This window comes from Arachis hypogaea, chromosome 16 (assembly GCF_003086295.3).
Source record: "Arachis hypogaea cultivar Tifrunner chromosome 16, arahy.Tifrunner.gnm2.J5K5, whole genome shotgun sequence".
NCBI classification, from domain to species: domain Eukaryota; kingdom Viridiplantae; phylum Streptophyta; class Magnoliopsida; order Fabales; family Fabaceae; genus Arachis; species Arachis hypogaea.
Window position 1 is genome coordinate 128,591,365 of NC_092051.1, and position 72,089 is coordinate 128,663,453.

The 72,089-nt window shown below is 32.8% G+C and overlaps 1 protein-coding gene across 1 annotated transcript; it reads left to right on the plus strand.

Moving 5' to 3' along the window:
* The first annotated feature begins 19,227 nt into the window (after positions 1 to 19,227).
* Positions 19,228 to 19,974, plus strand: LOC140180230 (uncharacterized). Its single transcript, XM_072220678.1, has one exon. The coding sequence runs from the start codon at positions 19,228 to 19,230 to the stop codon at positions 19,972 to 19,974; it is 747 nt and encodes a 248-aa protein (XP_072076779.1).
* The last annotated feature ends 52,115 nt before the right edge of the window (positions 19,975 to 72,089 follow it).

Below are 72,089 nucleotides of genomic sequence, written 5' to 3' on the forward strand. Positions count from 1 at the left end.
GTCGTGTAACAACTGATGGTTGAAAGCCTCAGTCCAAAGGAATTTAGACATGGCTTTATAGCTAGCCAGGCTTCACATGCTTCATGAAACACTAGAATTCATTCTTTAAAAATTTTGAATAAAATTTTTTTTGAAAACATTTTTATTTTTTTCGAAAACAGATGAGAAAGTTTTAAAAATATTTTTGAAAAATTTTTTTGAAAATAAAATAAAAAGAAAATTACCTAATCTGAGCAACAAGATGAACCGTCAGTTGTCCAAACTCAAACAATCCCCGGCAACGGCGCCAAAAACTTGGTGTTGTTGCCGGGATTGGGATCTCAGACGATTCTTGGCACCAAACAGGAATAATTAAGTCCCCGGCAACGGCGCCAAAAACTTGGTGCACGAAATTGTGATGTCCAGGCTCAAACTATTCCTGGCACGTGAGCAACTTGGTACGCGTAATCGTGATTACACATTCATAATTTGTCACAACTTCGATACAACTGACCAGCAAGTGCACTGGGTCGTCCAAGTAATACCTTACGTGAGTAAGGGTCGAATCCCACAGAGATTGTTGGTATGAAGCAAGCTATGGTCACCTTGTAAATCTCAGTCAGGCAGATATAAAGTGATAATGGTGTTTTCGAATATTATATAATAAAATAGGGATAGAGATACTTATGTAAATCATTGGTAGGAATTTCAGATAAGCGAATGGAGATGCTTTTCGTTCCTCTGAACCTCTGCTTTCCTGCTATCTTCATCCAATCAGTCTCATTCCTTTCCATGGCTGGCTTTATGTGATACATCACCACTGTCAATGGCTACTTTCGGTCATCTCACAGGAAAATGATCCAATGCCCTGTCACGGCACGGCTAATCGTCTGGAGGCATCACCCTTGTCAATGGCTTCATCTTATCCTCTCAGTGAATAATATGCTCACGCACCCTGTCACGGCACGGCTATTCATCTGTCGGTTCTCGATCATGCCGAAATAGGATTTACTATCCTTTTGCGTCTGTCACTAACGCCCTGCAATCGCGAGTTCGGAGCTCGTCACAGTCATTCAATCATTGAATCCTACTTGGAATACCACAGACAAGGTTTAGACCTTCCGGATTCTCTTGAATGCCGCCATCATTCTAGCTTACGCCACGAAGATTCTGGTTAAGAGATCTAAGAGATATTCATTCTAGCTTATTTCATGTAGAACGGAAGTGTTTGTCAGGCACGCGTTCATAAGGGAGAAGGATGATGAGCGTCACACATAATCATCACCTTCATCACATTCTTGGGTGCGAATGGATATCTTAGAAGAGAAATAAGAAGAATTGAATAGAAAACAGTAGTACTTTGCATTAATCTTTGAGGAACAGCAGAGCTCCACACCTTAATCTATGGAGTGTAGAAACTCTACCGTTAAAAATACATAAGTGAAGGTCCAGGCATGGCCGAGATGGCCAGCCCCCAAAACGTGATCACAGGATCAAAATACAATCCAGGATGCCTAATACAATAGTAAAAGGTCCTATTTATAATAAACTAGCTACTAGGGTTTACATGAGTAAGTAATTGATGCATAAATCCACTTCCGGGGCCCACTTGGTGTGTGCTTGGGCTGGGCTTTGATTGTTACACGTGTAGAGGTCCTCCTTGGAGTTGAACGCCAGCTTTTGTGCCAGTTTGGGCGTTCAACTCTGGTTTTGGCTCCTTTTCTGGCGCTGGACGCCAGATTTGGGTAGAAGGCTGGCGTTGAGCGCCAGTTTACGTCATCTATTCTTGGCCAAAGTATAGACTATTATATATTTATGGAAAGCCCTGGATGTCTACTTTCCAACGCAATTGGAAGCGCGCCATTTCAAGTTCTGTAGCTCCAGAAAATCCACTTTGAGTGCAGGGAGGTCAGAATCCAACAGCATCAGCAGTCCTTTTTCAACCTCTGAATCTGATTTTTGCTCAAGTCCCTCAATTTCAGCCAGAAAATACCTGAAATCATAGAAAAACACACAAACTCATAGTAAAGTCCAGAAATGTGAATTTAACATAAAAACTAATGAAAACATCCCTAAAAGTAACTAGATCCTACTAAAAACATACTAAAAACAATGCCAAAAAGCGTATAAATTATCCGCTCATCAATATGTCACATATCTGAATTAGTTCATGTAATTAGCAGTTTAGGAGGAATTTGTTTTCAAGCAATAGTTCAAGCGAGATAACTCTCTTGAGAATCACAAGAACTCATATAGAATAAGGGTCATACTCCTGTTTCACCCAAATTCATAAGATTAAGAACGAAAATAATCCTTAGAATTGAATCAAAACATTAATTAAAATAGAGGAATAATAATAATCTCAATTCATAGAAATAAACAGAGTTCCTAACCTTAAAGAAGAGGTTTAGTTGCTCATGACTTACAGAAAAACTAGGGTTCTAAAAACAAACGTGTCGAAGGAAGAAGATTTCAATCACAAGTGATCTTTTCCTTTTTATACTAACCTAATTTGAAACGGAAATAAAATAAAATAATAAATTCTAAGACTAAAAGATATTGTTTGTAAATAAAAATTACAAAAAAAAAAATAAAACTAATAAATGCTAAATCCACTTGAGAAGTCAAAGAGGGAGTGAGTTCGGTCTGCTGATGGCATTTAACGCCCATTAGCGTTAAATGCCCCAAAGGGAGTTAACTTGTCTTGGCCTTTATCCCTTGCTAGCGCTAAACGCCATTTGAGCGTTTAGCGCCTAGGGAGGGTGCTGCCAGCTTTCTCCTATTTAGCTCCAAACTCCGCCAAATTCTTCCGAATTTCACCTGAAATCATAAAAATACTAAAACAACTCAAAGTAGTGTCCAAAGAGAATTTTTACACTAAAATCAAATAAAACTAAATAAATTCTAACTAAAAATAACGGAAAAATGTTAAGAAAAAAGGTACAAGATATTCACGTATCAGCATGTAGGATGGTTGATGTATCTGGAATTGCAATAGAAAAGTGTTTTACCCAAAACATTTAACATTTGTATTATAGCTTCCCAACTTCCTAACTTGAATTCATTTACCAAAGTTTGTTGCCATTTAACTGAATTTTGTGAAAATCATGGGGGTGATGATGATAAAGACTAGAACAATGGTCAAGAAAAGAAAACACTACTCCATATCTAGGACGAAAAATAAAGGGTATTTGTCACTCCAAACTTCTTATTGTTCTTTTTCTTATTTCATATGCTTCTTTCAATTTTAATCACTAGTAGCTTAATCTCCTTCTAACTTGTTTAATTTTATATATTGTTAATCTTTTATGTGCTAATGGTGCTATAAATGTGAGATCATGAGCAATATTATGTATATCTATCTATAAGTATGTTAAGGGTTTGAAATATTTATTGACTTTGATGATGATACTTATTATAACCACATATAGCCAGTAACTTGAGAATTATATGATGATAATCTTAGTTGTTAAATTTTGGATTATCATAATAATAAATAGGGATGATGATTACCATATCTAGGACTCAAGGATGATGATTTTGGATGATCATATATATTTTTCTATCATTGTTTAATTTGTTCATTTTATTTTATTGGTTGATATATTAATTTGTAGTCTAAGTTGTTGGATCTTGAGGCGATACTGGCGGAGACCTTCAAGTATACCCATACTTTGAAGGCAAACAAGAATAAATTTGCTGACAAGCGATCTGCAGTCCATTATGTAAATTTACATTAATCCTATTATCCTAATCACAACTAATGTGTGTGACGCAGGAGGAGTACACACAGAAGTTGGAGGCCGCGACCAGCAATCTCAGCCGCCTAGTGGGGACAACAAAGCCGGATCCGAGAACTTAGTGGTAGATCCTGATAGGGTTTGGGGCGAGACCGCCTCTGAACCCACAAGAATTGCCGCTTTGGGTTGGGATCGTTCTTCGCCAATGGCTTCTGCTCCTCCGAATTGGTGGGTTCCTCTGTCTTTGCCTCTGTCACCAGCCTTGCTGATCCCTAGGAAGTTGTCAACTTGAGGGGAGGAGGTGCAGAAGCTAACACATGAGCTTCACCAGTAAGAGGAGCAATCTGAGCAGAGGTATCGAGACCTTCTTGCACGCGTTATCGTCAGCTTGGACCTGACGGAAAAGCTAGATCTGTTCGATCAATTGCGACAGCAGATGGAGAAGTATAACCAGCAGATACTCGCTAGAGGCAGCGGCACTGCTGGTTCCAGCGGCAACGCTGTTGGTGGGCACTGACGGCAGCACCTACTCCGCCGTCTCAGCAGGGGGACCATGACGCCAACAACGAAGATTACCGAAATCTATAGGGGTTAGGGTTTTATGCATTTTTGTTTGTCTACATCATTGTATTCTACATCTGTGATATTTTATTGTATTCAGATCATTTATTTTTTAATAAAATAATTTGTTGATTTATGCTAAATTTAAATTTTTTCCAACAATTTTGTTAACAAGAGTCTACTAATTGTGGTTTAACTGTTTTAAAAAAATAAAAAAATATTACCGTCAATCCGATAGTAACCTGGCGCCTAAACACGTGAAATGGCGGCATAGTTGCCGTCGGATAACCATCAACACAATCTTGCCAAATCCATTGAAAAAAGCGACGAAAAATCCATCGATAATTAGCGTCAGACGAAAAAATCTTCCAGTAAACATCTTTCGGCGACATTTATACCGTCAACTCAAGTACAAAGGTAAATCCGACGGTAACTTTTTTACCGGCCGATTTATTTGATGAATCCAACGGTACTCAATGCATTTCTTGTAGTGTCAACTCTTATAGATATTCATAGTTGAGAAGGTTCTCTCAATTAATACAGTTGTTATGGAAAAAGCTAAGGCTAACTTCAAAAGAAGATAAGTAGTAATCTTTCGAGTTAATTTCTAAGAAAGAACACCAATGTCAATTAAATTAAGAATTGATCATTCTAATAGTCATCTCATATGAAATTATTAAATTAACTATTAAGTACCAAAAATTAAGAAAAAAGTTATTATGAGATCAAATTTAATAATTTAATAGGGACAAATTATTATTATTATTATTATTATTATTATTATTATTATTATTATTATTATTATTATTATTATTATTATTTAAAAATTTTTAAATTATAGTGGGGCGCTTCCCCATAACAAAGAACATAGATCCATCCCTCTATATACAAGTGACGAACGAATCAAAAATAGTTATGTTTGGTTTTGAGAACATGATAAGACATGATATTAAGAACAAAATATAAAAAATAGAGTCACAAAAGTTAATGTTTTTATATTTTATTTAATGATAAACCGAATATAAAATAGAACAAATAATAAAAATTTAATTTATTTTTATTTTTTTATTTACATAAAATAAAAAAATATATAGTTATATAAAAATTTGAGAGTAATAATAAAAAAGGGTAAAATAAGTTATGTCTCCTTCTTGAGTTTCCTATATCTTTTTTATTAAAAAAATATAAAATATATTAATTTAATGTCTTATAACACAATATCTCTATTTATATTTTATTATTGTTTATGAAGTATAAATTTACTGATTTACCCATTCTCTCTACCTCTAACAAGGTAGAGAAGCTATGGTACTCTCATCAAAGTTAAAAATTACAACTTCAAATATAGAGGAACCACCCTTGTTCCTTATTTCTCTACTCTCTCGGAACCGAAAACACCAATCTTGAAACCATCGTTCTCCATTCAATCCAATCCTCTCAGTGACATTCCATCGAACACCTTGTCCCAACCTCACCCCTTCTCTTCTTTCTTCTACCTTCACCGTCCTCTACCACATTTTTCGTCCACCATCTCCTCACCCTCCTCTTTTGTTAGCATTCTCTCTCTACCAACAAGCTCCCTTTTCTACCATAGTAGATTTTTTTTTTCAAAATCAACATAAATTCAAAAATAGCTTGATCAAAATAAAAAAATTGCTATAACATAATCAGTTAATTACAAGCAAAATACATAATCAAAATTTTTTTAGGAAAATCAAATTTCTTTAACATAATCAATGAACAAAAACAGAACCAGTTCAAAAGCAGAAATAAAAACAGAATGAAATAGAAACAGAATAAAGCAAAAGTAAAATAAAACAAAAGAAGAATATAACAGAAGTAAAACGAAGCAAAAGTAGAATGAAACAGTAGCAAAAGCAAAATGAAGTAGAACGGAGGCCAAATCCGAGACCGAATATGAGATGGCGAGCAACGGACACCAACAACATACAGGAAAGGAGCAGCTCGTCGGCAACCTCCTCCAACGACGATGGCAACAGCGGTGTCACCCTGCACGACCTCCCTCTTCCGCGGCCTCCACGCCTCTCTTTCTCCCCGCAATGTGATCTCCCTTTCGTTGTCTCTTTCTCGTTTTGTCTTTCTCTCTCTTCCATCGATCTAGGTCTCCTTCTCTTTTTGTGGCCGTGGTGGTGACGGAGATCAGTCGGTGACTGTGGCAGTGGCGTACTATTCCTCTTTTCTTACTTCTCTCTTCCACCGACATCACCTTATCTTCCTCCTCTTTCTTTTTCCTCTCTTCTTCTTTCTCTTATCTTCCCTTCTCTTTGAGTGTGCGTGTGAGAGAATATTGAGAATTTTTTGTAATTTAAGAAATAAGGAATATTGTCGTTTAGGTTTTCTTATTTTATGTGTAGTATATTCATTTTGTTTAACAAAATATTCCATTAATACTAATGTTTTTGTTACATACAGTAGAAACTTAATTGCAAAATTTAATATTCTATGGAGACTCAATTGAAAAGAAAAAAAGTATATGGATCTAATTAAAAATTTAGTAAGACTATAGAAACTAGTCGAGTAATTAAACTTTTTAAAAATAAATTTTGAAATTTTTAAAATAATTTTGGATGTTTGTTATTATTTAGTTTTAGATATTTTTTTAAGATTTTAGGTTTTTTTTCATTAGGTGATATTTAAATTGATATTTTCTTCAAAAAAATTTAAAAATATTCTGAATATCTCATTTTTTGCTAAATTTTGGGTATTTCATTTGTTACGTTTCGGATTTTTTTATTAGTACTTTTTAAAATAATTTTAAAATTTTCAAAATAAATTTTTAAATGATTTTTGGAATTTTTAAAAAAAAATTGAAATGATTTGACAATAATTTTGAATGTTTGTTATTATTTGATATTAGGTTTTTGTTTTTTAGATTTTGAATTTTTTTTAGGGTTTAAATATTTCTCGATCATGATAATTTAAATTGATATTCTTTTTAAAAATAAATTAAAAAAAATACTAGTTGTTGTGAAATAAAAGATATATATAATAGAGATGTACAAATAGAAGACTCTAGTATTAAAATAATTAGCCCAATAATAATTTATATATATATAATAATATTATATGTTGTAATGTGTATATATATACAAAGATAGAAAGAAGTATTAAAAATAAAGAGAGAGAGAATCGCATCTGTTTATTGTTGCAATTTCAATATAATAAAGATGGTTAATATTGCTATTAATATTATATGTAAAGAGTAATAGAAAATAGAATTTAAAATACTTATAAAATAAAATAGGAGAAAGAATTGTAGTAGAAATATAAGGAGAATAGTATTTGATTGTAGCATAAAGAGGGAATAGATTTCTTGCTTCTGTGTAAGAAAGAAAAGAGAGAGTATTTTTATTTCTTGTTGTGTGTTATACGTAAAGGCTATGATGCCTTACTTATAGTAGTACAAAATCAACCTTCATTAAAGGTTGGTCTTCAAATTTCTTCCTTGAAAATAAATCTTTGCATGGGAAAGATTATTAACCGCCCAATTGATAAATGGGCATTCATTTCATGTTTATCCCAACACTCCCCCTTGAATGCCCATTAAGGATTATGCCTCGTTAAAACCTTACTAAAGAAAACCCAATGGGAAAAAACCTTAGTGAAGGAAAAAGAGTACAATATCCTTTAGTGATGGGGACTGCCTCATTAAAAACCTTGTCAAGAAAAACCCAATGGGAAAAAACCTGACCAAGGGAAAAAGAGTACAGTCTCCCCCTCTTGCCGACATCATTTAATGTCTCGAAATCGGCGCATTCCAATCTCATGTACCAATCTTTCAAAGGAGGATTTCGGGAGTGACTTTGTGAATAAATCTGCCAGATTGTCACTTGAACGGATCTGTTGGACATCAATTGTCCCTTGATTTTGAAGGTCATGAGTGAAGAAGAATTTGGGAGAAATATGCTTTGTTCTATCACCTTTGATGTATCCACCCTTAAGTTGAGCAATGCATGCTGTATTATCTTCAAACAGGACAGTTGGAGCTATCTTATGATCAATCAGTCCACATGATGACATAATATATTGAATCAAACTCCTCAGCCAAAAACACTCGCGACTAGCTTCATGAATCGCCAGTATTTCAGCATGATTAGAGGAGGTTGCTGCAATCGTTTGTTTCGTGGACCTCCATGAGATAGCTGTACCACCATATGTGAACAGGTATCCTGTTTGAGACCTCCCTTTATGTGGATCAGACAGGTATCCGGCATCTGCATAGCCAACTAGTTGTGACTTGGATCCATAGGGATAAAATAATCCCATATCAACCGTCCCATGAAGATATCGAAAAATTTGCTTGATTCCACTCCAATGTCTTCTGGTTGGAGAGGAACTATACCTTGCTAGTAAATTCACCGCGAATGATATATCGGGTCGCGTATTATTAGCAAGATACATTAGTGCTCCAATGGCACTAAGATATGGTACTTCAGGACCAAGGATATCTTCATTTTCTTCTTTAGGACGGAATTGATCCTTTTTCACATCTAAAGATCTTACAATCATTGGGGTACTTAATGGATGTGACTTATCCATATAAAATCTTTTCAAGATCTTTTCTGTGTATGTTGTTTGATGAATAAAGATCCCACTTTTTATATGCTCGATCTGCAGGCCGAGACAAAATTTAGTTCTTCCAAGATCTTTCATCTCAAACTCTTCTTTTAGAATTTTTATAATTGTTGGAATCTCTTCAGGAGTCCCAATGATATTTAAATCATCAACGTACACAGCAATTATAATGAATCCGGATGCAGATTTCTTTATGAAAACACACGGGCAGATATCATCATTCTTGAATCCGTTTTTGGCCAGATACTCAGTAAGACGATTATACCACATTCGTCCAGATTGCTTTAGACCATATAAAGATCTTTGCAATTTGACTGAGTATAACCCTTGCGAATATTCATTGGATGGTTTAGATATCTTTAGTCCTTCAGGGACTTTCATATAGATATCACGATCTAATGAGCCGTATAAATAGGCTGTTACCACATCCATTAAATGCATATGCAGTTTATGATATGCAGATAAACTGACCAAATAACGCAATGTTATCGCATCCACTACAGGGGAATACGTTTCTTCATAATCTATACCGGGCCTTTGTGAAAAACCTTGTGCCACAAGTCGGGCTTTATAGCGCACAACTTCATTTTTCTCATTTCGTTTTCTCACAAATACCCACTTATATCCAACAGGTTTTACATCTTCAGGTGTACGGACTACAGGTCCAAAGACTTCACGTTTTGCAAGTGAGTCTAATTCAGCCTTCATGGCTGCTTCCCATTTTGGCCAATCATTTCTTTGTCGACATTCTTCAACTGATCTTGGCTCAAGATCCTTACTTTCATGCATGATATCTAATGCCACATTATATGCAAATATTTCATTGACAATTGTCTTATTTCGGTCCCATTTCTCTCCTGTAAAGACATAATTTATCGAGATCTCGTCATTTTCACAATTTTCAGGTACCTGAACGTCTTCTGGCGTTATATCAGAATTTTGGACAACTGCAGGTGTCTCTACTATGTCTTTTTCAACAGGAATAATATTTACCTCTTTTCTCTTTCGAGGTTTTTTGTCTTTGGAACCGACAGGCCTGCCACGCTTCTGGCGTGTATTTGCTTCAGTGGCAGTTTGTCCAACTGGGACATCAATTCGAATTGGGGCATTTTCCGCCCTGCCACGCTTCTGGCGTGAATTTGCTTCAGTGGCTACTTGTCCTACTGGGACATCAATTCGAATTGGGGCATTTTCCGCTGGTATATACGACTTGGTTATCCTCTTTGTATCGGAAAATGCATCAGGCAATTCATTTGCTATTCTTTGCAAATGTATAATCTTTTGAACTTCCAGTTCACATTGCCCTGATCGAGGATCTAAATGCATCAATGATGATGCATTCCAATTAAGTTCCTTTTCAGGAAGCTTATTCTCTCCCCCTAATGTTGGAAATTTTGATTCATCAAAATGACAATCCGCAAACCGGGCTTTAAACACATCACCAGTTTGTATCTCAAGATACCTCACTATAGAGGGAGAATCATATCCAACATATATCCCCAATTTTCTTTGAGGTCCCATTTTGGTGCGATTAGGTGGTGCAATGGGAACATATATCGCACACCCAAATATTCTTAAATGGGAAACATTTGGCTGCTGGCCAAAAGCTAATTGTATAGGAGAGAATTGATGATAACTCGTTGGCCTCAAACGAATAAGTGCTGCGGCATGTAAAATAGCATGCCCCCAAACCGAGGTTGGGAGATTTATTCTCATAAGCAAGGGTCTAGCAATTAATTGGAGGCGCTTAATAAGTGATTCTGCTAACCCATTTTGTGTGTGAACATAAGCTACTGGATGTTCAACACTTATTCCATTAGCCATACAATAAGCATCAAAAGCTTGGGAAGTAAATTCACCAGCATTATCAAGACGAATTGCTTTAATTGGATTTTCTGGAAATTGTGCTTTTAATCGAATAATTTGAGCCAGTAATCTCGCAAACGCCAGGTTGCGAGAAGATAATAAGCACACATGTGACCATCTCGAAGATGCGTCTATCAGGACCATAAAATATCTAAAGGATCCACATGGTGGATGAATAGGTCCACATATATCACCTTGAATCCTTTCTAGGAATTCAGGGGACTCAAATCCAATCTTTACTGGTGATGGCCTTAAAATTAATTTCCCTTGAGAACATGCAGCACAACAAAATTCACTAGATTTAAGAATCTTCTGGTTCTTTAGTGAATGTCCATGAGAGTTTTCAATAATTCTTCTCATCATGGTTGTTCCCGGATGACCCAATCGGTCGTGCCAAGTTATGAACTCATTTGAGTTAGTAAACTTCTGGTTTACAGTGGCATGTGATTCAATTGCACTAATCTTGGTATAATACAACCCAGATGAAAGTGAGGGTAATTTTTCTAATATAACTTTCTTATTTGAATCATGAGTTGTTATACATAAATACTCATGATTTCCCTCATTCATCGTCTCAACATGATATCCATTTCGGCGAATATCTTTGAAACTCAACAAGTTTCTCAGAGACTTGGTAGATAATAGTGCATTATTTATTATAAATTTTGTTCCTCCAGGAAACAAAATTATAGCTCTTCCGGAGCCTTCTATCACATTGCCTGAGCCAATAATAGTGTTAACATATTCCTCTTTTGGCACAAGATGGGTAAAATATATATCACTTTTGAGAATAGTGTGTGAACTTGCACTATCCGCAAGGCATACATCTTCATTACATATCCTTGCCATTCTTCAAAAACAAATAATAATTAAATGAGTAGTATGCACAGTTAAATTGAATACTTGATCAGAATTATTTTTCTAAGAAACACTGTACATAAAATAATGTCATATACTGAAATTTTATTTTAAAATTTGACACAATTAATAATTTCAAAATTCATAAATATTAATATTTCATTATTTATGTACATCACATTTGAAACTTAGATACATAGAAAATAAAACTTAACAATAAGTTCTTTACATTATTTATATACTTCACAATCCCATAGATTAAACTATTCCATCATTGATCAAATGACCAATATTTCCTTCAGGATCCTCAAAGAAATCAGATACATCATAATGAGTGGTGGAGTTCTCAGCATCATTTGAAACAAAATTTGTTTCCTTTCCTTTGTCGTTCTTTTTCAAAGATGCCTGGTAAAGATCGACTAGGTGCCTTGGGGTACGACAGGTACGAGACCAATGGCCCTTTCCACCACAGCGGAAACACTTCTCCTCGGTTGATTTATTCTGCCCGATATTCTTTTCTTTGTCCCACTTCTGGTGAGATCCTCTCTTTTGAACATAATTCTTTTTCCTTCCATAATTTTTCTTGTTATTAAAAGCTTGCCATTTACCTCTTCTGGGGTAATGATTTGCCGCATTTACTTCAGGAAATGGGGCGGCGCCAGCTGGGCGCGCTTCATGATTTTTCAATAACAACTCATTGTTGCGTTCAGCAACAAGAAGGCAAGAAATTAACTCAGAATATTTCTTAAACCCTTTCTCTCGATACTGCTGCTGCAGGAGCACATTCGAGGCATGGAAGGTTGAGAAAGTTTTCTCCAACATATCATGATCAGTTATTTTTTCCCCACACAATTTCATTCGTGAGGTGATTCGAAACATTGCAGAATTATATTCATTTATAGATTTAAAATCTTGTAAACGCAAATGCGTCCATTCATATCGGGCCTGAGGAAGTATCACCGTTTTCTGATGATTATACCTTTCTTCAAGGTCTTTCCAAAGATCTGCAGGATCTTTTAATGTAAGATACTCATTTTTCAATCCTTCGTCAAGATGACGACGGAGAAAAATCATGGCTTTAGCTTTATCCTTCTGGGATGCATTATTTTCAGCCTTAATGGTATCTCCAAGATCCATTGAATCAAGATGGATTTCAGCATCTAGTATCCATGATAAATAATTGTTTCCAGATATATCAAGAGCATTGAATTCAAGATGAGAGAGCTTCGACATAATGAAAATTTGTTACCTGAGTCTTCCTCAAAATTTGATCAGAGTCTCGTGCTGATAACGTGTTGTGAAATAAAAGATATATATAATAGAGATGTACAAATAGAAGACTCTAGTATTAAAATAATTAGCCCAATAATAATTTATATATATATAATAATATTATATGTTGTAATGTGTATATATATACAAAGATAGAAAGAAGTATTAAAAATAAAGAGAGAGAGAATCGCATCTGTTTATTGTTGCAATTTCAATATAATAAAGATGGTTAATATTGCTATTAATATTATATGTAAAGAGTAATAGAAAATAGAATTTAAAATACTTATAAAATAAAATAGGAGAAAGAATTGTAGTAGAAATATAAGGAGAATAGTATTTGATTGTAGCATAAAGAGGGAATAGATTTCTTGCTTCTGTGTAAGAAAGAAAAGAGAGAGTATTTTTATTTCTTGTTGTGTGTTATACGTAAAGGCTATGATGTCTTACTTATAGTAGTACAAAATCAACCTTCATTAAAGGTTGGTCTTCAAATTTCTTCCTTGAAAATAAATCTTTGCATGGGAAAGATTATTAACCGCCCAATTGATAAATGGGCATTCATTTCATGTTTATCCCAACACTAGTTAACTATTATTAGTTGCATTTCTTATAGGTTACTTAGCGAAATTATTTTTTAATCAGCCTCTTTCCGTTAATAGGTGTCATTCTCTTGGTTGTTGATCAACTTTTAGCTAGCCATCACCTACGAGGCTATGATCAGCATTAACTTAGCCACTGTAAACGTGGCCTATATAATATTCACATATATGTCTAAAACGAGCACAACAATTATGTGTTTATATTGAATACGTTATATTTATATAAATCATTAAATTTGATTAAATAAAAATTAAAGACTAATATAAAAAAAATATTGATGGGCTCTAATAAATACAAAATATTTTAGTATATAAATAAATACTTTAAATAGTAATACTTTAATACACAATATTTTAAAGGGTAACATAATTTTTTATTCTTAAATAATTAAATATAAAATATATAAATACAAAAATATGAATATTTTTTATTTAATAAAATTAATTATTATGTAAAAAAAATTTATGATATTAAAAAATTATATTAAAATAAAATTTTAAACTGTAACATAAAAATATAAAATAATTAAAATTTTATTTTATATTACTTGACAAATAATTAGATTATTATATTCAAAATTTATTATCTAACTAATTTTATTAAAGATATTATTATATAATATAATTTTTCATCAAAATATTTTAAAAATATAATTTATTTAAAATATTATATATAATACATGAAAATATTAATCTTTTTATTTTTTTCATTTTTTTTAAAAACATAATAAATAATATAATTCTAAAAATATGCCTATCAAATTACGTATTTACTTATATTAGTAAGACCTAAACTAATCAAGCTTACGTAATTAAAAATATAAAATATATAAATACAAAAAAAATAAAAGTATTTTAAAAATATTATGACATTTACACTAAATATAAGTAAATATAAAACATATAAATATGCACATATTATTTATATGTTTTATATTTTTAATTACGTAAGCTTGATTAATTTAGGTCTTACTAATATAAATAAATATATAATGTGATAGCCATGCATTTAAAATTATATTATTTTTATTCTGTTTTTCTAAAAAAATTGAAAAAAATAAAAAAGTTAATATTTTCATGTATTATATATAATATTTTAAATAAATTATATTTTTAAAATATTTTGATGAAAAATTATTTATTTTTTTCATTGATATTTTATTTTGTTGTGCTTCCCAAGTTTTAATGTAGTTTTTAATATTTCTTGAAAATAGATTTTTGATCAAATTCAATTAGGAATAATAACTACTTTGTTTTCATTTGTAAAACAAATATAACCACTTATTATACTAATGTTATTTTGTAGTTTTTCTTCTAATTGAAAGAATACATTTTCTTTACAAAAGAGCTTTACACCGGAGATATTAAAAATATTAAAAATAATACTAAAACGAGAAATAAAAATGTATTTATATTTGTAACAACTAAATGTCCAAAAATTAAAAGAGTATAATATATATATCACACAACTAATTTGTTGATTTAAATATAGTTTAAAGTAAATACAAATATATTAAAAAAGATTACTTTTCATGCACATATTATTTATATATTTTATATTTTTAATTATATAAACTTGATTAGTTTAGATCTTACTAATATAAGTAAATATATAATGTGATAGGCATGTATTTAGAATTATATTATTTTTATTCCGTTTTTCTAAAAAAAATTAAAAAAATGAAAAAAAGTTAATATTTTCATGTATTATATATAATATTTTAAATAAATTATATTTTTAAAATATTTTGATAAAAAATTATTTTATATAATAATATTTTTAACAAAATTAATTAATTAATAAATTTTTGAATATAATAATCGAATTATTTGTCAAGTAATATAAAATAAAATTTTAATTATTTTATATTTTTATGTTACAGTTTAAAATTTTATTTTAATATAATTTTTTAATATTACAAAAATTTATTGTATAATAACTAATCTTATTGAATAAAAAATACTCATATTTTTGTATCAGAAATGTTTGGTAACCAAAGAAAATTAGCCAAAAACAGCCATAATTTGCCTTATTTAGCATTTATTAATTGTTGCGACAATTAATGAATGCTAAATAAGGCAAGTTCTGGCTATATTATTTGTCTCCCTAGCATTACCTTTTTTTGTATTTATATATTTTATATTTAAGGGTAAAGTACTAAATTGGTCCCCTAGGTTTGGGCGTAATTCTGTTTTGGTCCTTAAGGTTTAAAGTGTTCTATTTGAATCCAAAAAAGTTTCATTTAGCATCAATTTAGTCCCACAGTGAGGTCAAAATTAAATAATTAACAAAATGTCCTACATAACAACAGTATAAGAACAAAATCGATAATCTGGAGAACAAGTACAAGCTCCAGAGGCATAAAATCAACCATTGATACATCAATACATTTATTTATTATTTTTTTATAATATAAATAAAATATTTTCTATAAACCTAAAGAAAATGATAAATAAATGTATTGATGCATCAATGGTTGATTTTGTGCCTCTGGAGCTTGTATTTGTTCTCCAGATTATCGATTTTGTTCTTGAACTGTTGTTATGTAGGACATTTTGTTAATTATTTAATTTTGACCTCACTGTGGGACTAAATTGATATTAAATGAAACTTTTTTGGATTCAAATAGAACATTTTAAACCTTAAGGACCAAAACAGAATTACGCCCAAACCTAGGGGACCAATTTAATGCTTTACCCTATATTTAATTATTTAAGAATAAAAGATTCTGTCGCCATTTAAAGTATTGCGTATTAAAATATTGTCATTTAAAGCATTTATTTATAAACTAGGATATTCTGTATTCATTAAAGTCCATCAATGCTCTTCTTTTATATTAGCCTTTGATTTTTATCTAATTAAATTTAATGGTCTATATAAATGTGGCGGATCCAATAAATACATAAGTATTGTGCTCGTTTTAGAAATACAAATAATAAAAACATTTATGGTCGAAACTATATAAACCCAACAAAATTAACATAAATCTTCATTTGAATTATTTATTTCCCCCGATTCACGTATCGGATTCTTTTTATCGAATTAAACTCAGTCGTCTATTTCAATTGTAAAGCAATAATTGAGAGGGAAAGGCAATAAGGAATAGCTAGGTTTAATGGTTTATTTATGGATAAACAACTTCCCCATCTGAAAGAAAACAACACGTTAATCGAATGAATGCTCTTGAACAAAAAGATGAAGGATAATGTAATCAATTTGCCAAGGCGATGAATCATGAGTGTAACACAAAATATTATCAAGAATATATGTTATTGCTTGAACCAAAATAATGTTGTCAGAATCTAATACCTCAATAATTGAGGGTTCCAATTCCAGGTTTATTCATTATGCACGGTGTCTGTTTAAGTATTGATGGTATGTCGCAAGAGTCAAGACCATGGATTTTATGACCAAACGAAAATTAATTAACAGGTTAAGAATAATTTTGCTCAATAAAGTATAGGTCGAAAATTTTTTTTATTTTTAATTTTTTTTAATATAAAATTGTCTATAAGGTTTAAAACAAAATTTTAAAATTGTCTTTTTTATTTAAATATTAAAATTTTGGACCAAATTACCCATAACAAATAAATTATAAAATAAAAAAAAATATAAAGAGAATGTTTCTGTTCCTGCAAAGGAAGAAGGGAAGAAGAAGAAAGGGAAACGGAAGAAGAAGAAGAAGTTATCCACGATCTACCTCTGCCTCTGCTTCCACCACCACCTCCGTACGATTTTAGTCCCTAAGGTAAGGACGATTTTAAAACGAAGTTAAACCTTAAGGACGATTTTGTATGCAAAAAAAAAAATTAAAGACAAAAAAATTTCAACCTATATGATAGAGACCAAAATCGTGCTTAATCCTAATTAATAAACACTAAGCAAAAAGCTAAATTCTAGGATTTATTTTGTTTCCTCCTCATAGAGTACAAGTTCAATTTTAAAGTCATTTAATTTTTAAATTTTTTTGAAAATATGTGTGTTATTTTTTTCACGTTTTAATATATTTCGTAACTTATTTATTATTTGAATCCTTCATAATTATATTTTGTCAGAGATATAAAACTTTGCATATCATTTTAATTGTCTATCCTAAAATTTTATTTATATTTATATTTAAAAAAAAGTATTATATCAATTGAACTTAAAAAAAAGAAAGAAAGTGTTATTGCAAATATGTAAAACGTTAATTTGCTATGGATGTATGTAGTGTTAAGCTATTTCACTAACAAAGAGTCACTAAAAAAAAAATCACTTTCATCCTATTAGATTTTGAGTACCATATTTGTAAAAGACACACTAGTAATAGTTATTGTTAGATGTATTCTGCTAAAATTTTGTGTAGTACCTTACTAGGATTTTAGGTTGTTACCACTCGTTTATTCAAAATCAAATTTTATTTACGCTAAAATAGTTGTATTCCTGATTAACTTGTGCTTATTAATCCACAATGAACGAGATAGGTGGGAGTACAAGGAGAGATCAGATTGGTATGGAGAATACAGAAGAGATAGTGTGTTTAGAGGAAGAAGATATCAAATCAGATCAGAGAATTGTTTAAGGAGCTTAGTTGGAAGGTTGATGGTGAGATAGAAGTTTCAGTATGGGCATGATGGAGGCAGCATTTTCTGCGATCTGGAACCAACCAGAGGGATTTCGATTGAAATACCATGGTGAAAATATTTATCGATTCTTCTTCGCTAAAGACGTCATGTGATAAGGGTGGAAAAGGGATCTCCATGGATCTTTAAGCAATATGTAATCTAACGTGAGGTGCTGGAGTACAGAGATGAATATTGAAGAGGCGAATTACTCACTAATACCTACCTGGATCCAATTATAGGGTATACTAGACCATTGCAAAACGAAGGAGGCTGCTCGTAAGATTGGAGAGAAATTGGGTCAAGTGCTGGAGGTGGAGACTTACATGATGAGAGGTAAAGAGGATCGGATCATGAAGGTGAGGATTGACTTGAATGTCACTCACACGCTGAAGCAGAGTATTAGAATGGCTAGTCCAAATAAAAAAATTTTTGAAGTTCAACTGAAATATGAACACCTAGAGATATATTGTAGTTTCTGTGAATTTATTGGCCGTGATTCCAGAAATTGTAGTAAATTCTTGAAAAATTCAGCTGATCTGAGTCTAAAAGAGGATAAATGGAGTTCTCAACTACTGGCAGAATTCACAAGGTGGGAGATGGAGGATAATAAGGAGAATTTAATCCCAAACATTAATAAAAGAGAAAGAGAAGGAGATTAGTTAACCAAAAAGTCAACCCCTGTTAGTCTCATAAAAAAAAATTTCCAAGTATCCTATAATGACGTCAATAAAAAAAATCATGATCCACATCAAGCCTAACACAGAAAATCAAAACTCCCCAACACTAGACCTGCACATTCATAATCCAAACAAACTATCACCAATTTTCCTATCTCAAAACAATAGTAGGAAATATATCCCTGCAGGAGCTGAGGAGGTAAGGGGAGAGCTATTTTATATGGAGGAAGTAGGCACATTCCAGCGGGACAGCAAATCTAGTAAAGACTGTAGGAGCTTCAAGAGGCAGAAGATTAAGCATTTAGCACGTCAACGCAATGAGGCTGGAAACATCAAGACGATTATAGGGATGAAACGTAATGAAGAGGTTAGGAAGGAGGAGGAGGAAGGTCATATTGAGAAAGAAGAGTCAGTTGAGAGGAATGCTGATTGGGGTGAGGGTGTCAACCCACTAAAGGCACCCACGGGGCTATGAAGTTGGTAATGTGGAACTGTCAGAGTTTGGAAAAATCCCTGACAGTTCACAATATCAAAGAGATTCAAAATTCCCATTCTCCCGAGGTTGTGTTCTTATGTGAGACAAAGAACCAATCCTTGTTAGTGGAAAGACAGTTAAAAAGTGTGGGTTTCTCAGAGATATTTTGTGTTAATCGTAACGGCGCAGCAGGAGGCTTGGCTCTTGTATGGAAGGAAGGAGTGAAGGTGAAGGTGAATAGAAGTGCAGAATTTTATATATCCTTCTTAATTGAAGATCAAGAAAGAAGAATCACATGGGAGATGTTAGAAGTTCACCTACACAGTACTGACCAGCTGAGAGATAATCAATATGAGGCCTTGCTGGAGATTATTAGGCAGCCAGGAGACAGATATGTTGTCATTAGTGATTTTAATGTCATATTATCATCAGATGAAAAGGAGAGAGGAAGGAAAAAATCGTTTCAATCCATTCAGAAGTTTCAAAACTTTATGAACCAAGGATGCTTGGTGGATATGGGGTATCTGGGGGAGAAATTTACGCGGTGGAATCATAGTTGTCAAGAGAGAACAGTCAGAGAGAGACTAAATAGAGCTTTTACGTCACTAAAACTGAGGGAGGAATATCCGTTGGCTACAATCACACGTCTGGATGATATTGGTTTAAACTATCGCCCTTTGCTATTAAACACAAATTCAGTAACCATCAAGAGTAAAAGGAAGTTCAAGTTTCAAGAGAGATAGTGTGGGGAGGATATGATAGATACAATTATTAATGAAGTGTGGCAAACAAGCATTTCTAGCTCTCTAATGTACCAATTATTTCAGAAACTAAAGCGTTATAGATCTGAAATAGTCAAATGGCAAGCTTCGGGGGTAGGAAATTCAAGAAAAGAAATGGAAAAGATTGCGACTAAACTCTTGGCCTTGAAGGAGTATCTTAACTCTGCTAATAAAATAGAGATCTTACAGCTAGAAGAAGAGTTGAGTAATGCATGTATTATGGAGGAAAGGTTTCGGAGGGAGAAATCAAGAATCAAATGGCTTAAATGGGGAGATCAAAACACAAAATTTTTTTACTCCAAGAGTCAAGTTAGAAATAGGAGAAATAAGATATATAGAGGTTAGAGGATGAAAATGGAGAGTGGTGTACTACCCCAGAAACAATTGGGGCGATAGTGCAAAGATACTTTGAAGAGTTGTTTACAATAGAGAATCCTCAAGATCCTTCCCATGTGCTGGCTGGTTTGAGAAAGAAGGTTTCCTTTGAGACTAATCGGCACCTTACTAAACCGATTAGGGAAGATGAAATTAAGAAGACAGCTTTTTCTATTAACCCAGGGGCTGCCCCATTAGATGATGGATTCACGGAAAAAAAATTTAGTTCTATTGGAGGATCATTAGAGGGGATGTGTGCAGGGCAGTCAAGAGCTTCGTTGGTGGAGGAAGAGATCCTAAAGAGTTTCAACCATACACAAATTTGTCTAACTCCAAAGACTCCAAATGTAGAAAATATGTCACAGATTCGACCCATTAGCCTAAGCACCATATTCTATAAGATTATATCTAAGGTACTTGTCCATCGCTTGCAGCCTCTTATGAAAAGAATAATTAGTGATAATTAAAGTGTATTTATTAGAGGGAGACTTATTAGTGATAATATTCTTGTGGCTCATGAATGCATACATTTTTTAAAGAATAAATCTTTTGGAAGCACTGATTTAGCACTAAAAGTGGATTTGAGCAAAGCCTATGATCAGGTAGAATGGAGTTTTGTGTGTTTCGCAATGAAAAGCTTGGTTTTTGTCGAAGTGGATAGAATGGGTGAAGGAATGTGTCACTACTATTTCTTATTCTGTTATTGTAGAAAATTCTCCTATTGGTTTTTTTAAACCAAGTAGAGAGCTCTGGCAAGGAGATCCCCTCTCACCCTACCTTTTTCTATTATGTGCAGAAGGTCTATCCTTTCTGCTCCACAAAGGAGAACAGGATAATCTAATTTAAGGGCTTCGGTTGAACAGTAGATGTCCATCTGTCAACCATCTTTTATTTGCTAATGACTCTTTACTATTTTGTAAAGCAACACCACATAATTGTGTTAATTTGATTAATGTTATTCAGCAGTATGGCTCCCTAAGTGGTCAAATCATCAATTTCAGTAAGTTTGCAGTATTTTTCATTAAAAATACCCCTTATTCTATTAAGGAAGAACTAGCTACTTTTCTCCGAATTTCCAATATTGGTGCACATGACAAATATTTGGGTCTTCTATCTATTGTTAACATATCTAAAAGTCAGACATTTGCTTATGTAAAAGATAAGGTTTCAAAGAAGCTATAAGGTTGGAAGCATCATTTATTGTTAGCAAGCGGAAGAGAAATCTTAATCAAAGCTGTGGGGTGTGCTATACCTATCTATACTCTAAGTTGTTTCAAACTGCCCAAAATTTTACTAGATGATATTCACAAAATGATTATGCAATTCTGGTGGGTCAAAAACAGAATGAAAAAAAAAAAAACTTCAGTGGACCAGCTGGGATACAATGAGCAGAACTAAAGAGGAATGAGGTATGGGGTTTGAAGATCTCAAATCGTTTAATCTAGCGATGTTAGCAAAACAAGGGTGGAGACTAATGACTAAACCAAATTCTTTGTTTTTTAAAGTCTTCAAAAGCAAATATTTTAGCCTTACCTCTTTTTTGGAAGCAAAACCGGATTTGAGACCATCTTGGACCTGGTAGAGCTTACTGGAAGGCAGGAAAGTCTTGGAACAAGGTACCAAATGAAAAGTTACAACACAGGGTATAGTAAAATTCAAAGAAGTCCCATGGTTTCGTAACTTACCTCCATTCTGATTACAGGAAGAAGACTACAGTGATGAAAATTTGATTTGACTAAGACAACTATTCAATGAGATAGGGGGTTAGAATATACATATCATTCACAGTGTGTTTAGACCCAACATAGCACAACAGATCTGCCAAATAGACATTGAAAAAAGTGAAGATTCAGTCATTCGGATAAATCATGATTCAGGTCATTATAATGTTAGAACGGGATATGAAGTAGCTTACAAGTTTTTTCATAAGCCAATTGAAGCTCTTTATGCCAGATTCAAAAGAAGACAACTATGAAAGAGAATCTGGGAGGTTCGATGTCAACCAAGAATTAAGGCCTTTCTATGAAAACTTGCTCATGAAGGGCTAGCGTTGAAGACAAATCTTCATGAGAGGATAGCTCAGATCCCCAATTTGTGCCCACGCTATTCTTCACTGCCGGAAACGCACCTTCATGCGTTGATATTTTGTCCGAAAGTTATGCAAGTTTGGAATCAATCACCAATAGCTAGCGTAATTCCTAGAGATCCAAATATACAACCATGGGAGTGGTGGTTTCAGTTGATGGAAGAGATGAGAAGAGAAGATTCAAAAGAAAAATTAAGTCAAGTGAGCTACCTTCTATGGCAAATCTGGTTGTCCAGAAACTCTCTCATCTTTGAGAATTGCATAGTTGAGGCTGAGAAAATTCTGTCCCAAGCTCTGAAATTTGTGAAAGAGTATGGAAGACTTAGGAGGCATAGCCACCGAAACTGAAGATAGAAGAATATCTTGACCTATTGTTCTAAATCCTTAATGCTTTAGCTTGGTATTATTATTTTTTTTTTAGGAGTCCCCCTAATTTATGTTTATTGCATATGCTTATCCTTGATTTTGTGAACATTGTAATCGAACCATCTGATTACAATAAAGGTATTAACTTTGATAAAAAAAATAGTTATTGTCGGATTTTTGAATCTGACACTAATTTACCAACGGATTTTTTAGTGTTGCCATAGAAAAATTTGACTTACTAAAAATTAGTTTTTTTATCTCTATTTATTTATTTAATTTTTTGAAGGAAAAAAGTTTCAACACACCCAAAGTATGGAGAAGTCTAGAACATACTTAAAACAAAACAAAACAAAAGAAAGAAAGCAATAATAGAAAAAAAAATCCCTTATGACCCAAACACCTTTTTTATTAGTACACCAAAAAAGCTTAAGAAAATTATATCTAAAATTGTTGTTAGTGATTGTCAAAATGATCTTGCCCTTATCTCTCAAATAGAACCTTAAAATGTGAAAAAAAGTCCTTGATGATCCATCATGGGTCAAAGCAATGGAAGAGGAGATGATCCAATTTGAGAAAAATGAAGTTTGCACATTGGTGCCAAGCTGATGCGTGAGCATCTTATACGTTTTTTCTAGTTGTTTTTATATTGTTTTTAGCTAGATTTTATTATGTTTTAGTGCAAAATTCACCTTTGGATGCTACTTTGAGTTTTTCTTGTGTTTTTATGATTTTAGGTGAAATTCGGAGCAGTTTGGAGAAGCCTGGAGCAAGGAACAAAAAAGTTGTCAACTCCCCCTTAGGCACTAAATGCCCAACCTGACGTTCAATGCCAGCAAAGGGGCATGGAGTCATAGGCGCAATTCCTCTTTGGGCGTTCAATGTCCAATCCTGACGTTGAACGCCAGCTTGCTGTCCATTTCACATCAATTGGGCTTCCAAAGTGGATTTTAGCACTTCTTGGGCTTATCTTATTTTTGTAATTTTTAATTTAAAATAATATTTTTTAGGTTTAGCATTTATTGTTATTTTTTTCTAGTATTTAACGAGGAGATCACTTAGATTAAAGGAGATCTTCTTCGATACTTTTTAGAAACCTATTTTCTTTGTAAAGTTATGAGCAACTAAACCTCCTGGTTAAGGTTAGGAGCTCTATTTATTTCTACGGATTAATATTATTACTTTTCTATTTTAATATATGTTTGATTCAATTCTAAGGTGTGTTTTCATTCTTAATCTAATGAAATTAGGTGGAACAGAAGTATGACCCTTTTTCTACATGAGTTCTTGTGATACTCTGACTAAGATCACCTGAGCTACAGCTTGAAAACACTCCTCCTAGATTGTGAATTACCTGGACTAATTAGGATATGTGACATGAAATCCGGTTAGTTTTGGGTAATTGGAGTTTTTGTGGCGCTAAACTATTTTCCTAAACTTCACCCTCTGATCTGAAATAATTGACCTTGTTTGTGGTATTTTAGTAGGATTAAAGAAGATTAAATTGCTAAGAAATTAGGGTTTAATTACTTACAGTTTGCCATAGAATGAATCATTCATTGTTAAAGTAGTTGGTAAGAAGTATTGATCCAAAAAGATAAACATCTCCGAGACCTTAACTGTTTTCTTATATTGATTTTTCACCAACCTTTAATTGCTCTTCTTTATTATTTTATTTTATGTGTTTTCAACAACTGCTCTCTTTACTTTTCGCCTGACTAAGTCCATCTAGATAACTATTACTTGCTCAATCCAACAATCCTCATGGAATCAACCCTCACTCACCTGAGGTATTACTTGGACGACCCGGTACACTTGCCGGTAAAGTTGTGCGAGTTCTAATTTTCATGCACCACAAGCTCAAATGGCAAAAAAGTGATGAAAATCAAATGGATCTTTCAGAAAAAATTGGGTGAGAATGGTAGAATTACAAGAAACAAGGCAAGACTAGTGGCTCAAGGATAAGATCAAGAAGAAGGGATTGACTTCGATAAGTTTTTTGCTCCGGTTGCAAAAATTGAAGCAATAAGATTGTTACTTGCTTATGTCATACACAAAGGGTTTAAACTTTTTCAAATAGATGTCAATGTGCCTTTTTAAATGGTATTAGTGATAGAGAGGTATACGTGACATAACCTCCCGGTTTTGGAAACAAAGATTTCCCAAACCATATTTTTAAACTTTCTAAAACTCTTTATGGTTTGAGACAAGCTCCTAGAACTTGGTATGAAAGACTTAGCTTTTTCTTATTAAAGAATGATTTTCAAAGAGGTACCATAGATACAACTCTTTTTATTAAAGAATCTAATGATCATTTCATTCTTGTTCAAGTTTATGTACATGATATTGTGTTTAGCTCGGCTAACAAAGCCGTGTGCTGATTTTGAAAATTTAATGACTAGTGAGTTTGATATGAGTATGATGGAAGAACTCATATTCTTCCTAGGAATCCAAATCAAACAAACTCCTAGTGACTTTTTTGTGCACAAAGGTAAATATAACAAAGAGTTGGTTAAGAAATTTAGTTTAGTAAATTCAATAGCAATGAGCACAACAATGTATCTAAATTTTAAACTTGAAAAAGATGAAAATGGCAAAAATGTGGATAAGACAAGGTATAGAAAAATGATCAGATCTCTCATGTATCTCAATTCCTCTAGACCGGATATAGTTCAAAGTGTTGGAGTTTGTTCTAGATTCCAAACACACCGAAAAGACTCCCATTTTCCAGCCGTCAAGAGAATCATTAGATATATACATGCACTTATGATTTTGGTCTTTGGTATCCTAAATCTAATGAGCTTTGTATAGTGGGTTATTACGATGCAGATTTTGCCAGTGATCAATTGATCGAAGGAGCACTTCAAAGATTAATTACTTTCTTGGACAGTCACTAAACGTGTGGGCCAGCAAGAAATAAGCTACTGTTGTCTTGTCCACAGCCAAGGCTGAATACATAGCCACTTTCTCTTGTTGTTCATAATTATTGTGGCTTAAAACCCAACTTGCATATTACAAATCGTAAGTCAATAGTATTCTCTTAATGTGTGATAATATGAGTGCAACAAAAATTTCTAAAAATCCTGTTTTGCACTCTAAAACCAAGCATATTGAAGTGAGATTTTACTCCATTAGAGAACATGTGCAAAAGGAAACCATTGATATTCAATTTGTAAAATATGAAGATCAACTTGCTTATATATTTACAAACCACTATCTGAAGATAGGTTTTGCAAGTTGACAACTGCCTTGGATATCATTTATGTTGATCATTGAATTAATTTGATGTTATTGCTCTCTGGTTGTTTTTGTCTCTCAGGTTAACAGGAGACAAATCTGGACAGATGATGAATCCCTCTAGATTTCCTGGATATATGGCTGACTGTTGGTACTTTTAAATTAATATGGGTCAAAGCTGAATCTTGTTGGTAGTCCATTGTATTTCTTTAACACTACCATTGGGCCCAAAAGATGAAGTTCTTTTTTATAAAGTGGGCCTCATTGTTTTAATCATAAATTCAAAATACTTGCTTTTAGGGTTCTCCACCAAGTCAAATCAAGTTCAGTTTTTCAAAATTTTTTGACTTGTCTTTTCAACTGCTTGCTTGCATATATTTTCAAAGTCATTTATTTTTGAAACACATTTTTATTTTTTTTAAATATCTTTTTGTGTTTTCAAAATACAAACATTTATAGCAGTTACCAAAAGAAAAGTGCTCATCTTCTCATCCAACCTCTATTAACTCTCAAAAACTGCATTCATTAATCATTTATAAAGATGAAAAAGAAGGTAGATACATGAAGAGGCACTGGTATTTATCGCACTCCACGGAACCCTCCACCAAAAGGTCAAGCTCACACCCACATTCACATACACTCTCATTCCTCTCATGTTCCCAAAACCATGGCGCGAACCAGGATAATTTTTTGTCATCCATCAACGGCACCACCAAAGGATAGGAACTCCAGGGCTAACGCCGCCAATGGAAAGAAGCCCATAACAGAAGAAGAACCACCCTTGTTTCCTCCTCCACATTCTTCATCTCGTCCACAAAGACGTTCTAAACCGTTGAGTAGAGCAACCAAAGGTAACCGTAGACCCTTTCTTAATTCTGTGAAAAAACCTGCAAACTTTGATCCTGTTGGGTTCAAATCTCACTTTGGTAACCTTACAGACTCTCATTTTGATCCTCTTCAATTTTCTTCCAGCATGAATTTTGAATTTCATAGAGCTATAGTATCTAACCGTACTTTGTGCTCAACCTATGTGGCTGATTTAAAGGCTCTGGCTAAAAAGAGGATAAATTTTGTTGAAAATATTATTTATATGGACTGAAAAGATCCTTTTGAAATCAAAAAGTCAGTTTACTCAGATTTAGTTCGAGAATTTTATGCCAACATGTACTACCATGAAGAATATGTTCACTCTTATGTTAAGGGCCGTGAAATTTATTTGAACTAAGAATCTATTGGTGAAGCCCTAAATTAATATGATGTTGGTGTCTACCTATTTGGTAAGTGGAATGATTTGGGCATATCACACAAGGATGTTTTGGCCAACATATATGAGAACATATCTCTCATGGATGATGTAACTCCTAACCACAGAGTTTTAGGTCCTATTAAAGCCCAATTGCACCGTATTATTACCCATATTCTCTTGTCACAAAGCGGTTCTTATCAACGGGTCATTCTTTGCGACACCTTGGTTCTCTATGCCATTGTCAACAAAACTAAAATTCCATTTGTATATCTGATGATGCATCATATGTATGACTATATCTAAAGTGATAAATGTTTCATTACCATATGGCATATTTTTTACTTATTTTTTGAGTATTTTAGTGTTAATCTGAACAATGAGACACAAGAGAATAAAACTCCATCTCTTAAAGGTGGTGGTGCAATCAAACAAACAAAGGGAGATGGCAACAAAGCTGCTAGAGACATGGTTATGGAAGAAGAAGATGAAAATATCCCTCCTCCATCAGCTGCTGGTATATCAACTTCCAACAAATACTTAATAAATGGTATTGTCAAAGATGTTTTGCAAGAACTTGTAAATCTTACCAAGCACATGATCAATTCAAGTCAACAAACTAGGAGACTTGCAATTCAAAATAAAAATTCTTTGAGGAATTCTCAAAGTCGAGTTGAAGTACTTCTAAAGTACATTGAATCATTGGAAGATGACTAAATGTTGTCTGAACATGAAGAAGAAAAAATCTTGGGAACCGAGGATGAGAAATCTAATGTCTAGCTCCTTGTCACTACTACTGATTATGAAAGACTATTTTTTTGCTGTTTCAATTATGTTACTTTGATACTTTTAGTTTATTTTGAATAACTGTAATAGTGACTTATAGAAATTTAACTTGAACTGATACGCTTCTTGATGCCTAACAAACTTTTATGCAGGAAATACTACACCTCCTTAATAATAAAAGGGGGAGTTGAGTATGAAAAATGAATTAGTAGATTATTTAATTCATGAGCTATTGGTGCTGCATATTGTTCATACTGCTTGCACTCTGATTGAGATATTTGATTAAATTATTTTTTATTATTATTTTGATTGATATTTGATTTATGATTAGTTGATGCTAAATTGTGATTTTTTTTAAGATTGATAGTTTATAATATCTTCTAAAAAATAAATTATCATGCTAGTTCAATTGGTTTGATTGGTAGATATGGATGTTCGAATTGTTTTAGATAATTGGCATTATTTGTGAGTATATATTTTTGCATGAAAAATGTTGCTTGAATGATTATCGCAGGTTGAAAAAAAGCTAACATTCAAGGGGAGCCACCAGAATAAAAGAAAGGGAGAGTTCAACTTGAAGATTGAATAATCAAAGGGAAGTTCATGAACATCTTCTCATTTCTTTTATTTACAATTTATTTTACAATGTTTGTCACTAAAGGAGAGATGGATGAATTTAAGAAAATAATAACAATTATTGGATGATGACTAAACATTATTGTTTTGGGTTAAAAGCCAAAATTAGGTGTATGATTTATTTGTTCATTGTGCAGAAAATCATAGAAATCAAAATAGGCCCAATAACAAGCTAATTAGGCACAATAGAGGTTCAGGCCTATAAGCATTCATTTACTCACTAATGGCCTAAGGAAATAGTTGCTGCTCACAAACCATACCAACACATTTCTATCTGAACCAAAGTAATTGTAACCGAACTAAGTCCCTTTCTTCTTTCTTCTTTACCCACATGATTACTTTCAAGAATAAACAAGAAATGTTAGCTTTGATTAGGGCTCAAATCAAGAAGAAAAAATGGTTACCAAAATCAAGAAATAAAAGATAAAGAAGAAAAAATTCAATTGCTAGGGCTCAAAAGTAAAGATCACATTCGAAGGTGATTCAAAAAATCATTCCATATATGTGCTTTATTGATATCTTGTTGAAGATGCTTTCCTCCCATAAGCATCGAACTGGTAACTTCAAGATATTGGAGGTTATAAAGCTCTGCTACAAATCAAGAGTCAAGAATCAAATTTGGAGCCAAAATATTGATGAATGGCTCAAATTCTTGAAGAAATTTGAAAAAGGAAGAAAGAGAAGTGGTTAGGTAAGAATGCATGTAAGCTTTATTCACTGCTACTGTCTCATCTCTCTTCTGCGCTGCTGTTGCTGTATTTGGGGAAGAAGAAGTCAATTGTTTAAGCTAAGTTTCAAGCTTTAAAAGCTTTACTCCTCTATTAAAGGGATAAACGATCAGAGATTGATTCAAAGAGTGAGCACACAAGTTTGGATCTTCATAGCTTTCAAACTAACCCTTCTTCTCCTTCAGAATTTTTTATTAAATTTTCTGTTCTTCAGTATTCATCTTTCTTCGTTTCTTTTCAATGAAAAAAGGCTATAAGTGAGGAATCAGAAAAAACTATTGAGAGAAAAAGCTAAGAGATTTATAAGAAAAAGTAAAAAAATTATGTCAAAACTCTTTTGTATATTTTTCTGTTTTGTACACATGATCTTGAGGGAATTTCTTTGCTAAGTTGGGTAAGCACTTAATAGTTGCAAGTCCAGGAAGTGAACCTAGCTAACTCTAGCTTAGGTAGAAGCTTAGTTTGTCCCAGATAAGATTGGGTTGAATCCTAAAAAAATTAGTGATTATAATCTTTGAGAAAGATAGTGAAAATTCCTCCATTGTTGTGGAGAAGACTAAACGTAGGTCACATTGCACAAGGTGGTTGAACTAGGATACTGGTTGTATGATTGATAAACCACTATTTTATGGTTTATCTTGTGCTCAATTGAGTGATTTTTATCAATTCTTTACCCATTTATTCATACTATTTGCATGGTTTTACATTCTCCTTCCTGATTTTGTGCTATGATTGAAAACATGCTTCTTTGGCCTTTAAATTGCTTATTATTAATCCTCTCTTATTACCATTAGATACCTTGATATGTGTGTTTAGTGATTTCAGAGATTATAGGGCAGGAATGGCTCAGAGGATGGAAAGGAAGCATGCAAAAGTGGAAGGAATACAAGAAGTTGAAGAAACTGCAAAGCTGTCGGCTTGACCCTCTCGCACTAAAACGGTCATAACTTGAGCTACATAGATTCAAACGACGCGGTTCTAGTTGCATTGGAAAGCTAACGTCCGAGGCTTCGATTTGATATATAATAAGCCATAGTTGCCTTGACGCTAGGTGACGCGAACGCGCGCTCCACGCGAATACATCGCAGTTCCGAAAATCAGCGTGGCAGATTTCTTCTCCAGCGATTTCTGGGCTGTTTTCGACCTAGTTTTTGGCCCAAAAAATACATATTAGAGGCTATAAAGTGGGAGAATCCATTCCTTCATAATCATCAGCTCATAATTCATAATTTTTAGTTTTAGATGTAGTTTATAGAGAGAGAGGTTCTCTCATCTCTCTTAGGATTTAGGATTAGTATTTCTCTTAATTTTAGGATTACTTCTCTTCAAGTACAGGTTCAATGTTCCTCTTATTTATTTTCTACTTTTATTATATACCTTTAATTATTATTTATCTTTTCAATTTGGCTTATGCTACATTCATGTTATGATTTTCTTAATTAATATTATTTGAGGTATTTCAGTTTATGATTGTTTTATTCTATTTATGAATGCTTTTAATTTAATTTAGATATTTTCTTCCTTTTGGCTTTGGTTAAGTAATTGGTAACACTTGAGTTGTTAAACTTAGCAGTGGTTGAAATTGGCAGATTCCTAATTGATCTAGATCGCTCTAAAACTAGTCTTCCCACAGGGATTGACTAGGACTTGAGGATCAAGCTAATTAGTCCACTTGACTTAACTAAGTGGGATTAAAATCCAATTCTCATTACACCTGATAAGGATAACTAGGATAGAAATTCCAAATTCTTATACATTGCCAAGAGATTTTATTATTATTAATTTATTTTTTTTATCATTTAAATTACTTGCTCCTTATTTCAAAAACCCCCAATTTACAAGACTCATAATCAATAATAAGAACACCTCCCTGTAATTCCTTGAGAAGACGATCCGAGGTTAAATACTTCGGTTATCAATTTCAAAGGGGTTTGTTACTTGTGACAACCAAAATGTTTGTGAGAAAGGAATTCTTCTCGATCTAGAAGCTATACTTACAACGGGAGTTTATCTGCGAAAATTCTAGATCGCGCGAGAGTTTCGTTCTTCAATGATTTTCTCTTCTTTACTCTTCTTCTTTTTTCTTTCGATATGAGACAAAATAAAAGTGTCTCCTACATTGTCCATATCACAGAAGTCACATCTGTTCAAAAGTAATGAGTTGCTCTATTCCAGAATATATCGTGAAGAGACAAAATAAAATTGTCTCCTGAAATTTCAACTTGACAGACTTAACAACAACTAAGTTTTAAATCCAGTCAAAAACAAATAGCAAAAAAAAGTAAAAAATGAAGTTCATAGATTCAACCCTCTTCTCTAAGTCATTCACAAACCTTCACTGCATTACTAGAACTAATGAGTATTTATACATTAAGAGCTATACATAACAGAATCTATATTTGGTAAGCCCAACTATTAGGAAAACTAGGCAGTTATAACAGAATTTGTTTTGCTAATAGATTTTGATTTCTCATCTCTCCTTTTAGCCATTAATATTTAAAAGTGTGGGTTAAATTATGTTATTAGATTACTAAACTAAAAGAATTGGGTTGATGGGTAAAAGTAATGACTAAAAATAATAAATTCTGATGAATCTTTAGAATTTTTCATTCTATAATTCAAAAAATTGGATTGATTGACTCGATTGAGTTAATTGAAAGTTTGACATTTTTTGTTTGGACCTTTATTTAAAGTTTTGTTGTTAGTTGAGATTTTAGAGAGTAACAAAAACACAAATATACTTAAAAATTTTGATTAATGCACAAACTTAGGGTGGCAGCATGCATCCTACTCGCGAGTATTCAATTCGACTCAACCTAGTTGGGTAGGGTTGCCAACTCAATTCGCAGCGGGTAAGGTTAAGTACGGAGCGTGTTTTCAAGTGGGTCAGGTAGAGTGCAGGTTAAGTCCCAACCCTACTCAACCAATCCGCACTTTATATATGTATATACTATATACTTATATAAAAATATGTTTTAAGTGGGTGTTTGAACCAAGAACTTCTCACTTTGTGCAAAAAAATTTTAACCACTGAGTCAAGGTCATCAATTTAAAAATTAATGCGTCTTTTTTGTATAAAAGGTAGTTTTATTTTAATAATGTATAAATACAAAATTATATCAAATAGAATGCTCATAGACTTACATTGATTTTATTTATGTTTGTGTTATTAATTTTAGTAAAGACTTTTATATAGAATTGAATATTTCATGTTTTATGTTGTTTATAGGATGATTGTGTTGAATTTTTAATTTGCATACTTATCAAGTTATATAATAATATTGTATTTTTTTTATAACCCCACAAATAGGGTTAAATACCTGCAGATTAAGAATGGGTAGGATTATGGTTGAGATATTCTCAACTCGCAAGTAGAATAGAGTTGAATTTATATAAAAAATTTATAGAATTAAGGTTGGGTCTAAACCCTACCCGATCCATTGCCACTCCTACACAAACTAGTGGAACGTATATGATTAATGCACAAAAGAGATTAAAAACTTTGTAGTATAAAAAACAAATCCTTAATAATTTTTTGGAAGATAATAAAAAATCAATTTAAATAAGTTAAAAATTATCTTATTCAAATAATTATATAATTTTAAATATAATAAATATATAACTATAAATATTATATATATAAAATTATAAATATTAAATTAAATTAAATAATTTTAGTTATTTTATTATTATTACTGATTTTTAGTTAATAAAAAATTATTGTTTAAATTTTTACATTAGAAATACTAACTTCATTTCCTTCTCCTTCATCTCCCCCTCAAAAATCTCAATAATTTTTCTATTATTCCCTCAATCAAGTTCACAAAGAAATCCTTGATTTTTGAAACAACAAACTTCATTGGCAAACCATTATGTTGTGCTTAGTTTTATTTATTACATTGGTACCTATAATTTCGATGAAATTATTATTAGATTTATATTTTTTTTAAATAGATTCTTATACTGTTTTTAATTTTATAATTAGATTTTTGTCAGTATAAAAAATGCTACAATTAATAAAATATTTTTTATAAATTAAAAATATTCATAATTAAAAATTTAATTAGATTTTTGACTATTATATTTTTTTAAAAAAATATTCTATCAATTTTAATTTTTTATACAAAAATAATTTATTTATGAAATTAAAAATAATATAAAAATTTAATTAAAAAATATAAAAATTTAGTTATAAATTTAATGAAATTATAACTATCAATTGAATAATTATTAAAACTTTATGAAATAATAATGGAACATGATTGATACATAGAATAGATCCACCAAGTGCTAAGTACGTATGACTATGGAAGCAAGTAAGTTGGTGCTGACTTTGTTTTGTTTCCCACGTTGCTTCCGCGGGGAACCCCATTTCCCGCGCGTGCATTCCTCTCCACTTCTAAACGAGTGTATATATGTGGACCACATTTTTCTTTATTTTATTTTATCTTTTTCTGTACAAATATAATTTCCTTAATCAAATTGAAAAGAGAGTGGACACTAGAGATCATAATAGTAGAGATACATAATAATAATAATAATAATAATAATAATAATAATAATAATAATAATAATAATAATAATAAGTTAGTTTAAATACCTAAGTTGCAAACAAACAAAAAGTGGAAAAGATAAATGATAAAAGGGAGAACCTATAACACTAGAAGAGAAACGGAGCGGCAGTACTTTGGCCGATTTGTGGCGGTTTTGAACCGCCACCACAATATAGGACACTAGCAAATTAAGAATCACCATTTACAAGGGCGTGGAGATTATATTTTGCGGCGATTTTTAAAAATCGCTGGCATAACTGCTGCAATTTACATATTTTATGTCGGTTGGACTAGCGACAGTTTCGAACTGCCGCTATGTGACTAAGGATATTTCTTTCCTAAATTTGCGACGCTTCTTAACCGCCGCTATTTATTGCCGTGATTTTTTTTACCATTATATTTGCGACGGTTTTCAACCGCCGCCATATGTGAAGCGCGCTATTTATTGTTGATATTTTTTTAAAATATAATATTTTAATTTGTTTTTTTTTAATTATCTGGGGATAATTTTTTTGATTATTTTTTAATTTTATAAATCTTATTAATTTTTTCTAAAAATATAAATTGAGGTCAATAATTCATGAAAATTTAAATGCCAAACAAACTAACATATTTATATTAACATCAATAAAGTATTTTATTAGTCACCAAAAAAAAGTATTTTACTAATTAATAAAGTTGCATAGTCAACTTAAACAAAACATATACTTCAAATAAAATTTCACACAACTCCTAATTTCTATTTTCTGCCTTGTCCATCCAAAGAATTTATTGTGCATAGTGGCAGCTCTCCACCATGCTGTTGAATCAGATAAGTTAGTACACTCTTTATTACCTGTCTCTTCATCTTCTCTGCTGCTACTTCATCCTCCATTACCTTCCTTTTCAATTTTTCTGCTGCTACTTCATCCTCCACTGCCTTCTTTCTCAATTTCTCGATTGTCACCTCCGCCTGTAGTTCAAATAGCATCTTTTGGGCCTCCTCTACTTGAGCTCCATCTATCGACGACTGAGAATTCGGACGGAAGAGTTAACTTGGTGTCGGTTCAAAACCTACGCTACGCACTCTACCTGAGTACTCTTTTCTGAGAGCTTGGACAAGAGAATCATTTTCAAACAATATTTTCGTAGATCTATCAGGCTTCTCAATCTTAGATATTTTATCCTATAGACGTAAATAAGCATATATAATCACACTAGGAATAGAGCATACTCAACACATTTTTATAATTAAATCCAACATGTTACAACATAAAGGATTAAAAGTAAGTACCCACACCAATCCTCCGAGCTTCTTTGTGTTTTAAGATCTATATTTCTCCTATATCATTCTCCTGTAGTTCTGACTGTGACAATACAGTTTATACCATAATCGTGTTAAATCCAAATAAAGAAGATGTAGTCCAAAATATATCTCAAAAATAATTTATCATTTTTTGGTATATCACATATTTGAATAAAATAGCATTTAAAATTATCTAAATACAACAAATAAAAATTAGTTGTAATATTTGGGTGTTGCATTTACTTTATGTAAACCATCTAAAAGCGATTTAAAAATTTATATATAAGAACATTTTTAATGTTAGTTTCGATTTCAATTTTATTTTGGATATTTATGGAACCATTTGTCATAAATAGTGATATAAAATTGAAAGTGAAACATTGTCCTTCCAATACCTAGCTAGTTTTAATTCAATTATAATTTTATATTTTTAATTATTTTGTTAATATAATTATACGAGTGGTAAAATTTTATTAGTTCTCCATTAAAGTGATACCGTATTAGGAAGGTGATATCGGTTTCATTTCATCAATTAACTCCAATACATATTTCAATTCTAAATCAATTTACTTCTTAAAAGTATTAAAAGTGATACTCTAAAAATACTCCATTGAAAAATGCTCTAAACTGCTATATGCCATCGCGAATTACATTTGAGTAGAAATGACCATAAACCGCTATGATTCATAGTCACCGCGGTTTATGAATAAGAAAATACAACAAGAAAAATTCTATATATTTTATTTTAAAATAGTACTTTATCCTATTTAAAAATTATTTTTAAACATATTATGTGTATATCAAAATCAACTATTATACATTTTTGTATAAATACATATGTAGTTTAATTTATTTTTAGTGTATATTTATATTTTAATATATATTATAATATATTAATGACTGATTTTAGTATATATATTTAATATAAAATTATTTTTATGACCTGTTAACAATTCAAATGATTATATTAGAAAATGTATAACATATTTTTCTTTTATTTATTATAAGCTAAACTTTGTCCGACTACTTTGTGATCTCCAAATTACATCTAAAAGAAAAAAAGTTATTTATTTATAGGAGATAATAACATCATTCTTATTTTAATAATATCATTTAATTTTTTTTACAAATTCATACAAAATATAATACAAAAAATCATATAAAAGATGATATTATAAAAAATAAGAATGAATTGATCATGATTTTCTTTACACATATAATTTTAAATGAATGATAGGTAGATGGTGAGTATGCTAACTGTAATTTTGAATACTAACAAAAATAGGATGCATTTTATTACATGCCTGCCAGCCAACTTTAATTGTGTTGAGATCATTTCCAAAAGAGTCGGAGATGATTCACATTTGTGACCAGCTGAATTCATATTGATTTGTCACTTTTGGTTGTATTGGAATTGATTTTAGGATAATCAGATAGTATTATTTTTCAAATCTTTTATATAAGTAAATTACCCATAAAATGATTCCACTGTCTATTGGGATTAGTAATGGGAGTAGTTGCAACGGGTAGGTACTTGATCAAAACAAAGGTGGTCTCGTTCATTGAAATTCTACTTTTTGGTGAATCCTTTGGAAAATAACATAACAATGGCAGAAGAGGTTGTTTTGTTAGACACATGTGCAAGCATATTTGGTATGAGGGTGAGTATTAATACAGCTTTATTCATAAACCACGAGTTTTTTTTTTTTTTTTTGTGTGTATTTTCTTTTTCATAAATCGCCATGGATCACAGCGATTTATAGCTAATATATATTTGCTCAAACGTAATTCAAGAAGGCATATAGTGTTTAAATGTACATTTTTAAACCATTTTTAGTTGTAGCGATTTACATATAATAAATACATGGCCCAAATATAACTAATTATCATTTGTTGCATTTTGATAAATTTAAATATCATTTTATTAAATATATGATTTATCCATTTCTTTTGATAGTAATATTTTTTTTTTAAAATAAAAAAAGTTTGGTAGGAAATAATAAGGTCAAATTAAGCCCATGGATTGTTAAAGGATTTGGATCCTATTGTTTTCAAATAGTAAAAGGCTGCTTTGTGCCGTGTTCTTCTTTTTATTTTAGATTAACCATCAAATGGTATATTATATTTAATCGTTTATTTTGAGGATTTTTATTATATTTAATATTTCATTATTATTGATCAATTTGAATAATTTGATATAACGATAAGGTATCATTCTTTTGATTCTCGTAATCGTTGTACCTTATCAAGTTAAATTGAGTCAAAAGTTATAATGATATATAATAATCAAAAATGCTATTTGTACATCAAAATCAATTATTAAAATCAGCCACTAATATATTTGTGTATAAATATATGTGTGGTTTAATTTATTTTTAACGTGTATTTGTCTTTCAATATATATTTTATATTGGTAGCTGACTTTGGTGATAACTTTGGTAGCTAATTTTGGTGTATACGTAGCATAACTCTATAATAATATAATAGCAGACATGAAGACGTGTTTTATTTGGTCCATGCAATAAGAATGGTAATCTTGCAAATTGGAATAAATGGTTGGTTGAAGGTCATGTAATGAAGACCCTACTTATTATGTAAGCTTATGAAATGTGGTCATGGACATGTATGTAACACATTACACACGTTTGGCGCTTTTGTAACTTCTTGTACATTTCACATCACCATGAACCATTATCCGTGAAAACTGAAAACTATATAAAATATATAAAGGATAAAATGACACACATGCCATTTTAAAAAGCTACATATAATGAGTATAGTTGGGTGAAATAAGTTTGAATATTAGATATTAGTATTAGAAATATTATAAATAGAAGTATTAGAGAGGAAAAAGAGGAGATACTTTAAAATATCTTATAACAATTATCTATCTGAATTACTCATTCTTCTCAACTTTCTTTTTCTTAAGGAACTATATATCTTCTTTTTTACTCCTAATTTTGTTTTACATCCTTACACTACATCAGTTTATAATTTTTTGATAAATTTATATTTTAATACAACAATTGAATTATAATCATCTATCTATCATAAAAATTATTTATTTCAAAATTACTTAAGAAAATTAGATATCAACAAAAATTTATAATCTAACAATTCAAATTCATTTTTTGTTGTTGTTTAAGAAACCAGGTCGAGCCTCCTTTGAAATAGCCATCAGGGGCCCACTCTAGGAAATATTATTGATCAAATATGCGAATTTAGTACAACTAACTATGGTGTTAACAATATTTTTTTTGTTCTAAACTTTCATATTACCATCAATTTTAACATATAAAAGATGGTGAAAGTTGCAGTACTCCTGTGTTTTTTTTTTTAAGTTAGGAGTGAGACTCGAACTCGTAACCTTTAGGTGAGTATAGAAAAATTATGTCATTTGAGTTATAACTCATTGGCACAGTACTCCTGTATAAAATGTGAAGTAAATTACATTTGCATTTTTGCCCTATAATTATCGGTCCATGTGTTATGTTAAATATTATGAAATTGACCTAGGTCAAGTTTTCTTTTCATTTTAATTTCAACCACTTCATGTGGGGAAAAAAAGGATGAAGAAAAGTGCGGATCGGAGGAGGTGGTGTCCATGGCACATTTAATGAAAGGGACTTGGGTTCAAAGAAGATGATTGTGATGGAGCCAACGACCAAGAGCATGGTGTTAGAGAGGATTATGATGGAGCCGGTGGCGATGTCGTCACAATAATTTAGCACCATTTCTATTTTAGATTGAATTTTGATGATTAAGTATAAATATAATTCAAATTCTTTATGTAATATTATCTAACGTTTGTTCAAGTATTTAAATATGTTATGGAATATTTTTTTCTAAGTAATCAAAACAAACTAGAAAAATTAAACATGAAAAGAACTACGCAACACTCGCATAACCTCAGAAATGATCATGAAGTATTTTGTCTATCTCAAAAGCAGTTACGTTAAATTATCATACCTCAAAAATGGTTTCAGTCACGTTCTTACATTTTATGATTACTAAATGGGAAAAAAGGCTAACCTAAAAAAATGTAAACCCATAAAAAATGATGTGTTTTGCCTCATATATATATATATATATATATATATATATATATATATATATATATATATATATATATATATATATATATATATAGAGTTAGTGACAAAATTAAAGTTTGAAAATCGAACAAATCATCGAATCCATATAATTAGAGGTTTAAAAATTCAAATGAGATTTAACTCGAGTAAAACTAGATATAATAAAATATATAATTATTTTTTTAATTTATTATTTTAAACCAATTAATTACTAAAAAACTTATAATTTGACTAGACCATTATGGACCAATTTTCATAACCATGGGCGAAACAAAAGCAACAGCAGTACACTTTTCACATGAAGAAGAGCTTTGAAGTAAAGAAGGATTGCAGAGTAGTTCGTTGAGGGAGTTAATTAAATTAAAGCCACCGATCGATGCTGATTTTTTGTTGGTGTTTGTAGCTATCGTTTATGGCGGTAATGTTGTTTAATTTATTCAACTTAGCATATATTTGCCTGGATAGTATGGTGGACGCATTGGTAATGTTAGCGAAAGAAAAAAAAATCCAGTAACAATTTATTTTATTTAATATTTATTTATTGTTATAATAATTAATAAATATTAAATAAAATAAATTATGATTAATTTCGGCTTATTATTTTTATTATTAAATATTTTTGTATTATTAATAGATTAGATTATCCACTTTTGTCGTTGATTGCTTATTTAATTTGTGTTGAACTAATATGTGTTTGAAGGACATTAATAAATTTGTTTTATGTTTTTCTATTAATATATAATATATATATTAAAAATTTAAATTATATATTTTTTTTTAAGATACATGCTAGTTAAATTTATTTAGTTTTAGTAACCCTTTTGCTAACTTTAGGAAGCTTGCTTGGTCTAAGCATATATGGTCGGTTAGGCGTAGAAATACTGCTTACAGCGAGGGAGAAATAATTGCATATTTAAAGTATTTAGGTTATTATACTTTATTTATTTATTAGATTGTTGTCTTGTTAATTTTAGATGTATAATTTTGTGATTTTATATATGTAATTTTGAGAATTTAGATGCATATTTTAAGAAGTATACAATATTTATAAGATTAGATGCTTAAGGATTCTGCACCAGAACACTGAAAAAGATAAATAATTTAATGAGAAATTTTGAAAATCAGTAATTTTTTGTATTTTGACTATTATTTAATTAATAAAAATATTAAATTATTTTTAATAAATAAATTTTATTAATTTATATATATAAATTTTAAAAAATATAAATATAAACGATGTTAATTTATATATACAAACTCTAAAAATATATATATAAATTATATATTTTTTATATATAAATTTTTTATAAATATAAATATAAATTATTATTAATTAAATATTAATTTAAAATAATAATATTTACTAGTCATATATATCGTTTACTCTAATTTAATTAATGTTGTGCGAAAACCTTCATTATTGTTAGTTGATTTTTGGGCGAGAATGCATTATTAGTTTATTACTCTAACAGGACAGGAGCTTAGGTTATGCAGAGTAAAGGCGAAATAAGGAAGTGATCACTAGTCGTAAGATACAAACATTTATTATTTAATTTAGGTCGATCTAATAATTAACTTAATAATTTATTTAAATAAATATTAAAAATTTAAATTTGATATTTACAATAATAAATAATTTATTAGTTAATAACAAACTTTTAATATAAATAGAATTTAAAATCATAGTAAATTAATTTTTAATCTATTAGTCTAAAAAATATCATAAAAAAATATAAGCATTTATTTTGCAAAATATTTAATGAAAACAAGAAATTATTAGTGTCTATTAAGATGTATTTCATATATTTTTTTAGATAAGTAATCAAATATTAAAAGTAAAATATTATTTTAGTCTCTAATATTTAGGCTAAATTTTAATTTGATCCATAACGTTTTAAACATTCTATTTTAATCTCTAATAATTTTAAATAAATTCAATATTGTCCTACATTTAAATTTAATATGAATAATTAATGAAGTGAATGATGTGAATGTTAACAACTTTTTTAGTTAAGTTATATCTTTTTATTTTTGCGTATTAGAGAAACATAAGCAAAAACTTTATAACATTTTTTTATTCTCCTTTTCGTATAAAATCTCAAATCCTAACAATCAATCATATTAACGCTCCAAAATCTATGAAAGATCATTTATGTTGGTGATCGTTAGAGGAGTGATTTCACTTACTACTGAAATCGAATGTTATTATTCCTTTAATATGTTAAGTGTTCGTGTCAAATTTAATAGTAGGACAATATTGAACCTATTTGAAATTTTTTAGGGTAAAGTACTAAATTGGTCCTCTACGTTTGGGTCTAATCCTGTTTTGATCCCTAAGGTTTAAAATGTCCTATTTGAATCCAAAAAATTTTCATTTAGTTTCAATGTAGTCCTGCCATAAAGTCAATGTTAAATAATTAACGTCACTATTCCACCAAACCTTAATATCCTTCCCTGAATAAGAGGTACAAACTCAAGAGGCACAGAATCAGCAGTGGATGCATCACCGCGAGCCACTGACCTTGGTTCAAGCACATGGACAACATCATTGAAAACTCGCTTTTTGCAAAAAAAAAAAAAAAAAAAATCGCCGATGTCGACGAGGATAAGGCCATTGTCACCTCTATCGCAGGGAACTCCCCTTCACTGATCAAAGAGTTTGGTTATATAAGTTTTCCATATCTGAAAACTGGATTTCATTAATTATTTAACATTGACTTTAGAGTAGGATTACGTTGAAGCTAAATAATTTTTTTTTAGATTTTAAATAGGACACTTTAAACTTTAGAGACCAAAACAGAATTAGACCTAAAAGTAGAGAATCAATTAATACTTTATCTAATTTTTTAAAACTAAAATAGAACATTTAAAATATTAAGAACCAAATTAAGATTTAGTCCAAATATTGAAAACCAAAATAATAATTTATCTAATATTAAAATATCAAAGTTTTCATAATATAATAATTAATTTTTTGTAAATTAAAAAAATCAATTATAAAATTGTTTTTTATTTAGATCTTAATTATAAATGAGAATATAATTTAATTATAGTTTTAATAAAATACAAAGTTATTTTGTATTTCTGTACAAAGAAGTGATCCGTAGTTGAAATATGATATTCTATATTACTAGTACTTGATGATGGTTATCAGTAGCTAAGAGAAAGGGGTTGAATCTTGGCCTTCTTTTCTACTGAGTTTAACTTTCGCTTTTAATCAAGAGAACTTAGGAGATATTTTGTTTTTGTCTCCAGTCGAGTTAGGAGATACTTTTCTTTTTGTCTCCTGAATTGCAGACACAGTAAAAGAGCAGAGAAGAGAGAGTGACACCCAAAAGTATCCTGGTTCAACTACTCAGTGCAATGTAGCCTACATCCAGTCTCCATCACAATTATGATGAAATTTCACTATCTTTTTCACAAGATATATACACCAATCTTTTCCGAGGATCTACCCAATCCTATTTGGGACACATCCAGATTCTAACCCAATTTGAATTTGACTAGACCTCAATCTAGCTTTCAACAGCCAAGTGCTAACCCAACTTGCAAGGAAATCCCCACAGGATCATAAAACAAAACAGAAAGATGTACAAAGAAAAATTGAGACATCTTAAAACTTTTTCTCCAAGTTTAACTCATTGTCTTTTACCTCTTATTAGTTTTTTTCTTACAAACCTCACTATATTTGCCTTTTTCAATAAGAACTCAACAAGGTTAGGATGTTATGAGAACCGAACTCTGTGCTTTAGTTCTTACTCTCTTGCCTTCAACCCTTGACCATTCACCCTTATTATAGAAGAGTGAAGCTTCCAAGGTTGAAGCTAGTTCAAAGTCCATCCTGTTTTCTTCTCCTTCCTCAAAGCTTGCAGTGGCTTCATCAGTGATGAGAGAGAACTCCAAATCTGTTGCATGCAACTTACCTAATCTCTCTTATCTTTTTTCTTCAAAATTTTTCAATCTTGTCCATAGAGCTTTGCTCCAAGTTTTGATTTGGATCGTGGATCTTCTACTATCCATATTTGACTTTAATTTTTTCATAGTTGCTTGATTTGTGCTTGTGACTTACTTTGTGGATTTCTTCTTGGTTCCTTGGTGTAGCACAAATGAGGGAAGATGCTTTTTGATGAGCTCTGACCGAAGTGTGACTAGCTTCTTAGTTGTAGCACTTTCTTCTTGCATGGATTTGGAAACAAACTTTTTGTTCTTCAACACATCATAGCCTCTGCACTTTTCATTTCTTTCTTTCTTTTTCTTTGAATGATGTGATCGAGAGAGAGAGGAGAGAGAAGAAAGATTTTAGCTTTCGGTGGAAGCTAAGTGAGATTAAAGTGAATTGAACTTGGGGTTCAAGTTTCTTAGAGTGTGGGAGTTGGTGACTTGGGTTGAAGTGTAATGGATTCTGAATGTAGTCACCAAGTGGGCTTATGTTGGGCCAATACATTCTTGTTTCATTTTCTTAGTCCATGTGAGCGTGTTTATTTGTTTCATGTGTTCTGTATTAATTATTTTTCTGCACATCAAACTAAACTTATTAAACAAACAATTTGTGAATGCATAATAATGTTTGTTCATCACTTGGATTAGTTTTCCAAACTCAACAATTTCCCCTTTGATAACAAACATTATTAAAAATGAATTGTAGAAGATTAGGAGAAGAAACTTTCTTTTGATGACTGATTCAATGTAAGACTCCCCCTATCCTTTATTCACTGAGCTCCCCCTTAATGTATGCATTTTAACAACCTGGATTGAACAATTTTATCCAAAGAAGTAGTGCCAACTTTCAAGATATTTTCAAATAATTATATCTCTAAAAGACCTGTTAGATTTAAAAATGAGCTCCTTTGATTAATAAATAACAAAATTTTTCAAGAATTGTAGATCCTTAATCAGAGTCGAATTTTAACAATTTAGAGCTCATAAAACCAATCATAATGGGGAACTTGTACAACCCAAGTTCAAACTCAGAGCTAAAACTTAAGAAAAAATTTATCCCTGCAGAGACATACTAAAACAGAACAGAATAGAGCAGAATGTTTCTCAAAAATGAATCAAAACCGAAACAACGCAAAAATAGGGCAAGGTATTCTGTTTCAATTCATTTTCATCCTTTCTTCCCCTTTTGTTATCAAAGAAAACCTATAAGCACAAACAGCAATAAACATAGCCAAAGTAGTAAATCATGCATATCAAATAGAGCAAAACATAGTTAAAGTTATTACAGTAATCCAATTAAAACCGAGTTTAAGTGAAACTAGAAATGTATCAAAATCTGGAAATCAAAGACAGCAAAGTGTAAGTCGTGCAATGGCAGTAGAGAGCAAGACTAGGTATCAGAATCTTCTTCTTCAGTGTCCAAGACATCTTCATCTTTGTTCGACATAACCTGGTTCTCATCAAGTGAATCAAGATGTTTCAAAAGCACCTCGATTCTATCATGAGATTTCATCAAGGTTTTTTCATTTTGTAGTGCAATTTTTCGCTGTTCCTTACTTGATCTGACCATCTGTTTGGTCATAAAGACAAATTCTTGAAGAACGTCTTTAACAATCCCAATGATCAAATATTTATGTGAATAAGAGGTACTAGCAACTGAGGGAAAGGGAAGACTTTCATCCTTACTTTCAGTCATTACCAAAGCCTTGGTACCCTTGGGACCTTTGTCTTTAGCTTGTTTAGTTACACCACCATCTTTGAGAGTAGATACTTTATTTTCAACTGGCTCATTACTCAAATTAATAGAAAAATATTCAAACATATAGGTCAAAAATATTACATAAGGAAGAGAACTCTTTTTTCACTTTTGACACAGTTTCACATATGACGAATTATGAGGTATGCAAATGAAATAGGGATAGAGTTCAGAATGGCATAAAGCACAAGAGTGTCACAAACTGTTACCCTTTGATATGACCTAGTTTGAGGAATAATTATGTGAGTTACAATGCGATGCAACTGAGCCCTAACAGAATCTAGGGCCATGTGAGTAAGGGTTGTTCCTTCCATAGATGAGAAATTTTCGCAGATTCTGGCCAGCGCTTCTTGGTGAGAGATGCCAACATGGTCCTCCCATTTTCCAGACATATAGACACTCACCCCTGTGTCTTGATAGCCAAGGACTTCACCAATGGTGCTCGGATTCAAAACAAACTGAGTATTTTTTACAAAAGAATGAAGTTTCCCTTCATGAAAGAGTATGTTTGCATAAAACCCCCGCACCAAGTTCGGATACATTGGCTTTCTAATTTTGAAAATGTTATCCCATTTCAGATTATAAAAATTGTTTTTAAAATCAATTCCTTTGTCAGCTAATGGATCAAGATCAACAACAAAGGAAGAATAGAGTGTCCAGTTTGAAATAACTTACTTATGGAACTCATAGTCAGTACAACAAGAGAAACGATGAGGATCATAATGGGAATGGGATGATTTACCATACTTAAATTTAAAATCTAGAGAGTCAAGGTGTGGAGGCTCCCTGATATTGTGAAGTATGAGCCTTTGTGAACCTCTAGAGAGACAGTTGGTTGGAACAGAACGTCCAGAGGGATGAGGAGTAGAATGACGAGGAGGTGATGATGGACGGTCTTCTTCTTCATGCATGGGGCATTTTCCCTTCCCACTTTTCCCACGAGAGGATTCGGCTTCCTTGCGTGTAGAGGAAGCTCTAGGATGAATGGTTTTTTTTGCCATGGATTCGGTTGGTTGAGAGAAATAAGATGAAGATGAATAGGAGTGAATATGAATGTGTGTGTGAGATTTGGGTTGTTTGGAGTGAGGAGGATTTCAAGGAAGGATGAATGCACCAGTGCTTCTTCTTATGGCTATTTTCTTTCTCATATTGAAAGAGGGAAGGAAGATTAAAGGGAAGAGGTAGCGTCGAAGAGGGATAGTGGAGGAAAGAGGTTAACTTGAAAGAGAAACCATCATTAATGCTTAATGGAAAACTTCTCTGATGAACGGATTTTTGACAGTTTAGAATTTCACAATAAATCCTCGTTGCAAGTATAGTATCTAAACCAACAAAGAATCATTTCATACAAAAATTTGGTTGTCACAAATAACAAACCCATAAAATTAATAACCGAAGTTTTCAAACTTCGGGTCGTCTCTCAAGGAATTGTAGGGAAGTATGTTACTATTGGTTATGGAAAAGTATCTTTTGGGGTTTTGAATAAGGAACAAGAAAAGTAAATTGCAAGAATTAAACTAATAACTAGAAAATCTCTTGGAAAAGTATGAGAACTAGAAGTCCTATCCTAGCTATCCTTATCAATTGTGATAAGAATTGTCCATTGCTCCCACTTAGTTAACCTCTAACTATGAAGGAAAGTCAAGTGGATGAATCAATTTGATTCCTCAAGTCCTAGTCAACTCCTAAGGAAAGACTAGATTTAGAGGGATCCAAATCAACTAGCAACTTTCAATTATCAATCAACAAAAGAGTTTGATAACTCAAGAGTCTCCAATTACTCAACCAAAGACAAGAATATAAAAATCTAACTTAAAATCCTCCCAAGCATTTTATCAAACACTTGGAAGGCACAACATAAAAGCATAGAAAATCAATAAGAGATAATAAAATCCAAACAACCAATTGCAAGCATCAATAACACAAATTAAAGAAAGCAATCATAAATATAAAATACCTCAAATTGCATTAAATAGAGAAATCAAATCTAACAAGAGAATTCATGAACCAAATAGCAACATAAAGTAATCAACAAAGGAAATAAATAAACTAGAATGCTAGAACAATTAATAGTAGAAGAGAAACTAAATTAAAGTAGAGTAGAAATCTCAAATTGAGAATAGCTAAACCTAAGAATCCTAAAACCTAGAGAGAGAAAAGAGCCTCTCTTTCTAGAAAATACATCTAAAACCTAAAATTATGAGAATGAAAGTTGTATGAATAATGAATGATTCCCCCACTCTGCAGCCTCTAATCTGTATTTTTGGGCTGAAAACTGGGTCCAAAACCAGCCCAAAATCACCCCCAGTGTTTTCTGCAATTTCTGCACGTGGCGCATGTCACGCGTACGCGTCGATGGTCTTCTGCGCAAGGTCACGTGTACGCGTGATGTACACGTGCGCATCGCCTAACTGTATGGCAACTATGGCAAATTGTATATCATTGTGAAGTCCCGGATATTAGCTTTCCAACTCAACTGAAACTACCTCATTTGGACCTCTGTAGCTCAAGTTATGATCGATTTAGTATGAAGAGGTCAGGCTTGATAGCTTAGCAATTCCTTCAATTTCTTGTATTCCTTCCACTTTTACATGCTTCCTTTCCATCCTCTAAGCCATTCCTGCCCTATAAACCCTGAAATCACTTAACACACATATCAAGGCATCAAATGGTAATAAGAGAGGATTAAAGTTAGCAAATTTAGGGCCAAAGAAGCATGTTTTCAATCATAGCACAAAATTAGGAAGGAAAATGTAAAACATGTGAATTCAATGAATAAGTGTGAGAATAGTGGATAAAATCCACTCTATTTAGCACAAGATAAACCATAAAATAGTGGTTTATCAATCTCCCCACACTTAAACATTAGCATGTCCTCATGCTAAACTCAAGAGAACCAAAAGAGTGAAGAGGAATGGTAGAAAGTATGAAATGCAGCCTATCTATATGAATGCAACTAAATGTAAAATACTTCTACCTATTTGGTTAAAAGTAAACAAATTCTCTAAGACAAACATAAATCAGATTCCACTAATTCAAATCACACGATAAGAGACAAGTAAACTTGTAAGAAGATAGCTCATGAAAGTCGGAAACACAGAATCAAGCATTGAACCCTCACTGGAAGTGTATATGCACTCTAATCGCTCAAGTGTCTAGGATCAATCTACTTTACTCTTCTCTAGTCATGCTTTCTAAAACTTTGTTTTTCATCTAACCAATCAACAAATATTCAGTGTACAAATGCAAACATCATGAGGGCTTTTTAAGGTTGTAATGGGGCTAAGGTAAGGGTGAGGATACATGTATGGCCAAGTGAGTTATACTTTGAATCTTTGACTAACCTAAATTCTCACTTAACACACACACATACTCTATATAATTCTAAAATCATGCCTAGCTACCCAAAATCTCACTTTTGCATATTTCACATACTCATGCATCAATTTTTAATTTCACCACATATGCGTTGATCTTTTTATTGGACTTAACATTGGGGTAATTTTGTCCCCTATTCATTTATTTCTTTTCTTTTCTCTCTTTTTTTTTATTTTTTTATTTTTTATCATAAATAAAAACATAATATATCAATGCATATGGTTTTTTTGATTTCACATGAGCAAGCACCCAAATTTACAATAGTTGTCAGTAAAAACACAACACATTCTCATCAACCCAAGTTCCTACAATTCTCCACACTTAGTTGACACACACTATCTTAAGCTAACCAAAGATTCAAATCGGGTAATTAATTATTTTTCTGCTTAAGGCTAGTGATGTGGTAATATAAAAAATAAATGGAGATTAAAAAGGCTCAAAGTGGCAAACAAAGGTAAATGAATTGGTGGGCTATTTGGGATAAGTGAGCTAATAACAAATGATGGCCTCAATCATATGTATGCATGCAAATACACTAAACAATGGACATATAGAATGGAACAAACTATAGATTGCAATCATAGGAAAGAAAACACACAAGAATAAAAATCTTGGTTAAATAATGTAACTATATACTTAAGCTCAAAATCTCACAGGTTGTGTGTTCTTAGCTCAAAAACCATGTTCCAAATTAAAATCTTCAAATAAGTTTAACAAAAAATTTTAATTTAAATTAGTGAAATACTATAAAAAGGATCTTGAAAAAGAATTTATCACTCCAACCAAGTAGTGGTAGAAGAACATGCACAAAATCAAACAAATATGCAATCAAACATGCAAATGCAACAACTAATTTACCAAGAAAAATTAAACATTGGTGTTGAAATAGGAAATAACTAACCCACGGAAGTCGGTATCATTGTTTTCAAAACCGGGGGGTTGAGCTACAAATACTTCTTTATCAATAAACCCATTCAAAAAGGCACATTTGACATCCATTTAAAATATTTTAAAACCTTAATGGGTAGCATAAGCATGTAACAACCGAATTGCTTCCATCCTTGCCACCAGAGCAAATGACTCATCAAAGTCAATGCCCTCTTCTTGATCGTAACCTTAGGCCACTAATCTAGCCTTGTTACGAACCACACTATCATTCTCATCCAATTTATTTCTAAAAATTCACTTGGTACCGGTTACCTTCTTGCCATTTGGATAAGGTACAAGAGTCCAAGCCTCATTCTTCTCAAATTGGCTTAACTCCTCTTTCATAACCTTCACCGAAGAGGGATCTTCAAGTGCTTGTTTCACATTTTGAGGCTCTAATTGGGATAAGAAAAGCAACATTGTTGATTTCGACTTTCTTCTTGCTTGAGGATCTAGTAGTGACTCCATGGGATGGATATCCAATAATGAACTCGTGTGGATAGTTCTTCAAAAACTTCCACTCTCGAGGCCTTTGAGATGAGGTTTTAGCTTGGCTTTGACTTGGTTCTGCATCATCTACCGTTCTGGATTCTCTAGCTTCAACAGGAGACAATACCGAAATGTCTCCTTCATTTTGAGGCGCTGGTTCAGAACTGGCATTTTTCATAGAAGGAGCAGATTGGACAATTTCTTGATTCATTTATGGACTCCCTTCTACTTTATTTCCTGTATCATCATTTATGACAGCAGTTGGTATGAATTCAGTATCGCAAAAAGGTACATGTATGGATTCCTCAGTAGTTCTATATTCTTTGAGGTAAACTCTATAAGCTTTACTAGTGGTTGAGTATCCAACAAATAAACCTTCATAAAATTTTGGATCAAATTTTTCAAGATTGTCTTTATTATTTAACACAGGATATTTGCAACCAAATATATGAAAGTACATGAGGTTTGGAGGGGTTCCTTTCCATAGCTCATAAGGGGTTTTCTTTAACCCTTTTCTAATGATGGTTCTATTTAAGATATAGCAAGCTATGTTTATAGCTTTAGCCCATAAGAATTTTAGAACTTCATTCTCACAAAGCATTGCCCTAGTCATTTTTTGAAGACTTCTATTTCTTCTTTCAATAATCCCATTTTGTTAAGGTGTTCTAGAACATGAAAAATTGTGAGAAATCCCAAAATCATCACAGAAATTTTTAAAATCTTGATTTTCAAATTCCTTTCCATGATCACTTCTTATATGGGCAATTTTCAAATCCTTTTCATTTTGAATCTTTTTACAAAGAGAAGAAAAGGAATAGAACGCATCATTTTTGTGAGTTAAGAATAGAACCCATCCGAATCTTGAGTAGTCATCAACCACTACCAAGTCATAATATTTTCCTCCTAAACTTTGAGTTCTAGTAGGACCAAAAAGATCAATGTGTAACAATTCTAATGGCCTTTTGGTAGAGATTCCATTCTTGGGCTTAAAAAGAATATTTGTTTATTTGCCCAATTGACAAGCATCACAAGTGATGTCCTTGTCAAACTTTATGCTGGGAATGCCTCTAACCAAAGTTTTCTTTATAAGCTTAGAAATTTGGTACATGGTAGCATGTGCTAGCGTGTCCTAATTTCTTATGCCAAAGCCATTTTTCAGATTTCATAGAAGTAAAACATGTCACATTCTGATCTTTTAATTCCTCTAGAGTGAGTCCATACGCATTATTACATCTTTTTGCCTCAAATAATAGTTCACCGGATTTTTCACAAATAACTAATCAATCCAATTTTCTAAATATGACCAAATATCCAAGATCGCATAACTAGTTAATGCTTAGTAAGTTGTGTTTCAATCTGTCAACAAGAAAAACATCATTTTATGAAGGATGAGAAATTTTTACCCAATTTACCTATGGCCACTATCTTTTCTTTACTGTTGTCACCAAAAGTTACAAAGCCTCCATCATACTCGTCTAGCTTGATGAAGAATGTAGACTTTTTGGTCATATGTCTAGAGCATCCGCTGTCCAAGTACCACATGTTGTCCTTTCTTTTGGATGCTAGGCAAACCTACAAAAATTCTCAAGTGACCTTAGGTATCCAAATATTTTTGTATCCTTTAATGTTAAACCATCTCTTTTGGCCAAGATCATTGTAGTTGCCAACTATTTTGTACACTCTATTTCCAATCAGTTTCTCACTAATGAAACATTGAATAGGAAAATGCCCATCCTGATTGCATAACTGACAAAACCTTTTAGGTTGCTATTTTTTCAGATTAGTTGGGTTTTGAAATTTTATATCATCCGAAGTGAAAGCCATATTTGCAAAAAGATATCTTTCAAAAACAGTTTCATATTTTTTATGAAAATCTAAACCAGCCTTTTCATAGAGAGGTTTTTGACTAGCCAAAAGTTTGTTTAGATTTTCAGAACTTTGAGCAAATTTGGCCAGATCTTCTTTTAAGCTTTTGATCTCTTTGTGTAACTGATCATTTTCTTCAAAACAATTAAAGTATGCAATCATAGAATGTTGTTTCTCACAGCCCTTAAGTTCAACTTTAAGTCGCTTGTTTTCTTCAACAAGATCAACAGCGGTTTCGGCTTCCCGTAATTTATCTTTGAGAAAAGCATTTTCTGCCCTTAGGATGTCATTTTGAGATTCAAGTTTATGATTTTCATTTAAGAAGCATCTTAGTTTCTCAGTGAGATGATCGATCATAAGATGAAGGTCTTCAGTAGAAGGTTCAATGAAAATTACCTCATCAGTTTGGTCGGCCATGAGACAGGTTTAAGACTTAATCTCTGATTCGTCATCCTCGTCTGAATCATTCTCCAGATCTTCCCAAGAGGCCATGAGTCCCTTCTTCTTTTCTTTCTTGGTCTTTTCTTCTTTCTTTAGCTTTATACAGTCAAACTTGTAATGGCCAGCTTCTTTACAGTTGTGGTAGATTGTTTTGCTTATGTCCTTCTTTAGTCTTCTTGAACTGCCTCCCCTGCTTCTTTCTTTAAACTTCATCATTTTTCTGAATTTCTTAGCAAAAAGAATAAACTCATCATCAGATAAATTATCACTGGATTCATCATCTTGAGACTCAGTGAATGATTTGAGAGCAATTTCTTTTTTTTGTGTGTGTCATTTTTCAAGTAAGTAGTTTCAAAAACAAGTAATTTTCCTCTCAATTCATCATAAGTCATTTGACTAATACAACTACTCTCAGCTATGACAATAGCTTTTGTTTCTCAATCTTTTGTGAAACTTCTCAGAACTTTCCTTACTAGCACAGGTTCAGGGTGGTCATTCCCATAGCATCTAAGCTGTTGATAATGACGGTGAATCTTTCAAACTTTTCGTCGATAGATTCTCCTTTCTTCATAGAGAACATTTTCGTACTCTTTGCACAGCATGTCTATTTGGGTCTATTTTACTTGAACAGTGCCTTCGTGTGTGACTTGGAGTTTGTCCCAAATTTTCTTTACTATTTTTCATCTAGATACCTTACGGTATTTCTCAAAACTGATAGCACAGTTGAGCACGTTGATAGCTTTAGCATTGAGCTCTATCTTCTTCTTGTCTTTATCATTCCATTTGAGGTCTGTTCATGATGATCTTCCATACGTTGTAATCCACTGATTGAGCAAAGATCTTCATCCTTTCCTTCCAATAGCTGTAGTTTTTTCTATTGAAATATGGAGGTTGATTGTTGGATTGCCCTTCTATTAGAGTGTATGCCACCATGTTGGAACCATTGCTGTTTGTCATCAGGATCTTTCTTCCAAGCTGCAAAGCTTGATCTCTTTGAGACCAAGCTCTGATACCAATTGATAGTTATTAGTGGCTAAGAGAACGGGGTTGAATCTTGGCCTTCTTTTCTGATGAGTTTAACTTTCGCTTTTAATTAAGAGAACTTAGGAGATATTTTGTTTTTGTCTCCAGTCAAGATAGGAGATACTTTTCTTTTTGTCTCCTGAATTGCAAACACAGTAAAAGAGCAGAGAAGAGAGAGTGACACTCAGAAGTATCTTGGTTCAATTACTCAGTGCAATGTAGCCTACATCCAGTCTCCATCACAATTATGATAGAATTTCACTATCTTTTTCACAAGGTACATACACCAATTTTTCTCTAGGATCTACCCAATCTGAATTTGACTAGACCTCAATCTAACTTTCATCAGCCAAGTGCTAACCCAACTTGCAAGGAAATCCCCACAGGATCATAAAATAAAACAGAAAGATGTACAAGGAAAAAATGAGACATCTTAAGACTTTTTCTCCAAGTTTAACTCATTGCCTTTTACCTCTCATTGGATTTTTCTTACAAACCTCACAATGTTTGCCTTTTTCAATGAGACTAAAACAGACAAACTTGAGAGAAAAAAAATACTAAATGAGAACCATGAAGGAGAAGAACTCATCAAGCTTAGGAAGCTATGAGAACCGAACTCTGCGCTTTAGTTCTTACTCTCTTGCCTTCAACCCTTGACCGTTTACCCTTATTATAGAAGAGTGAAGCTTCTAAGGTTGAAGCTAGTTCAAGGTCCATCCTGTTTTCTCCTTCCTCAAAGCTTGCAGTGGCTTCGTCAGTGATAAGAGAGAAGTCCGAATCTGTTGCATGCAATTTACACATTCTCTCTCATCCTTTTTCTTCAAACTTCTTCAATCTTATCCGTAGAGCTTTGCTTTGGCTCCAAGTTTTGATTTGGACCATGGATCTTTTATTATCCAGATTTGACTTTGATTTCTCCATGGTTTCTTGATTTGTGCTTGTGACTTTGTGGATTTCTTCTTGATTCCTTGGTGTAGCACAAATGAGGGAAGATGCTTTTTGATGAGCTCCGACCGAAGTGTGACTAGCTTCTTGGTTGTAGCATTTTCTTCTTACTTGGATTTGAAAATAAACATTTTGTTCTTCAACACACCATAGCCTCTACACTTTTCATTTTCTTCTTTCTTTTTTTTGAATGACGTGACCGTGAGAGAGAGGAGAGAAAAAAAAGATTTTGGCTTTCGGTAGAAGCTAAGTGCAATTAAAATGAATTGAACTTGGAGTTCAAGTTTCTTAGAGTGTGGGAGTTGGTGACTTGGGTTGAAGTGTAATAGATTCTGAATGTGGTCACCAAGTGAACTTATGTTGGGCCAATACATTCTTGTTTCATTTTCTTAGTCCATGTGGACTTGTTTATTTGTTCCATATGTCCTGTATTAATTATTTTTTTGCACATCAAACCAAACTTATTAAACAAACAATTTATAAATGCATAATAATGTTTGTTCATCATTTAGATTAGTTTTTCAAACTCAACACTTGAGAAATAAAATAAAAAATTTAGACAGTCATTATTTTTTATTAATATTTTGGATAAGTATTATATTTTTATAGTAAAAAAATTAAAATTTAGGATTTAGACATTTTCGTATTTTATTAGATGATAAAAATATTTTTAAAATAATAAATTTTATTAATTACCTAACATTATTTACTATGTATTTCAATATTAGTAATATTTTTTATTGTATATTTCATTGAGAATGTGGTTTCTTATTTAAAGTTTTTTTTCATAGAACATCTAGTTAAAGTGAAGTTGTGATTCTAAACTATAACTTGATTGGAGAGTTTTTCGTAAGAAACTCTTCAATAGTTGTGATCCAAGTCGAACTGAAAAAAGGTGCGTGGACATGTACCCGTAAAACACTTTTTTTTGGTGACTGAAATAAATTAAACAAAGAAAAACAAAACAAACAAAACAAGGAACTGCCTAAATAGAGGGACAGTCCCGTTCAAGACTACTCTTAAACTCCTCCCAAGGTGAAAGAAGCTCCACATGCGAAAGTTGTAACTTCATCGCCATCTTTGCCATAGTATCTGCCACCGTGTTTGCATCTCTCATAATCAAATGAAAGTCAACCCGCCAATTCCAATGCATGATATCTCTTATTTTGAGCACCAGTGGATCAATAAACCCAAAACCATCTTGAGTAACACAATTAAATGCTTCCACACAACCCGTCTCACAAATAACATCTCGTTGACCCACATCCCAAGCTAAGAGATATCCTCTCCAAATAGCAAACAATTCTCCTTGAAGAATACTATTACTCTCAATCATTCCCAAACACCCCCTTTGCGAGCTCCCATTACAATCTCTAATAACACAAGCAAAACCAACACTATCACCCGAACCAAAATAACTAGCATCACAATTAATCTTAAAAGTACCAATAGATGGGGGATTCCAAAAACCATTTAGAGTAGAGGGAAGGGACATACATTGTAATTCAAAAATATTCCTAAGCTCCTTTTCTGAAGTTAATGCCAGACAAATCACTTTTTCCGGAGGCCAAGTTTCATGGGGATTAAAGATGTCATTATTCCTTGCTCGCCATATCCACCAAAGTCCCGAAAAGAACTTGAACGGATGCTCTCTGCTATGATACAAGAACCAGTTCTTCAAATCCAAAAGATGACAAGAAATATCCAACCTATGCCAGACAAGCTGAGCTGTTGGACAATCTCGAATACAATGTAAAACCGATTCCTGGCTAGAAAGACATCTTGGACACCTATCCGATGACGACATCCCTCTTCTAAAGCAAAAACTTGCAGTAGGAAGAGCCTCCTTAAGACACAACCAAGCCAAAAACTTATGCTTTTCCGGAACAAGCTGACACCAAAGCCAAAGCCAATTCTCCCGCTCCTCCCAACCAAACAGCTGCTTACACAACCACAAGTAACCATTGCGTGAGTCATAGACTTTGGCAGCAGACCCACTCCAATACCAACCCACTTTCGGGCCTGCTTGTTCATCTGGATTGTAAGAGAGAATATTATCTTTCAAATTTTGAGATAAAGGAGAATAAAGAGTATCCAAATGCCACCTACCAACCGACCAAATATCCTGTATCCGGAGATTCGAATCAGAAATGTGAACATAATCCATCTCATTAGATAACCGTCCTTCTCTCCTCCAGCTAGAAAACCAAAAATTCTGGTTCAAATCTCCAATACACCAAGCAAACCCATCCTTCAACACTTCCCAAGCCTTGCAAAGACACCTCCAAATGGGAGAGTCCTTGTTCTTAGGATAACTAAAACAGTCATATAGAGATGATCGGTATTTGGCATCCAACAATTGGACCCATAGCTTGTTTGGCTGCTGGAAAAAAGTCCAAACTAGCTTTTCAAGAAGAGCAATATTTACACAATAAGGATCTCTAATCCCCAAACCTCCATATTTTTTTGGAGTAACCAGTACCTTCCAACTAACAAGATTCAATCCTCTTCCATCAACTTGTCCTTTCGAAAGAAAATTCCTCATCATAGACTCCAATTTACTAATGATTTCTTTGGGAAAAATAGAGACCTGCATCTGGTACGTGGGAATAGCAGCAGCAACAGAATTAACCAAGCAGAGCCTACCAGCCCGATTGAGTAAACTTCCTTTCCAGCTTGCTAGCCTACTCCGAATCTTATCCAGGACACCATTGAAAGCTGAACGAGTCACCATAGAATGGCTAAGGGTAACTCCAAGATACTTGCCCAAGTCCTGGACAAATCTGATAGAGGATACCCCAGTAAAAACCTCTTTCCTTGTTGCAGAGACATTCTTGGAGTAAAGCGCTTTAGACTTCTCGACATTAATCTTCATCCCAGATGCTTTACAAAAAGTCTCTAAAACCAACATCACATTTTGCACTTGTCTCTTTGTAGCTTTACAGAAAAGAAGCAAGTCATCCGCAAACATTAAGTGGGATATTCTTAGTTCCCCTCTAGAAATAGCAACCGGCTCCCACAAGCCCAAATCAACCTGATGACTAATAAAGCATGCCAATCGCTCCATACACAACACAAAAAGATAGGGTGACATAGGGTCTCCTTGTCTAAGACCTCGGCTAGGAGTAAAGCCATTCAGACGACTCCCATTCCAAAGAATAGATAAGGAAGAAGCAGTGACACAATTCATAATCAAATTAAGTGTAGGAATAGGAAAACCAAAGCTTTTAAGGGTATGAGCTAAAAACCTCCAGTCAACTCTGTCATAAGCTTTTTCCAGATCAATCTTAAAGGCCAGTGTGCCTTTCTTTGATTTAGTCTTCTTCATAAAGTGGAGGACTTCTTGAGCAATAATGATGTTGTCAGGAGTTCCTCGTCCCGGAGTAAATCCTCCTTGAAGCGGGCCAACAATCTCCGCAAGATGAGGACGAAGCCTATTAACAAGGACCTTCGTGATGATCTTGTAAACTACATTGCAGAGACTAATCGGCCTGAAATCTTTCATAGATACTGGTGATTCAACCTTTGGAATGAGAACCAATAAAGTCTCCAACATTCTCGGATCAAGAGGAACACCAGAGAATGCCTGCTTAACCATCTTCCAAACATCAAGACCAATGATCTCCCAATATTCTTTGAAGAAGAAAGTTTGAAACCCATCAGGACCTGGAGCTTTAAAAGAGTTCATGTGAAAAACAGCTGCTTTGACTTCCTCCATAGTAACTGGTGCCGTAAGGTTATTGCAAGCTTCCTCATTCAGAGAAGGAAGAGGCACATCACCAAGGCAACCCAAATCAACATCATCCAAATGACAGAATAAGCTTTTATAGAAAGACTCTGCTTCTTGACTCAGAACCTCTGGATCAGTTTTCCACACTCCATCCTTGAGAAAAAGGCCATGAATCTTGTTATGCTTCCTTCGCGCAAGAGTTTGAATATGAAAGAATCTTGTATTCCTATCCCCGAACCTTACCCACTGCTCTCTGGACTTTTGGAACCATAGGAGCTCTTCTTGCACTAGAGTATTATTATAATCATCAAGCAACTGTTGCTCTTTCTGACACAAATAAATACTATCCACCACTTCCAAACGCTTTTGTAAATAATTAATCTGCTGCTCTAATTCACATTTCTTAACAAAAATGTTACCAAATACCTTCGAGTTAAACTCTAGTGAATTCTTCTGTACTTCCGAAAGCTTACCATGAATTCCTCTATTACCAGACCACCATGACTGGTTCACAATATCCCTATACCCAGGATGAGTAGCCCAAGCAGCAACAAATCAGAAAGGTCGATTCCCTTTAGGCTGAGGACGACCTTTACAACGCACCAGAATAGGGCAATAATCAGACTGAAGCCTATTTAAAACTTCTGCATAAGCCTCTGGAAAGATAGATAACCAACTACTATTTATACAGACTCGATCAAGCTTTTTTTCCACGTCAACATAATTTTTCACCCTCCTGTACCATGAAAACTGCCTCCCAATAGTCTTCAGATCAAACAAACCACTATCCCCTAATGAAGTAGCAAACATGTCGGCTCTTTGATGAGAAAATTGACAGCCCTTAGATTCATGAGAAAATTTGACTTCATTAAAATCACCAAGAACAATCCAAGGTCCTTGAAAAACCATGGATTGTGCAACAAGATAATCCCAAAGGAGAACCCTTTTATTAAATTGAGGACTGCCATAAATACCACTACACCTCCAAATTAAATTATCAAAGTGAACCTCAACACTAACACCCTGATCAAAAGCATCAATGAACTTACAACAAACACCCTTCATAGAGGATAGAAACCAAATACCTCCCTTATACCCCTCTGCTTCTACTATACCAACAGAGTGATACCCCAACCTTTCCCAAAATAATTTTAAATGCTGAAAAGGAGAGTGAGTTTCAACCACAATAAAAAAAATAGGTCTAAATTTTCTAACAAGTTCCTTACAATGCACCCGGGCTAACTTATTAGAAGCACCCCTAATATTCCAAACAATCATATTTAAACTATCCATAAATAATAGGGACAGGATAAATAAGAACATAAACTCTAAACAGAATCACCAACCTCAATAGGTGGTTTGTCCTGCGGTACTGGCACACTCTGATCCTCAATAATTGCCACCTTTGGACCTCCTGACACTGCACCTGCCATGCTTCCATCTACTAAGGTTTCCTCCGTTGTGCCACCATTTTTATCAACTGGCGAGTTCTGCAAGGAGGAAGGCCGAGGACGCTTCCGTAGAGAGATTCCACGACGTGCAGGAGTTCTGCGCGATGGAGATGGCGCAATTTCATGTTTTTCTCGCTTCCCCATCCTAATGCCAATTGATTTGCCTCCATCACCATGCAAATTGGGCCTTGGAACCCTTCTCGAACTAAACTTGTGCTGCTTTCCATCTTGGTCCTTCAAACTTGATGACTGGCCCATTGTGAATTTTTCCTTACGTAGCACTTGTTGCCAGCCCTCTCCATCATCCATGCATGCCTCATTAACATGACCATCAGGCACGTGAGGAGCCAATGATTCCGTAACTACATCCTTCCCTTTAACAACTCCTAATTTCTCACCCAAATTACGAGGATTCTCACCCAAATCACGAGCTTCTGATTCAGCCTCTTGTTGAATCTCATGATTGTTGTGTGGCACTAATGTCGGGGCTTCATTATTTTTTCATCACCGAAGAAATTTTCGTTTCCTTCCAAGGACTCCTTCTCCATGCACAACAATTTATCATGCCCATACCGTGCACAAGTAGTACAAATCAACTGTAAACTCTCATACTCCACTTCATAAGTCACACCCTCCACTATAATATGTTTGATTACAGGCAACTCAAGATTAATTTGAACACAAGCTCGAGCATATTTTCCTCCTTCTGCAAGCTTAGTAGCCAAATCTACTTTCACCGGAATCCCTATTGCAGAAGCAATTCGCAGCATTGCTTGTTCCTGGTAGCACCAAATTGGAAGTCCCGAGACTCGAATCCATACCAGCGTTGATCCAAAGGATTTTTCGCATGGCCTAAAATCCACATCCCATGGCTTTACTGCAACATAGTGACCGTCTATTAACCACGGGCCACCAAGAATGACTTTCTCACGATCCGCAGCAATATCAAATTTAACCAAAAAATATCCAAACCCCACATCCAACAAATCAAACCCTCCTTTGATGCGCCATACTATCCGAAGCTTATGCATGAGAGCCGTGTAGCCATAATGCTTATCCAGCACCTTGATCACGATGGCTTCCTTATAAGGTTCAACTAGACAGCTCTTTGCCTCCTTGGTAAAACTGACATTTGGTGGACGAGAATCACCTTGCTTACCTGTCACCGTCGCGATACCATCCCCAGATAAAGACCCTACTAATGCAAAGGCCTTAGACTTTTCTGTACCAATAACTTTATCTCTAAAAGAGACTTTGGATGGCTTTTCTAACCCCTCTCGAGAAGAACCCTCCTTAACACCGGATACACACCCACCCACGTTCTCCCCCTTATCTCTTCCGATGGCATGGCCATCTTTCTCACCGTGTTTCACCCTCAACCGCTCACCCTCGCTCTCTCCTTCTCTCATTCTCCTTGAGTACGTTTTGGTCCTAAAAATAAAGAGTATATACCCAAACGTTTTGGTCCTAAAAATAATTATTATATTGAAGTTTTTAAATTTTATAAAAATAAGATATATAAATTCTTTCGTCACATTTTTTAGAATTTATTTGTTCAAGTGAAAACAATAAATATGATTACAGTATAGATTTATAGATATTATTTTTGTAAAATTTAAAGAGCTCAACATAATAAAAAAATTTTGGAAACGAAAACATTTGATATAAATTTTTTTAGAGACCTATTTGAATATATACTTGGTATATAATAAAAGACTATAATATGTGCACACTAAAATTAATTATTAAAATTAATCACTAATATAAAATAAATATTAAAATATAAATATATATTAAAAATAAATTAAACTATATATATATTTATACATAAATATATTAATAATTAATTTTAGTGTATGAATAATATTTTTAATATTTCTATTAATATATAGAACTCGTAAAACTTACCGTATGATTCGTATAATTTTCCCTCAATGAAATACAGAAAGTACAGAAAATCCACCATGTATAGATTAGAATCACAGGTCAAAAATGAAGGGAAAAAGAAAATAGATAGAACCATACACAGATAACAAGGGCACGAAGTAATAAATAATCACTAGAAGCCATCCTTTTTGAACTTTTAGACATGTCCCTCTCTGTGTGACGTAGTTCACAATCCAACGCAAGTGGCAAGTGGGGGAACCTCCACGCAATGAAAAATTTGGTGCGATTTTATAGGAAATATACCAATAATGTTTAGTGTTATTGTTGGGTTAACGTTTTATGCATTAACCATTAAGCATGGAATTGAGTTCTGTTTGGACAATTGGCTCCGGACATATGTATAATTTAATATGTTCTTGCATTGTTGATTGTTACTCCTCCTTCAAGTCATTGTATTGAGAAGCGACTATTCCTAAGACAGGTATTTATTCCTTTTGTCTTCAGTCTCAACTCTCAATAGACTGGACTACATTATTAATTAATAATCTCTATTATGTCTTCAAGATATTATATACCCTTTCTTTCTCCCTTTTTGTTTATCTATATACATTATAACTCTGTATTGGAACAAATACCTTTCATCATGATTTCTACAAATATATTAAAGGCCTTTCTCGCTCTCTTTAATTTCTCTCCGGAGCTATCTCTCTCTCGAGCTATTATGATCTTTTCCTTCTGCTGGACCAAATTAATTTTCTTCATCCCTTCTAAGAAAATTAACAGCTGATAATAAAAAGTTCTTAATTTTTTTCATTCAAAAATCCAAAACCTTACTTAATTTAGTTTTTAAAGTTAATTTTAATATGATTTCAGTTGTCACTGGTTACTTTATATATATAAATCCAACTAAGTTAAGTGTATGTTAAAATAAGTCATCAAAATCAATTATCAATATATATATTGAATTACAAAATATACATTAAAAATAAATTAAATTATACATATATTTATACATAAATATATAATAATTTATATTTGTATATATATAATATTTTTTGTATAAATAAGATATAATTAGATGTGGATAAGACTTTTAGGCTGCGTTTGTTTATGAGAATAGGATAGAACAAGACACTGAGAACAGAACAGGACAAGATACTGATGAACAGAGATACAAAATTTTATGTTTTTGTATTCTGTTTGGTGATAAACTATAACAAATTATAAAAATTCAATTTATTCTCATTTTTTTTTCATTTATAAAATTTGAGATGAAAAATATAATAATAAAAAATATAATTATAAAAAATTAACAAAAATAATGAAAGAAAAAATGAAAAATAAGTTGTGTCTCTTGTTAGTATCTTCGTGTCCTTTTCTGTACATTAATTCAGTATTTCTGGACACATTATCTCTGTTTATGTCTCCTCTATCAAACACAATTTTATGTCTTTATATCCCTATCTCTATAAACAAACACAGCTTTAGAGTTTCACATCGTCAAAGAATAAGATCACAATGCCCTTGAATTAAAATATATGGTTAATTAAGTTGAACTTACAAAAATAATTTTTGGCAATATCCTCTTGGTTAATGAGGTTCCACCCATGAGGCCATGAAACTGTTTTCTGTGGTGTTAGGTCTCCTAATCAAGGGATGTCTTTTCATTTTCAGATCTGATTTTAAGGGATCCGTGTTTGCTTAGCCATCGTCTTTGTCACGAGTTATAGACAAAAACATTTAATGTCAACAAGATAAACATTGCTTAACGAGAAAAAAACTAAAAGAGAGAGAGGAGGGGGAGGGGGAAAGAATAGTCTATATCATTGGATGATATTTGAAGAGTTTAGTTAGTTTAGTTAACATGTGCTATAAACATACATTATTAGTTAAAAAATTTAAATATTTTATTTTAATAAATATATAATAATTATATTAAAAATCAAATTTTGCATAATTTTTTTATAATAAATTTTTTAATAAGCTAGTGACTTTAACATGTGCTAAACCCGTAGTTAAAATTTAATTTAACCATAAGTCCATAAGACCATAACTGATATAAGAAACTGGTCAACTTGGAACCAAAGAGATACTGGTTTATTGGTTTGTATAACAAAATTGACTACGATGTCGTTGATTTTTGGTCCAATGTGCGCTAATTTGTTTACGTTACTAACTAGAGTAAAGAGTAAAGACCCATCTTACAATCTATTTAGTTGAGTAATTCGCTCATTTATTTGCTTAAATAAATATCAAAATCTCAAATCTTGCATTGTATGTGTAATAATTCATTAACTATTTGTTTGCTTAAATGATTTTTTTTTAAATAAAATAAATCTAAAGATCAAATTATATTCCTATTTTTATGTATGTACCTTCTAAATAATTATTCAAATATTTCACAAAAATTTAAATCAAATACAAATATAAAAGTCATTTGCCATTTATTTAAAAATATGATTTTTTTTGTTATGTTTTTAAATCATTTAGAATTTATTTATCTTTTACATCTTTTAAAATTATTTTTGCTAGCAGTATAAACTTTCTTATATCATTTTGACACTTTATTATTATTATTATTATTATTATTATTATTATTATTATTATTATTATTATTATTATTATTATTATTATTCAACATAAAATAAAGATAGCCTAAAGAATTATGAGTACATATTATCTCTTTTTAAAGAAAAAGCATAAGCTGGAACGGAGGATATTTAACATCTCATACCCAAGTAATTTAGTTACTTGGAGTTGGTCTTGGTTGTTTATTCACTATAAACCATCTTAGAGAAGGTTTTTGTTGAATAGAGTTTTTTCCTTCTTAATTTCTTTTTTTTCTAATAACTAATTATTTTGATCTTCAAGTGATATAAATTTTGATAATATAGCCATCCAAAGATGGTGATGACAAAAATATCCCCAAAAAATGTTTTGTCCGGAAAATAATCACAAGCGGTTAGTTACTTAACTCAACTTATTCAATCAGCTGTTAACTTTTTATGAAATTATTAATTTACCTTATACAATTCACATTTTCTCCATCTTCACTTGGTTAGGATTAAATAAGTAAATCAAAAAATGTTAGCAGTTGACTAAATTAACGATTGACTAACAATTGGTACAGTTTGTCAAATGCACTATATTGGAGAATAATTTTGTCATTTTAAATGCACTATATTTTTTGAGGGCTAAAATCTTTATAAATGGCTATTTTGGTCATTAGCATACATATATATATATTAGTGTCTTATTCATTTTAACCAAACACAAGATATAAAAAATTCTTTTTTTAAATTCAAACTACTATAACCAAAAGCAAAATAAAACTTCTTATGTGTTTTTCTTTATTGTTATTGTGTTTTTTTTAATGTCTCAAAATATTAAGGATACATCTAAGTCGGATTAAACTGGATTTGTTTTAACCCATATCCAATCTTAAATATCCGCTACCAAGTCTATTGGTGAGGATCTAACTCGATCCAAAATATGATAAAATCTCGACATCATCGAATCAAATTAATGTTGAGTTGTGTTGTAATACCTAGAATTAAGAGTTGTTCAATCTATCTAACAAGAAAAAAAAAACTAACGCCGAGTCTATGCCTGTGAAAGTGAAATTAGGGCCGTTAAAATGGGTCAAATCCATCGGGGCAGTTTGTTTATCCATTTAAATGGGTGGGTTTTGCCTGTAAAATTAAGTCCGTTTAAATTTTGGGCTAAACGAGTTGAGCTCGATTAACCTGGAAAAAATGACAGGTTAAATGGGCTAGTCCGAGAGTTAAACGGGTGGCCCGTTTTTTTTTTTTTTTACATTTTTTCAAAAAAAAAAAAGCACTTTTAGCCGATATTTCTCCTGAACCGACCTGAAAATTCGACCCATCAACTAAAAAATATTTATTTTTAAATATATTTAACCTAAATGTGATATTTTTTGTCAAAATATTTTTTCAAAAATAAAATAAAAGGATAAACAAATTGGCCCGTTTAATCTATTGGACTGATCATAAATGGTCTGGACTGAAAAATTATGGCTCGCGAATAAAACGGGCTTAAATAATCCAGTTCATTTAACCCACGGGCTTAACAGGTCGGGCTTAAAAATCACTCAGATTATACCCTTTTTTTTTTACAAAAGATTGGACCCATTGATCTCTGCAATAAAGGCTCAATGGTGCCCAAGGATAGATGGCCCAAGGAAAGACAAGCCTCAAACAATGACCCGTTATCAGTTCCAAAAAATATGAAAAGAAATAAGAGGACAAGTGTTGGCTCGGACCAAGAGGGCAAGGCAACTATGCACCAAAATAATCAATTCCTGAGTAAACTGTCATATTTATCCCCGACCAAAAAATAAAAAATGAAAACGGTCATATCTGTGTAAGAAAATTCATCAGACACATATTACCAAAAAAAGAAAAAAAAAATTCATCATACACATCACACACATATTTAGCAAATTCATTCATAAAAAAAGGAAATTAATTTTATGTACTAACAAACAATTGAGTAACTTTTCTTTTTTTAGTATAAAAGTTTAAAACTAACGCCGACAAATTTATCTATAAGTAAAATTAAAGTTGGATGTTCTTGTTATAAAAAAAATTATCTTTCGTGAATATAAAATTAATTTTATTTCTTCATGAATAAATTTATCAATGTTCTAAGTTTTTATGATTAGAATAATAATTTATTCTATTCATTCATACAGTTAAGATGTTGACAATTCTTATATTCAGTAATTTAGCCAAATATATATTAAAAGGTAATTTTATTTTAATAAATTAAATAAATATAATAATTATCGACATAAATAATTTAAAAAATTATTACTGAAATTTATTTTCTTGTTTTATTGCGTTTATTTGTCTTATTTTGTTTGATATTATTAATATTTTTTATTATTTTCAAAAAATATATTTTTATATTTACAAATACATATATCTCGTTTACACTGTAAACGAGATACATACAATTATTTCGTTTACAATATAAATGAGATAAGATAAAAGAACGGATTTCAGTAATAATTCTTTAAATTATTTATTTCGATCATTATTACATTTATTTAATTTATTAAAATAAAAAATTCTAAATCAAAACCATCTAATAATTCTTAATTATTATCTTTATACGAATTATTTTTATGTGATTTGTCACTTTATTTGATACATTGTTTCATTTCATTCATAACCTAAAAAAAATATTTTTTTTCTTAAATACAATAAAAAAGGTCATTATTTCCAAAAAAAAAAAAAAACACATTATATATGAATATCCAATTTTTGTTTGTTTTAGGTTGTAATTCGTCTATCACATCGGTGATCTAGTCCAATTGCACACAATTCGCCTTTTTGAGCAGTGATTTGGTCATTCGAGTACGTAGATCGTCTGGCCTTTAAGTTCGGCTATATGACCCATTAATATTGCAATTCACCTAGCAACTTGGTGATCTAGCCCTCCATACTGCAATTCGCCTAACAACTTGACGATCTTGCTTTAGTTTATCTCTCTATGTAAACGGTCCCTCCTTCGCTTCATTTGTCATTTACCAAAATTCTTCTATACTCTCTCCTTCAGAAATAGATGTACCTATATTATTATTGTGGAGGCAAGCGCTTTTAGCATATTTTAAATTTTTTTTTAATAGTATATGATAATATTTATTTGTTCTTATTAAAATATTGAATTTGACATCACAATCTTACTTAATTTTTAATAGTTAATTTAAGAATTTTTTATTAGATGTCTATTAGAATTATCAATTTTCAATTTAAATAAAATTCGTGTTTTTTCTTAGAAATCGACTCGAAAGAGTATTATTTATCTTTTTTTTTTATATTAGCTTTAATTTTTCGTAGCAACTGCATTAATTGAAAGAGCTTTCTCAATTATAAATATCAATAAGAGTTGGTTTCTAATTGTATGAGAAGTACATTTCTAAATAATTGTTTCCTTATATATATATATAGAAAGAGAGATATTTCAATTGTATTGTTAAGAAAAGATTACTCATTTTTTTTTAAAATATGAAGCCTAAATAATAAAATTCTAAACTATATGTTATTATTTAAATTACTATTTTAGTGTTTTAATTTGTAAATTAGATATTTTAAAGACTAATTATATTTTACAATAACAAAATATAATTATAATAATAATTATGATATATGTACATAAAAAATAACTACCTATATAAAATATACATTAAAAATAAATTAAATAATACGTGTATTTATACATAAATATATAATAATTAATAAATAATTTGATAACTAATATTATATACACATAATATTTTTATTATAAAAATTATTATTATATTATATATATTTTATCCCAACTCTCAAAATTTTTTAAATTTGTCAGTACTTTCTCTCCCATCAATTCACTTCTCACTTCTTTCTTCAACTTCTTTCTTCAAGTAAGTTTCTTTTCTTTTCATTTTATTTTGTTATTTATATAATATTTAAGTATTATAGAAATAAATATTTAGATAATATTAGATTAGATAATATTATATAAAAAGTATATTTATATTAGAAAATATTATAATTTGTAAGTCAAATATTTCTATACGATGTTTTGAAATTGAAGTGATTTTTAATAGATTCTTGCAGAACTATTATGTCAATAGTCAGATCTGATTTAATTATCATAAAGATTACTTGAGCTATCTCACTTTCAAGTCAAGCTTTCAATAGTCTTATTCCATTGATATTTGTATACAAGAATGAGAATCATTGTATTTTCTCATCTTCCTTTTTTTTATCTTTGGTAATAAAAAATGTTTATGGTTTATTGACAACTCGTTTTAAAGTGAATGTACTATTTAGGTTAACCATCAATCTTCTAATATTTGTTTTAGCAATTGCGCCTCACTTGACTGGATGTCATCACCACCATCATTATTTAAAGAACTTCCCTTACACAGGTCAATCAAAAAAATAAATAATTAACGGATCCCGCTAGGGAAACAATGGACTATTTGTACAATATGTACAATGGGCTATTGAATTACAAAATGAACATCCCTCATACTATCTAGAATAACCATCCGAGTACTAGCGATAATAAACATCTTCTCAAAAGTTCTAATTTTGGGGTTCACCAAGGATCGAACTCTTGACCTTTCGGATCTAGCGTTCTAATACCGTGCATGATACCACTCATCCCAAAAGCTTCAACTGATAGGAAATGGTAACACAAATGATTATATTTCTAATATCCTCTAAACTTCCATTGTACACATTGTATAAATATTCCATTGGCTCCTCATACTTTTCCATAACTATAACATATAGACTGTTAGATAATAATTATGCCAACCACAAATTAGTGCTACGTCCTCGTCAACACATAACTGATACCTATACCGAATAAAAAATGATAACTGTTCATACCCTGGCCCAGCAATAAGGGTCCAGAATCCAAGCAAAGAAACCCAACCCAAAGGGTTGAGTTTCCCCCAGTACCAGCCTTCATCCCCAGAAGTCGGTACTGAACACGACCTGTTCCTGGGAAGTCGGATACGAGGGTCAGCTGGCAGATAACATTCATTTAAATGAGTAACTGCCCCTAGAAACTCTCTAACCACTTCATAGAGCCATATCTTAACTTCCCTAAGATATGGGAACGGTTATCCACCTAAAAAGGTGGCACTACTCCAGCGGTGGTTATTGGTTCACCACTATAAATACCCTGACACCCCTCAGGTATCACCAAGTTCCAATATATGTTCTAACCTGCTCCCGCTCTTGCTAACTTAAGCATCGGAGTGTCTTTGCAGGTACCATCCCCCATTCTTTCTCACGTACAAGTCGGACGGAGGAACACCGAGTTTCAGGTTCACTCGATAGTCACCTCCCTCACACGCTTGGGCCAACCAACGCCATCCGCCCCACTAATCTCCGGTTACCCACCGTAACATTGGCGCCGTTGCCGGGGAACCGAGAGATCAACCAGTGATGGCGGATAGATCCCCTGAAGAGGGTCATGTGGAGACTGATTCTGAACAAGAGAATCTGAACATTGGAAACAATGAGGCAGACCAGACCCTTCACCAGGAAGCCAATGATCAACACAGGGAAGGCACCTCCGGAATCAAAAACCCGAAGGTGAATTCCTCGGAGGGGCGCGAATCAGAAAAAGAAGGACCATCCCACGCAATTGAGCTTATGGGATTAATCCACAGTCGCCTCGAGCAGCTAGAACAGGAACGGGAACGACAAAAGGAAACCGAAAAGAACCTAAAAGAGGAGATGGAGCGACGAAAAGAGTTAAAAAAAAAAACTCTTAAAGTTAGAATCCTCCCTCAAAGGCCAGAACTCCCACGACGGTAGAGAAGATTCTCCCTTAGGGGAGAAAGATCCTTTCAGCGAGGACATAATGAGGGCAAAAGTTCCGAGAAACTTTAGAAGCCCCGATATGGACCTCTACGACGGAACCACCGATCCAAAGCATCATCTGAGCAACTTTAAAAGTCGGATGTATCTGGCTGACGCTTCTGACGCTACGCGATGCAAAGCTTTTCCGACAACCTTGTCGAAAACAGCGATGAAGTGGTTCGACGGCCTCCCTCCGAGGTCAATTACCAGTTTTGAAGACCTCTCCAGAAAGTTCTTGATGAGGTTCTCCATCCAGAAAGACAAAGTAAAACATGAACCAAGTCTCCTGGGAATAAAACAGGAGGTCGGGGAGTCCTTACGGGCCTATATGGAAAGGTTTAACAAAGCATGTTTGGAGATTCAAGACCTGCCCACCGAAGCAGTCATCATGGGGCTAGTCAATGGTCTTAGAGAAGGTCCCTTCTCACAGTCCATATCAAAAAGACACCCCGCCTCTCTAAGTGATGTACAGGAAAGAGCGGAAAAGTACATCAATATGGAAGAGAATGCTAGGCTAAGAGACCCGAGTTTGCGACCCGGTCACCCTCCCTCAACGAAAGAGAGGGAGAGGGAAGCTAAGAAGAAGGAAGAACTCGGCCTCGATAGGCCAAGAAAATACCACTCTTATACTCCACTGAAAATTCCTGTAGTGGATGTATACAGAGAAATTTGCAATACCGAAAGGCTGCCTCCCCCCAGACCCATTAAAAATAAAAAAGGGGGGAGCCGCGGTGATTACTGTGAGTACCATAAGATATATGGGCACTCCACAAACGACTGTTACGACCTTAAAAATGTGATAGAAAAGCTGGCCAGAGAAGGTCGGCTTGACAGATATCTCATAGAAAGGTCGGACGGTCATGGAAAAAGAAAGCGAGAAGATACGGATAGAAGAGACCCACCACCACAAACTCCGGAGAGACATATCCATATGATCTCAGGAGGGTTTGTGGGAGGGGGACTCACAAAATCCTCTCGTAAAAGACATCTCAAGAGAGTTTACCAGGTCGAAGAGGGGTCCTCCGACCTTCCGACCATTTCATTCACAAAGGAAGATGGGCGAGGAGTAATCCCTGGGCACGATGACCCAGTGGTAATTACCATGATCTTGGCAAATGCCCATCTACACAGAACACTAGTAGACCAAGGAAGCTCAGCAGACATCCTCTTTATGCCCGCTTTCGACAAACTAGGTTTAGATGAGAAAGAATTAAGAGCCTACCCCGACACCTTGTACGGATTAGGTGACACGCCAATAAAGCCACTAGGATTTTTGCCCCTCCACACCACCTTTGGAAAGGGGGAAAAATCAAAGACTCTGAGTATAGACTTCATAGTCATCGACGTGGGATCGGCCTATAATGCTTTAATCGGCAGAGCTACCCTTAATCGACTCGGAGCGGTGGTATCGACACCCCACCTCTGCATGAAGTTCCCGACCTCGTCGGGGATAGCAACGGTGAGGGGAGATCAGAAGCTGGCAAGGAAGTGCTACAATGAAAGCCTAAACCTGAGAGGAAAAGGCAAAGAAGTTCACACAATAGAACTCGGGGGAGCAAGGGTTAAAGAAGAGCTGCGACCACAGCCCGGGGGAAAAACTGAGGAGATTCAGGTCGGCGAAGAGGAAGGAAAATACACTCACATAGGAGCCAACCTAGGGGAAACCTTAAGACAAGGGTTGACTAAGCTCCTAAGAGATAACTCAGATCTCTTCGCCTGGAAGGCCTCCGACATGCCTGGGATAGATCCCGAGCTCATGTCTCACAAGCTCTCGGTCTACTTAGGGTCCCGACCTGTGCAACAAAGAAGACGCAAGCTCGGCCCAGAGCGAGCCCTAGTAGTAGAAGAGCAAGTGCAGGCGCTCCTAGAAGCCGGTTTCATCAGAGAAGTCAAATATCCAACATGGCTAGCCAATGTAGTGCTAGTCAAAAAACAAAATGGTAAATGGAGAATGTGCGTCGACTACACCGACTTAAATAAGGCATGTCCCAAGGACCCTTATCCACTACCAAGTATTGACGCCCTAGTGGACTCTAGCTCGGGGTATCAATACCTGTCATTCATGGACGCCTACTCAGGATATAACCAAATCCCGATGTATGAACCAGACCAGGAAAAAACATCATTCATCACGCCCAGAGCCAACTATTGCTACGTGGTCATGCCATTTGGATTGAAAAATGCAGGGGCCACATATCAGAGGCTGATGAATAAGGTGTTTGCCCCCCACTTAGGGAGCTTAATGGAAGCATATGTCGACGATATGTTGGTAAAAACCAAGGAGGAAGTCGACCTCCTATCCGACCTCTCACAAGTCTTTGACACCATAAGGTTGCACGGGATGAGACTAAATCCTGCAAAGTGCGCCTTTGCAGTGGAGGCAGAAAAATTTCTAGGATTCATGCTAACACAAAGAGGGATCGAAGCCAATCCCGACAAGTGTAGAGCTATCCTAGAGATGAAAAGCC

Coding starts and splice junctions, on each gene's coding strand:
- LOC140180230 (XM_072220678.1), top strand. CDS start 19,228: ATGAAGTTGGTAATGTGGAACTGTCAGAGTTTGGAAAAATCCCTGACA.